Genomic DNA, 72,089 nt, shown 5'->3' with positions numbered 1-72,089 from the left:
TTTGAATTGCATGTGATGTAAAAAATGACATTTAAATTACAAACAAATATATACCATAAATTAATAATACACTTAAATTGCATGAAAATTTTAGAAAGTAAAAAATTGAAAAGATTGTATATCTTACACCTGTTTTTCATAGTCAACTTATATTTTTGAAATCTAATAAAAAATAATCTTTCTCAAAAAAAATATTTTAAAAATGGCCATGAAATTACAAAAAATATATGCCATCTATGAAATAAATAATACACTTAAATCTAACGAAAATTTTAGAAGGAAAAATTGAAAAGATTGTATATCTTAATTACACATAGTTTCTTAGTCAACTTATATTTTTCAAAATTCTAATAATAAACAAAATTTCTCCAAAAAATATCAAATCTGACTAGCTTTCCTAAAAAGTTATCATCTAGTAAATAGAATTCATGTAACGATCATTTTATTTGGTCTTCATTTTAGAGAACAAGTTTTTTTCCTAGTCAACTCTCTCATCTCTAGCTGGATTCAATGTGGTTAATACTTAAATTTATTATTTTTGCATGAAGTTTTGTACGTTGTTAATTTCATATTGTTTTTATGTAAGTAAAAAGGAAAAAAAGAAGAAACATGGTAATATCTTTAAATATCAAAGTTAAACTTAAAACACCCACAACTTAGCATCACCTGACATAAGATGTAAACTATGACATGCGTCTACTCTTAACAAGAATTGTTCTTAAGACTATCTATGCCTATAGTTTGCAGTATTAACAAAGATACATTGCAAATGATATTTTAAAGCAGTTTTGTACTAATAACACTCATACCAGCAAACTTTAGATATAAAAATGTATAGCTTAAAAGGAATGTACACCTTTAAAAGGAAATAGGTTATATATAGCATTTTATATATCCTAATCTTGGGGAGAATGGGAAATAGGTTATATATAGCTTCATCTTTGCACTCTAAACACATGCACCACGTTAGTGGACTTTCAATCACCTTAGTAACACACACTAGCAATGGATTGAACATGCAAGACCTATAGATGAAGATCACAAATTCAAGATGCAATATCTAGCACTGTCCAGCATATCATGGACCGTCCGCCACTTTTGAGGGAAGGTACCGTCAATGCAAATGCACAACCAAAGCACTTAGGTAGACAACTTAACGATTTTACGACTGATGGAATGTTCCATGATTTCATTCACACGCTTAGAAAACTCAGAGATCATAGACTCAAGTGACGGACTCTACGTAAATTCCCACGGAACGTCCGGTAGAATTATAATGGCTATAATTCAAACCTGGGAGCAGCCAATTGAGGACAGAGCATCCGTCACATTTGACAGAACGTTCCGTAAGCTCCACACAGACTTAGTCACTTAAACACCTAAGTCCTAGAACCCACGGAGTGTCCTTCTGAATTATGAAATTTATAAACCAAACTATTTAGCTTCGGGTTCTGTCAATTAAGCTGACGGACCATCCGAGGTTAAGGACAGAGCGTCTGTGAAGCCAAACACTTATTAGAAACTTTCACCAAGGTGTCGATGGACCGTCACCATGCATGGACCGTCCGTCCCTATTGATGCAGCATCCGTGAATGCTAGCCGATAGAGTAATGCTATACTACACACACATGTTACACCTAGTACCCTGTCTTTAATACTTAATCATACATATATCTAAACATGTCATAGCAAGCATAAGCATCATATTTATTCCACCTTGCCCTCACATAGGAGTTGAGCCATACACTGAACCTCTCTCATCTTATGCCATCTCTTCTATGTTCTCTATTTTATATAATGTCTTGCATACATGATCATGACATCTCATACATGTGCATACATTCCGGTACATGATATCAGAGCAACATCAAGTGATGTTCCAAGCTATTAGAGCATTGCTCATCCACTAGGCAGGCAACCCACACTATTATTACCCCTATTTCGGATGCTTACATGTTTATTCATTATGAGTTTGCATTTCATAAAAAAATGATAAGTTATTTAATCTTGACTCACTAAGCTAGACCAACTCACTTAAATTAACCATAGCCTTTACTTAGCCAATGGGTTTGGGTCGCTTAATTGCTTAGTGGCTAGTTTCGTTAGAAGTCAAGTGTGAGAAGAGAACTCACCCTCACGTGTGTAGGAGCTACACCAGGATAATTAATCACTTAAAACTTGTAAGGGTGTCAACTCGACTCAATTTGCTAAATGTGACTAAGGACCAACTTCAACTTGAGATAATTAATAAATGATCAATTTGGTAATCTATACTCAAGTGAGGGGTGTGGTCACTGTGAGTATGGGATCTCAAGTGACGTAGCTCGTGGAGTAAGGACCATGCATGGGATAGTAAGTTTGAGTAACCACCCGTACAGACCACATGCCGAGAATGAGGCTGGTAAGCCAAGTAGCTTGTTGTGGTGACCGTTTTTCTCATAGATTCGACGTACACGCGGGGAGGGGGGTGACGAGAGGTAGAGCGAGGAGATGTCTTTACCTTGGTACCCTTTAGGTGACGCAAGGGGAATGAAAAATCACTACCTTGACATCTTGCAAACCGTTCGTGAGCATCGTCCATGGCCACACTAGTAAAATATTGGAAACATGAGGCAACCCTTAATTAGGAATGGGTATGAAGGTTCGTCCCATTGCCCGTGTGGATACATTTGTAACCTATGTAGAGATCTTTTTGAAAGCCTGAAGTCCTTCGGGATGAAACCCTTTGGTTGTTCTCTCTTCTAGACTTAGTGTAGTGCTAATGATGGAACTTGATGATGAGATGACTTATACATTGATCACTTAACTATGTTTCTCAATTGCTACTTGTCAACATAACTATAAATGTTAAAGACTTGAAGGTTGAATCATGAGCATATCATCTTCTTAATAAATGCCATGCTTTTATGCAAATGTACAAATGCCTATTAATCCCTTCGCCTCGCTACGCCGGTGGACTGACACGTCCCTGTCGGGTCGCTCTAAGGGCGCGTGCTGGCTTGCGTCAAGCTTGCGTCATCGGGACATCAAGCTTTCGGCATGCTGCGCCACCGTACGCTCGAGTAGCGTGCGAATCTCGCGATGGGCCCGATGATCCTCTGGTGTCGTGGGCTCCGAAAGCCCCTAGAGCAAGGCTACCACGGCAGCGACGTTCTAGCTTGCCTGGGTGAAGTGTGGGAGGGCTTCATCGTCCTCGATGATCCTCCGGTTCACGTCGCGGGCCATGGCGCGCACACGCCCACCGTCTCCGTGGCGCTCGATCTCTCGCTTGAGCTGGAGTCATGCTTCTTTGAGCTCTTGGTGCCGCACCCTCAGCTGCTCTACCCGCAGGCGAGGTGGGGCCCCTGCATCCCCCTCGACCTCGTCATCAAGTTTGTCTGTTGGGGTAGCCCCTCCATCGTGGATGCTTTTGATGTATCCCTCGGGGGTACCTGCCATAAAACATTCTCGTGAGAGGTGGTGGCTCCCCCTGCTAGAGTTAGAGTCAGAGGGCGACTTTGATTCTTCCGTGAAAAGGTCGTGGAAAGATTCCATGACGTATTCGGTCATCCCCACGAACTCGTCGTTCGTAGGGGATGGGGGCGTGCGTTGCGCCACAAGGTGGCCAACGGTCTTTGTGACGTTGCGCAGACTGAATGGGACCACTGTCGAGGCGCTCCGAATGAGGTATTCCGAGGAGAGCGGTTCTCCTCCGGCAAGCTGTGTCATGACGTTGGTGAAAGAGAAGGTGAGGTGACGCAGGTCCTCCCGGGACAGTCGGGGTCCTAGGAAGGCGTCGAGCTGGCGTTCTAGCCTCCCATAATCGAAGTCGAGGAGCTGGTCGCTCCCAGAGGCGCGGGCCTCTGGTGCGTGCAGCTACAGCTCCTTAAGCGCCTCGGTGATTGCGTCGAGGCCAGGGGAGTGGAGAGGTTGGACGGCGGCGGGAACCTACGCCAACTCTCCCTCCGTCGTAACGATGAAGTCCAGGTTCTCGAAGCTGATGCCGTGACTAGCCATCTGAGGCTTGATGTGGACATCGAGACACGCAAAAAGCCCCTACCTGATGCGCCAACTATCGGTCTGTCGGTATTTTTGGACCACCGACGAGTTAATTTGTATTTACGCATCTGGCTCGGATGGTGTGCTCGGTGGACACAAGGGTTATACTGGTTCGGGTGGAACATGCCTATGTCTAGTTCGCTGCTGCTCGTGTTACTGGCACTTGGTTTGTAGTAGGGGTTACAAACATGCAAGAGAGGGAGAGGATCCCAAGTCTCTGGTGCAAGGAGTGAATGGGTGCTGAGAGCTCGCTTTGCCGCTCAGCCATGTGTTCGTGTCGCTCTTGTGTTTTTTTGCCCACCAGCGTAGGTCGCCCTGCTTTCCCTTTTATAGGCGAAGGGAAAGCGCGGGTTACAGAGGAGGAAAATTAGAAGAACAAGAGAGAGAAGAAGGCTTCCAGGGTTACCGGGTCCTTCTCCTTCAAGCGGGTTCCGCTGATCCTATGGATGTCAACAGGGACGGCTCCATGTCGCGGCCCTGTTCGTCACTGGCGCCATGCGCAGGCGTCATCTGCCGATCATGGCGTTCCACTCTGTCCCGACGGATGTCGTGGTGAACTGACGCGCCTGTCAGCATTCGTACGATAGGGTTAGGCAGAACAACACCGTCACGCCCGACACTGTTCTTGATGTGAATCCTTAGGTATGGCCCGTCATGGCCACGGTTTACATCGAGGCGTGCCGGCCTCTTCCCTGGCGTCAGAGTTTTAATCCAGGCCCATACGCTTGGACCTGGAGTGGTTGGCGGTTGTATGGGTCCCCGTTGGACGAGACGGAACCCGTGTCCTCGAGGTCAGGCGAGATGTAGCCTGCAACCTTGGGCGAGACGGAGCCCGCGCCCAAGGGATCGGGCTAGACGGAGCCTGCGGCCTCGAGGTCAGGCTATACGGAGCCCGAGGTCGGGCGAGACGAAAACCGCGTCCTTGGGGTTGGGCGAGGTGGAGCCCGCACCTAAGGGGTCAGGCGAGACGGAGCCCGCGGCCTTGAGGTCGGGCGAGACGGAGACCATGTCCTTGGGGTCGGGCGAGACGGAGCCCGTGGTCTTTGGGCCGGGTGAGACTTTTTAATACGTCTTGAGCCATCCGGGGAGGTCAGTGTGAGCGCTAACTTCCTTGCTTTGGGTATCCCTACTATCGATACCCTATACGCACGCGTGCCCGTTCGGTGGTACGCCTCCCAATCTCTTCTTTGCGTGTGTACGGACGTGCACGCATGTGTGTATATGTGGTGTGAATGTGGAGTGTGTGTTGTGTGCGTCCAAGTTTTATCCCATAAAAAAACTCACATTGTTCACATCACATGGACGGGTGTGCTACATAGCTCACAACGGGCAACAAAGCCATTACCATCACTAGGAAACTTTCTATGTGTGTGTGAGTGTGTGCGTATAGTGTTGGATAGTGATGGGTGATTGGGATGTTTTTAAGCATGCATGAAATTGAATGGAAGTGCAGCATAAGAACGGATGATGGGCACACCAATAGACCAATGAGGGATGCATGTAAAGATGGCAACGGGCAAAATGCCCGCGGATACAGGTGCTGCATGCCCGCGCCCACAACCAAAATTCCGTGCCCGTACCCGTGCCCGCCACCCGCCACGGGCACCATCCCATGCCCGCGCCCGCTATCCGCTGGCATGCCTTGCCCGCGGGCATGCCCGTGTGCCCGCAAGATCTAGAGGAGGGCGGTGACGGCAAGGACGACTGCAGGGCGGCGAGGACTATACAACAATAAATTTCCAATCGAGAAAGTAAAGTAGAAACAATTGTAGTTCCTATCTAAAAAAATCCAAATAAAAAAATGCAAAGCGGACAGCAGTGCTGTGCTGCTTTCCTCCGAGACTTCAATCCTCATCCTTTAGCCGATCACGGACCAGAGTTGAAGAACCAGCCGTTCTACGCTTCTTTTCTCCTTTAGCCAATCATGGACGAGTGTTCAAGGATGCATGCCTGCTGAATGCGTGACTGCAAGAGAGAGGGAGTGCGGCTCTCGATCTGGATCGCATGCTGCATGCGTGAGCATGACTGCAAGAGAAGGGAATGCGTCTCTCGATCTAGAACTTGCGAGCAAGAGGGACTGCGGGCGTGATGCTACGGGAGTACGTGACCGCGGAAGTGCGACGCGCAATCGCGACTCGCTAAGCAGGCGGCGATGGCGGCTAGACAGGAGAGTGGGGAGTGGAGATATGTTGAGCAGTTAGGTTTAGCTGCTTTTATATGCGACTTTTGTGCTGGGCTTCAATGGGCCGTGAACAAGAATGTGGGCTGTTGGTTGCTAGCGTTGGTGGTAACGGGTATGACGGGTTTGTGGGTGCGGGTAGCATATTTTCTTGCCCGTCAGCTGATATCCGTCGGGTTTAGGGACGTACCCGTATCCGTGCCCGCGGGCGGACTCATACACCTGTATCCTTGCCCAGCGGGTCTCTTACCCGCGGGTATGTGGATATTTTGTACATGTTGCCATCTTTAGATGCATGCATGCAATAGTCATAGTATTTTTTTCTTCAAACAAATCAACCGTACGTAAACCAGCCGAACACAGCCGACATCGACATCGACGTTGCCAGTGGACTAGCAAGTCTCGCACGATACCCAGCTTTGGTAATCGGTGGCGTCACGCGGTCAGGATCCCACGGATAAAGCCAACTAGCCACGCCACGCGCCAAGGCATCCAGCTGCCACGTTTGCACGCCGACCAGCAACAAGAATACCAATAGCAGCCTAGTCTTCTCGCCCGACCACGGCGCAGAAAAGTCGTACGCTACGGCCGGCCGGATCCAGCGTCACCGTCACCTGACGATACCCGAGAAAGCATAAAGGCTACGGCCGCCGCACCAAACGGAGACACGCCCCACAGCCCCCACTGGCCACTGCTCCCCATCCCCGGGTCTCCAGAGTCCAGGCACCCCCACATTCCCACTGCACGGAACAGCACGGCCCAGGGGATGATGCCCGAGGCTGGCACGGCCGCCGGAGCGCGCGGGGACCTCGAGGACCGCGCGCGTCGGCGTCCGGAGGCGATGCCGAGCGCGTACGGCGGGATCGAAGCGGGCCGCCTGGTGGTGCTAGCCAAGCCGCTGCCCTCCGGCGCAGGCTACTACCAGCCCTTTGCCGTCGTCCGTTTCGAGGACCTGCCGGAGGAACTCCGTCGGCAGATAGCCGGCGCTAGCGGCCACGGTGCCGGTGCCGCCGCGCGGCCTCCCAGCGCCGCACCGGTGGCGGCGCCCCTGCGTGGCGAAGGCGAAGGAGACGCGCGGCGGTACCACGCCGCGCACCCCGTCGACGTCGTGCTGGAGGAGGGACTCCGCCGCCAGCTGCCCGCCGGATTGGTTTCCTCCAGGACCAACGACGAGCCGACCGTCAAATTCGCCGGCGACGGAAACAGCGACGCCGTCAAGGACTACTCCGAGTCCGAGCGCCTCATCCTGCGGGTACAAGCTCTACCTGCCGGTCGGAACAGAGCAACGTGCTGTGCCTGATCGTTTGTCTTTTCTTTCGTAGCTCATGGAGGAGGACGGCACGGTGGTGGTGCACCTGGACGCGTCAAGGCTCCAGGTGCTCGGCGACAAGGAGGGAAGCCTGTTCCAGAAGGAGAAAGGGTTCTCGCACGCTTGGATGGGCCACTCTGGCGACGAGGTACGCGCCGCCCACGGCTATATGGGCGCGTTCTACGACAACAGCATCCTGACGCGCGAGAACGCCGCGCCCGTCGTCGCGCTCCTCCTCGGCAACGACCACATCGCTGGACCGCGCGCGCTCGACAGCTGCTCCGACGGCCTCGCGTCCCCACGAGAGGACGCGGTGCCTTTCGTCACCGAGCAGGGCGTCTACTACTACGACGTGCTCCTGCCGCCTGAGAACGTCGTGCCCGCCGCGGAGGCGTTACGCGCCCCGCGTTCCCCTACTTACGCCGTGCAGGTGATCTGGGCTTGTGCACGTGCAGTTTCTCGAGACGCCACGCAACAGCGTTCAATTGGCGCTGCCTCTGTTTTCAGTGGAGCAGAGCTCAGTCCTGGCCGCTCACCTGACCTTTGAACGGACGTGCAGGTCTCGGTCGACGCGGCCGCGGGCGGCAAGGCCTGGGATCCGACTGCGGTCGGTGTGAAGGCAGCCGGCGCGGACGACGGACACGAGCATGGCGGCAGCCTCTCAGCTGTGTTGGGCATCGTCGTTGCCTCCTCAGCTGCCACTGCACTCGCTGCCAGCACCGTCGGCCCAGCGACGGCGTTCGGGCTGTTCGCGGCCCTTGTCGGCGGTCTTTCCCTGGCTATGGCCAGCGTTCGCGGCCGGTAGGATGCACCGGGATGGTCGGATGGATGGATGGGCACTGTTGGATCGTTGACCTTTCGCCAGTCAAACTAGTATGGAATAACAACGACCATAGTCAGGAATGCGTTTTTTTTGTTTTGTAGGTGTACTGCGTCGTCTCTGTTTCAGCATTTCGCTCTGTGTTTGTGTCGTGGTATTTTTGAGGCCTGTGCATATGGAATTGGGGCGTTTGCGTACTGGGCCATCTCTGGCCAACCCTCTAAGTAGGCTTACCGAAGCTACCTTACCACGTTTCTTCGTCTCGTCGAGGGGCCGAAGCATGTCTACAGCAAACCCCAGCGGGCCTCTCCGATTTGAGTGGCCTGACGGAGGCATCCCTATGGCCAGCCGCATCAGCGGTTCCCCTCATCCCGTCAGCGTCCAGAGAGCTCCAAGCCTCCAACCCTGCCGCCACCGCGCCGTTGTCGCCATCTGCCATTCTGCCCCCGCGCGGCATGAGCGAGCTCGCCCACGTGCACCCGAGGCTTAACGTCTCCAGCGCGGGCGTCAATAAGGCCTCGGCGTTGCGCGCGCAGCGACGTGTTGTAGGGCTGACCGCGGCTACACACCATCCCACTGCGCGTCGTCCCATACCGTTCGTGTGCTGCATCGTCGTCGTTTTAGTGCGCTTTTCAAGCAATTCGATGATTGACTCCGTTCGCTGTGTGTGGGGGTATTAACCCCTATACCCTTACGGCTAAGCTTGGGCTGGCCCGGATCGATGGGTTCAGTCCACCCGAAAAACGACGTGCGGCTCGGTCCACCTGATCGGAGTCCCGCACAAGGAATCAAGGAGGATTTGGCGACCAAGCAGGATCCTGGTCGGTTAGAATAGGAATCCTTGTCCGGCCACATATGGCAATTGTAACTGACTAGGATTAGTTTCCAGATCTGTAACCCTGCCCCCCGGACTATATAAGGCGGGCAGGGGACCCCTCTAAAAAACATCTCTCATTGACATGCAGCAATACAAATCAGACGCAGGACGTAGGTATTACGCCTTATTGGCGGCCGAACCTGGATAAAACCTCGTGTCTGTCTTACGTCACCGTCTTGTTTGGGGCTTGCGCATCTGTCTGCCGATAATCTACTACCTTGGGCATACCCCTAGGTAGACTGCCGACCATATTTCGTCGACAGTGGCGCGCCAGGTAGGGGGTGTGCGTACTGCTCGTCAAGCAAACAAGATGGTCATCGTCTCCGGCTCCATGGCTACGCCCAACGGCCTCACGTTCACCGTCGGCCAGATCACCTGGACCACCGGCCCCGACGTCTCCATCACCATGACCGCGGAGGAGGCATGGATTCAACCCGCGCCGACGACTACTTCACCTGCATCGGCTACGGCTCCGACCACGGTGAATACGATTCCGACCACGGTGAACACGGCTCCGACCACGACGAACGTGGCTCCGACCACGATGGATCTGGCTCCGACCACGGTACATCTGGCTCCGACCACGCTTACAGCCACGCCGACCACCCGTCGTCCGCTTCCCCGCTACAGAGGAAAACAGATCGACGACACCGACTTGATCGACTCCATCGATCAGGTCGGCATCAAACTCGCTGAAACCCTAGCTCTGGTAAGTACGATTCAAAGCCAACCTAATGAGCAGGTACATCTCCCCACAACAGATCTATCCGACCAGCTCGGACCAGTCGTCCTACACGACTCGGAACAGATCTTGTGGTCGTATCTACTCCTGAGGGGCGCTCCGCTCATCGCCAGCCAGCCTTTGCGACGGGTCTCCGACTCTGCGAGTACGAAGCCCCGACGGAGAATCACCAGGTCCAGCCCTACGGCCTGCAAAACGCTGCCTCCAGCTACGCGTACAACCTGCGACGCCGCTCGGATCTACTTCCTGTGCACCAATCTCGGCCGAAGTCATGCAACATCGTCAACATGGTCCGGATTGAAGATTATCAGGAAGGATCCGTCCACACCGTCCGAGAGGGTGACTCCAGCTCCTCATCCGGCATCGCGTCTAACGCATCTGTCCACACCGAGCTTCAGCGTCACGAAGATGAAGGCGTCAAATACGATCTGGATCTACCAGACCACGCCTCGGGTTTCCCCCAATTTCCGTCTTTCCCGCCAAGACGGGGGGATTTGATCCATGTTGTCAGCAACGACGAGCCGCCAGCAGTTGGCGAAACAGAACAAGAGAAGACTGCACGCGAAGCACGCAATATTGACCGGTTTAATCGCCGGCAAACCGAAGCTGAAGCAGACCAGGAGGCACGACGCATAAGGGTCCAACCGCGTGACCTCAACAATGCTTTCGACAGGGTGGGGGATAAACAAGTCTTCAAGACCCCAAGTGCCAACGTAGCCGTCGCCATGGCGACAATGCAGCGGCTGCCCAACACTCCCGAGACTCAAGTAATCCGTGATGACATACAAGCTTATCTGACGGCTGCTATGGCTCAGACCGCAGAGATGAACCAAGCCCGGGCTCCATCAGTTTCTGTCGAATCAAGCTACAGCCGTCAATACTCAAGTCGCTCACAGCCACTCAACCAACGTGGCTCGCGCAATAACGACCCGTCAGACAACCGTCAAGGCGGAAACGGCGGTCGCGATGATGGTCGGGACGACAACCGCCGCCGGGAGGATAACCGCCACGACGTTCGGGGAGACAACCGCCGAGATAACCGCGACAATCGCCGCGATAACCACGGTCGCAAGGCTAATCCAGATGGCAATCGAGATCGCCGCGATGGCAATAACGATCTCCGCCATCACCTCGGTGGACGTGATCTGCGTGCCCGCATCAACCAGAGAGCCGACGATCGTGCATCCCACGAAAGCTATCGCCGTATGGAGTATGACACCGCCCACGGTCCGCCGGGTCTGAAGCAGTTCACTCCACACCTGCGCCAAGTCATATGGCCCAAGAATTTCAAGCTCGAGAAGCTTCAGAAGTACGACGGCAAGGAAAACCCAGAATTATGGGTCATGCTCTACGAAACTGCGTGCCGCTCAGCCATGGCTGACGAGCACGTCATGTCTAACTACTTCCCAGTCGCTGTTGGTCATGCAGGTCACCAATGGCTGGTTAGCTTGCCAGCGAACTATTTTGACTCTTGGCAGGAGCTCAGGCAGGCCTTCATCGACAACTTCATCGCTACTTGTGAACAACCCGGCAACAAGTACGATCTGCAACGGATCCGAGATCGAAAGGATGAACCACTACGCGAGTACGTTCGGCGTTTCTCGGAGATGCGCATCAAGGTCCCATCAATATCCGACAATGAAGCAATCGAGGCTTTCGTCACCGGCCTCCGCTTCCACGACGCCCTAAGAGACAAGCTCCTCCGGAAGAGACCCGAATCGGTCACAGCGCTTTTGGCCACCGCTAAGAAATATGCGGACGCTGACGACGCTAAAAAGATAATCGTTGAAGAAGCAGCAAGAGTTACACGACCCGACCACCCCCCACACCGCGACGATTACCGTGGCAATCGTGGTCGGAGCGATAATTTTGACCACCGCAACCAGCGCAACGATCCCCGCGACCACCGTGATCAACGTAATCAGCGGCGTAACCGCCGTGACGATTACAGGAGCAAGCGCGCTCGGGAAGACGACGGCGAGGTCAATACTGTGAAAAAGGGCAGCGGACGTCGAAACTACGAGGACGACTACGCCAAAGCATTGAAGGGACCCTGCCAGCTCCATCCTAAGTCAAACCACACCATGGAGAATTGCCGCGTCCTCAAAACTATCTACACGCGTCAACAGGCTCCGGATACGTCCGACAAGCCTAACGACGCGGGGGAACAGCGCAATGAGGACAACGACGACGACGATGCAGATCCTCGTCATAAATACGTCAAGCCGACTGGTCGCGTGCACACCATCATCGGCGGCAAGGTGTCCATTGAGACCAAACGAGAACGCAAGCTACTCGCCCGCGCTTGCTTGAACGTGGCAAACACCGACAACCTTCTCACCGATCCGCGGCTTCCTCCGTGGTCTCACCGTGAAATCTACTTCAGCAGGAAAGACCAATGGGCCGCCATACCCGAGCCAGGGCGTTTTCCCCTGGTCCTCGATCCCTGCATCAACAAGGTTCAATTCGACAGGGTACTGATCGACGGCGGCAGCTCCATTGATATACTGTTCAAGAACAGCCTGCCTGCTCTGAAAATAGCCTAGGCGGACCTGAAGCCGTACGAGGCACAGTTCTGGGGCGTTCTCCCCGGACAGAGCTCCACACCTCTCGGGCAGATCACGCTACCGGTGCAGTTTGGGACTCCGGACCACTTCCGCACCGACTACGTCAACTTCGTGGTCGCTGATTTCGACGGCACCTACCATGCTATTCTTGGTCGCCCATCGCTCACCAAGTTCATGGCCATACCTCATTACAGGTATCTGGTGCTCAAGATGCCTACTGAGAAAGGAGTTTTAACCCTCAGGGGCAACGTATACGCAGCTTACACCTGCGAGGACGACAGCTTCAAAATAGCAGAGGCCCACGACCTCTCTATTCGCATGGCCGAGACCATTCTCGACGCTAAGAAAACCCCGACCAACCACCTGGAGATCCCAGAGCTCGAGGTTCCGCGCAAGAACATCAGATCCAAGGAGCACAAGACGATCCAGCTGGTTGAGGGCGATCCCAGCAAAACGGCCCTCATCGGGGCCGACCTGGATCCCAAATAGGAAAACGCGCTCGTCAGGTTCTTGAGGGGCAACGTGGATGTGTTTGCATGGAGACCTTCCGACATGCCCGGTGTACCTCGGGACTTGATTGAGCACTCCTTAAATGTCAACAGCAAAGCCAAACCAATCAAGCAGAAGCTACGATGGTTCGCTCGCGACAAGAAGGAGGCGATTAGGGTAGAAGTTACACGGCTTTTGGCAGCCGGATTTATCAAAGAAGTGTATCATCCGGAATGGTTAGCCAACCCGGTTCTTGTACGCAAAAAGAATAATGAATGGAGAATGTGCGTTGATTACACTGATCTCAACAAACACTGCCCTAAGGACCCCTTTGGCTTACCTCGCATAGACGAGGTCGTAGATTCAACCGCCGGTTGCGAGCTGCTTTCCTTTCTTGATTGCTACTCTGGTTATCACCAGATCGCTCTCAAAAAGGACGACCAGATCAAGACATCTTTCATCACGCCTTTCGGCGCCTACTGCTACACGACTATGTCGTTCGGGCTCAAAAACGCCGGTGCTACCTACCAACGCGCTATACAGGCCTGCCTCAACGACGAGATAAAAGACGGCCTCGTCGAGGCTTACGTCGATGATGTAGTTGTCAAAACCAAGGAAGCACATACCCTTGTTGACAATCTGGAACGCACCTTCGCAGCCCTTAATACGTTCCAATGGAAATTAAACCCAAAGAAGTGCATCTTTGGTGTCCCTTCTGGCATATTGCTCGGCAACGTCGTCAGTTACGACGGCATACGCCCTAACCCGGAGAAAGTCAAGGCTGTTCTAGACATGAAGCCTCCAAAAAAGGTGAAGGATGTCCAGAAGCTCACCGGCTGCATGGCTGCTCTAAGCCGTTTCATATCAAGATTAGGAGAAAAAGGACTACCGTTCTTCAAACTGCTCAAAGCGTCCGAGAAGTTCGAGTGGTCGGAGGAAGCAGACGCTGCCTTCATGCAGCTGAAACAATACCTCACGTCACCTCCGGTACTTACTGCTCCCAGAGAAGACGAAACTCTCCTACTTTACATTGCGGCAACCGATCGGGTGGTTTCCACTACACTGGTGGTCGAGCGTGACGAGCCGGGCCACGCCTACAAGGTACAGCGACCAATTTATTTCATTAGTGAGGTACTCAACGAATCCAAGACCAGGTACCCACAGATTCAGAAACTGCTCTACGCCATACTGATAACATCCCGAAAGTTGAGACATTACTTCGACGGATATCGTGTGGTGGTCATGACCGAGTATCCTTTGGGGGACATTATTCGCAATAAGGACGCGAACGGGCGCATCGTCAAATGGGCAATGGAGCTATGCCCCCTTTCCTTGGAATTTGCAAGCCGTACTACAATCAAGTCTCAGGCACTCGTCGATTTCATCGTCGAGTGGACAGACTTAAGCACTCCCGCCTCTCCGGGATCCGACGAATGTTGGACGATGTACTTCGACGGTTCTCTCAACATTGACGGTGCAGGAGCAGGAGTTCTTTTTGTATCACCATCCAAGGAAAAGCTCCGGTACGTCCTCAGAATTTATTTCCCGGCATCTAATAATGCCGCCGAGTACGAAGCATGCCTGCATGGTCTACGCATTGCGGTTGAGCTTGGAGTTAAACGTCTCTATGTCTACGGAGATTCGGCTCTGGTCATCAACCAACTCAACAAGGACTGGGACACGACCAGTGAAAAGATGGACGCATATTGCAAATCGATAAGAAAGCTGGAAGGCAGGTTCTATGGCATCGAGTACATACACGTGGTCCAGGACAAGAATCAGGCAGCGGATGCGCTGTCAAAATTAGGATCATCCCGAGCCAAAATCCCACATGGCGTATTCGTCCAAGACCTGCTCACGCCTTCCATTGAAGACGAAGATTCAATGACCGACAAAGTTTCAGACCAGCAATTAGTGGCTACGGTTCCGGTGCCGAGCACAACCGAGCCGCTTCCGACCACTCAAGAGCCAGACTGGAGAACGCCTTTCATCAAGTACTTGACAGATGGTAGCGGTTATATCGATCGAACAGAAAATGAGCGCCTGATGCGTCGTAGTAAGCAGTATTTGATCGTCGATGGCAAGTTATGGCGCAAAAACGCTAAGGAGGAAATCTTGATGAAATGTATAACCCAGGAGGAAGGCAAGCACCTCCTAGATCAAATCCACTCCGGCTCCTGCGGCAACCACGCGGCCTCAAGAACACTGGTCGGTAAGGCTTTCCGAGCAGGGTTCTATTGGCCGTCAGCAGTGGCCGACGCAGAGAAGCTAGTCCGCCGCTGTGAAGGTTGTCAGTTCTTCTCCAAGAGAATCCACGTACCAGCACATGAGATCCAGACGATTCCAGCTTCCTGGCCCTTTGCATGCTGGGGACTGGACATGATCGGGCCTTTCAAACCAGCTCCTGGGAAATTTACATGCGTCTTCGTGCTAATTGATAAGTTTTCTAAGTGGATAGAATACATGCCTCTAGTACAGGCGTCCTCAGAGAAAGCCGTTGCATTCCTCGACCAGGTCATCCACCGTTTCGGCGTGCCCAACAGCATCATTACTGATCTGGGTACTCAGTTCACCGGGAACGCTTTTTGGGACTTCTGCGATGAAAGGAGCATAGTTGTAAAATACGTCTCGGTGGCGCATCCTAGAGCTAATGGACAAGTCGAGCGGGCAAATGGCATGATCTTGGACGCATTGAAGAAGAGGATGTACAGAGAAAATGATAAAGCTCCTGGCAGATGGCTCAAGGAGTTACCAGCCGTTGTCTGGGGCCTCCGAACTCAGCCCAGTCGTAACACCGGTGTCTCACCATACTTTATGGTCTACGGCGCTGAGGCAGTCCTTCCACCAGATATAGCTTTCAGATCAGCACGGGTAGAGAACTTCGACGAAGGCAAGGTCGACGAAGTACGGGAGCTAGAAGTCAACAGCGCAGAAGAGAAAAGGCTTGATTCCTGCGTATGCACGGCCAAATATCTTGCTGTTTTGCGCAGGTACTACAACAAGAATGTTAAAGAGCATTTCTTCGTGGTCGGGGACTTAGTCCTGAAGTGGAAGACGAACCAGGCTAGCGTCCACAAACTCGCAACCCCATGGGAGGGACCCTACATGATCAAGGAAGTCACACGTCCAACGTCTTACAGGTTAGCTCATCTAGACGGCACGGACGTACCGAACTCATGGCACATCGACAAGCTTAGACGTTTCTATGCTTAACTGCTGAGATATGTACTCTACTTGTATTTTCGATTTACTTTACTAAAGCAACTATGATTTCTCCGACCACTCTAATGTGTCACTCCGAATTTTATGGTTATTCTAACTTAAGGCAGTACAAGCCGACCACCACTCCTTCTACGGTTTTCGGAGCAGGCCCTGTCTCCGGTTCCTCCCAACACGTGCACGGGATCTGCTCTCTGCGTTGCGGGTGATCGGCAGGTCCCCTCTGGTTTGACTTGTCTGCGTCCACGTATGCACAGGTCATAGTACCTCATACTCCGACCACATGCCAGACTGGGGCCGCACAAACTTTTCAGGATGACGTGTCGAGCAAAACGGTACAACTAAAACAGAGCGTTAACACGTTCCCACTTAGTTACACCAACAAAAAATTTCAAGCTTAAAGTGCGTTTTGTATAAAACAAATAAGCTTATAATGATATACAGTTACGTTATTACAAGCTTGCCTGAAAAGGCTCAAGTTTACAATAACACAACTATGTCCTCCTTCTACAGCTCTAAGCCTATTACATTGGCTGGTCGGGGCGCATGGCATTTACTGCTCGCCGCCTCCGATACCCTACTCGATTCTCGGGGACTCTAGAGCTATTCAAGCTGAAGGGGATGGCCCCGCCGGTGCCTGGCTGGTCGAGACCGCAGGCTTCGTTGGTTGGCTTGAAGGTGATGGCATTTCCAGCTGGCTTGTCGATGGCATACCCTGCACAGGTGCTGTCCCACCTCCGCACAGGTTAATATCGCCAATTATCCTTGACGACAAGTCCAGCTGGGCCGTCCGAAGCTCTTCGGCCTTGTCTGGGTCTATCTCCTTCGGGTACCCAGCTTCCAAGCGTTTGAGATCGATCAGGGGGTAGTGAGCACGCACCATGCTTAGCACATGGGCGCCCGTGTACTCACCCGCCTCCTTCACGAAGTCTTGGAACCATCCCCATGCTTGCTTGCATCTCTCGACCAGTCCGAGCTGAGGCGTCCTTAGCTCTTCCTCTGTGAGCGCCGGGTCGATGAGGTCGAGGACGGGCACAATGCCAGTTGCCATTTCTTGGCACCGCTTGCTCCACGTGTCCCGCTCCTCGACGGCCTTAAGGCATTGTGCTTTCCAGTCGTCACGCTCCTTGATCACGGCCTCAAGGTGTCTCTTGGCATTGACTTTCAAAACTGAAAACATTACAAGACATCAAACGTGATGACACGACAAGGCAATGTGGGCAGTTGAATGAGCAAGGCGGTCTGGAGTGCTTACTTTTCAGGTCGTCCTTCATTCTGTTAGTGTGGTCTTGGAGTTCTGACTGGCGGCGTGCCAATTTCTCGTTGTCCTCCTTCAGGCGACCACATTCTGCAAGCACGCGGCTGTTCTCCCCCTGGAGGCGGGTCACTTCAGCTTCTAAACCTGCATTACAGCTATTACTGTCAAGAACAAAAAAAAAAACACAAGTCCAGCACTTGCTATGATACGGTGAACACTTACATGTTTTCTCCTGCTCTTTGTTTTTGAGCTGGCCGACCAGGTTTTGGTTCTGTGCTTCTTGGTTTGTCCTCTCCTGGTTGGTGGCTTCAAGTCGGTGCCGTAGGCGTTCCACTTTAGCCGTCAGCTCCTTATTGGTCTTCATGACTACTTCTATCTGGTCGAAGCACCTTTTTCGGTACCTCGCAGTTTTCATCACGTCCTGCATACAGACAAGCTACGTCAGACAGCTTGACTACACAACAGGTTTAAGGACTAAAGCCAAATATACCTGGACTTCAGTCACCAGGCGTTTGGCCGCTCGCTCAACTCTTAAGGTTTCCTCGGCCTCTGGGATCTCCTCGTGCATGACCCATTCGTCGTTCCGATAGCGCGACACATATACATGTTGTCGTCTATCTTGGGGACGGCCCAGGACTTCTTCCACTTCATCCTCTTCAGCCTCCTGTTCGGGAGGCGGCAGTGGTCCGGAGTTCGCAGACTCCACGACCACCAGGGCTTTCCCACGAGCCGTCACGTCGGCACCCTTGTTCTGGGCAACTTCTGGCTGCTGCCCCTCGGCTAGATCCAGCTCTTGTGGTGCTGTGGTATCCGCCTCATCAGGGTTTGTGCTCGGAGCACTTGTATTCTGCTCGGGGACTGGCGTCTGGTCGTACGCCTGCTGAGGCCCAGGCAGAGTCCCTGCCATGGGCTCCTCCACGGCTTGTTGCTGAGCAGTTTGTCCCGCCGTTTTTGGAGAGGACGTTCCGCACCCAGCTAGCTGGTCGGGGCCTTCGGTGGACGCCGATCTAATACATTCAGAGACAAATTCATAAGACAATAGCATCCAATGCAAAATGAAAAGCTTACATCAAAAATATATATACTTACAGTTTTGACTTGCGGAAGGATGTGGCGAAGGAACGTCGCCTCGACCGCCCCTGCTCTGCTTGCTCGGCAGTTTCCACCGGGACTTGTTCAACCTCCGGTACGGGCGTCGGAGGATGATGCGGCATGTTCCCTTCGTCTGTGCTCTGTGTTGCCGTGGTCGGTGCTGTGACCACTGCTGGCACAGAGGAGCCACCCTGCTCCGACGGCCCCACCTGCCTTCTCCTCTTTCAGGAGACGAGCCGGAAGATGTCCGCATCCTCTGCTTCGTCGTCCGACTGGGAGATGATGGCTTGGCGTCGTTTGCTGGCAGCCGGACGCTTGCCGGCGGCTCTGGTCGAGGCGTCCTCAACGGTCTCGAGTACCGCCCAGTGAACGCCGTCGGTCCTGGCGCTGGTCTGGGCGGTTGGTCCAGTAACTTGCGGCCACTCTACACCGGGGGGAGGCGACACAAACACTCCTGCCCGGTCACGGCCATTATACTGAGACGCAAAATGAAGGAAAAGACAGTTATTTTCTTGATGCAACATGACTTTACAGTTAAAAGGAGGCGTCATTTACCTTTGGGGGAGGGCGAGCCAGCTTGAAGGCGTGTTCAATGGCGTTCAGTGCAACATAATTGGGATCGGCCAGGTTGAATAGCTCTCCAATCCTGGCCTTGATCTCCAGCTTGTCGAGCGGCTCCTTTCTTGTCCTCGTCGGATCAGCGCCTCCTTGGTACTCGAAGCCGGGGTGAATCCTTTTCTGGCACGGCTGAATTCTACGGCTGATGAAGTTGCCGACAACGCTCGGGCCGTCAAGCCTTCCCCACGGAATCAACCCGAGTAGTTCGGCGATCTGCTCCAAGTTGTCGGGTTTCTCCGACCAGCTGCTTTTCTTCTCTGGAATCAGTCCCACATCGCACAGAGTGATGGTGTTCGGCTCTTCACGGATGTAGAACCACTTCTTGTACCACTCGTCCAATGAGGTGTTCCAGGGGCAGTGCAGGTATTGAGCCTTCATGCCGTCCCGCAGGTTCAGGTAGACGCCTCCGGCGATCTTCGAGCCACCGCTTCCCTTTTTCCGAAGGCAAAACAGGTGGCGAAAGAGGTCGAAATGGGGCTGGAAGCCACCATACGCCTCGCAGAGATGGATGAAGGTAGAGACGAGAAGAATCGAGTTGGGATGCAGATTGCAAATCCCAATCTCGTAGTACAAGCAGAGCCCCTGAAGGAAAGGGTGCACTAGAATCCCAAAACCCCGTTTGAAAAAATCTTCAAAGACCACAATTTCACCTGGTTGTGGATCGGGGAAGCTTTCTCCTTCGGGTGCACGCCATCCCGCAAGTGCCTTGTTGTGGAGCACTCCCATGGCGACGAGGTCCTCGATGGTTTGCTCGTTGCTCCGCGACTTCCACCATTCCTTCGCCATGACCCCGCCTTTCTTCTGGGCGTCTCTCTTCGCCATTAGTTCGTCCTTACTAAGTGGGTGGATGCGGGAGACCGAGGGGATTGGTGATGATTTTTGGGGAATAGGGTTTGGCAGGAGGAAGAAGAAGGTTGCGGCGGCGGATGACAATGGGGAATGGTGAGGGTAACTTACCAGACCTACATTATATAAAGCAAAAGGGCACCGTCGTTTCGTTCGCCCGAGAATATTGGGAGTCGTGCGCACGCGCCGCAGACGGTTGTTCACACAACCTCGAAATCTGCGCCAATAAACGCGCTCCTTCGTTAACAGTGTACGCGCCTCTTCGTTGATGGTGTAAGAGGGCCCACACTGACACACCTCAATACAGGTGTCAACCGACTGTTTGCCAAAAAAAATAAAAAATAAGAATAAGAAGACAGAATGACGTACTATACCTATTTACTTTTTTGACCAGACGTGTCAGACTGGTCAGACTGGACTTGGCAGAGAGTAGAGAAAAATAAATACACCAAATAATAGTACAAGCAGCGCACACGATCGTGGATTTGCTCTGATTGTGCTCGGGTACTGCCCAGACCACTACCGTGCTCGGGCACTGTCCGGATCACTTTTGTGCTCGGGGACTGCTCCGACCACGGTTGTGCCCGGGGGCTGCTCCGACTATTACCATATTCAGGAGCTGCTATGACAATTGCTGTGCTCGGGGACTCTCCCGACCACTTCTTGGAGTTTTGCTCTCCTCGGCTACATGTGATTTGTACTCACATACAGTTGAGAGACATTTATTTTGGACTTTGCTACAGGCTCATGCTTTGCCTTCCAGCAAGCTCGGTGACTACGTAGGTACGACGCACCTGCCGGTGTATCTTGTTTGGCATGTACGGTAATTGGATTCTTAACTTCAGCGGAGTTTCTTTTTTAGACCCTGGCACCACGTGCCTACGTCACCTACTACCAGGCTCGGGGACTAAGTGGGCACACTTCACCTTGTGGTGAATGTGTTTGTTTAAATCGGCCCTCGAGCTTTGAATGATTAAAAGGATTATTAATATGCTCGGGGACTGCCCCGACCACTGCTTGAATAATGGTTCTCCTTGACTACATGTGATTTGTACTCACGTACAGTTAAGAGACATTTCTTTAGACCTTGCTACAAGGCTCAGGCTTTGTCTTCCAGCAAGCTCGGGGACTACGTCGGTACGATGCACCTGCCGGTGCATCATGTTTGCCTGTATGGCAACTCGGTTTTCAACTAAACTATGAATTCTTTTTAGACCCTGGCACCACGTGCCTACGTCACCTCCTACCAGGCTCGGGGACTAAGTGGGCACACTTCACCTTGCGGTGAATGTGTTTGTTTTTTTCGACCCCTACGCTTCTGATGTTCAAGGACGCTATGCTTCAAGACCACTTACATTTCTTTTCAGAAATACAAGTGGGCACACTTCTCAGGACAGAAATCTTTTCTTTTTTTATAAGAGCACCATACATTCTTCGGACAACCTACTTCTCCGGTGATGACGGTGGTCGGAGGCGTCAAGGTTCCAAGCCTCGCTTGTCGGAGAAGGTGAAAATGGCGTGTCGCAGCATAATACATGATGCTCGGGGACTAGCTGTGGGGGTATTAACCCCTATACCCTTACGGCTAAGCTTGGGCTGGCCCGGATCGATGGGTTCAGTCCACCCGAAAAACGACGTGCGGCTCGGTCCACCTGATCGGAGTCCCGCACAAGGAATCAAGGAGGATTTGGCGACCAAGCAGGATCCTGGTCGGTTAGAATAGGAATCCTTGTCCGGCCACATATGGCAATTGTAACTGACTAGGATTAGTTTCCAGATCTGTAACCCTGCCCCCCGGACTATATAAGGCGGGCAGGGGACCCCTCTAAAAAACATCTCTCATTGACATACAGCAATACAAATCAGACGCAGGACGTAGGTATTACGCCTTATTGGCGGCCGAACCTGGATAAAACCTCGTGTCTGTCTTGCGTCACCGTCTTGTTTGGGGCTTGCGCATCTGTCTGCCGATAATCTACTACCTTGGGCATACCCCTAGGTAGACTGCCGACCATATTTTGTCGACACTGTGCCGCCCCGGTACGCACTGGCAGCACCCGTGGCCGGTGGTCTCCTATGTACGGCACGACAAAGTAACGAAGGCCTCGAGTCTGTCTCCTCAACGACAATGTGTTTCAACAAAAGGTAGCACATGGTTGTTTGCTAGCTACAAAACACACAATTTGTAACAGAGGAAAAACCATGTGTTTTAGCATAAGCTAGCACATGGTTGTTGGTTGCTTGCATAACATATGATTTCCAAGAGAGAAGAAACCATGTGTTTTAGCATAAGGTAGCACACGTTTTTTAAGAGCTGCAAGGTTCATTCGCTGCTCCCTCTGTTTGACGCTTCAGCCGCACCTCCAGTCTGGCCCTCTTGAGCATCCACAGGCCGCTCAGAGGTTTCAGGCTCACGGGATGCACGATCCTCTTCTGTACACAAAATTTTCTCACTGACCGTGGTAGCATCACTGTCGTTAGCAACTTCTGCTAGTTCCTTGGCCTCCTCAACAGGACCATTTTCAAGGGATGCACTTTCCAGCAGTGACTCGGTGCCAGTGGTTCCACCAGTTAGCACTTCATCAGTTTCCTCCGCGTTCAAGGAAATCTCTTCAGAATTGGGGGATGAAGGAACAGAGGCAGCTAGGCGATCATTGATTCCTCTATCACCATCAAACGTAAACCAGTTTGAATTCGTGAAGAGGGAATTGCTGCAGAATGCGCACACTATAAGCCATCTTACTTCTTGTAAGATTTAGGTCACTGAAAAATATTAATTACCTGTCCTGATCATCCCCCAAACGCAATGAAGATATTACTACTTCAGTTGACTCATCATCAAAGTAGACATCCTGAAATACATGGACAGGAATAAGCTCATAGATAATCCATGTTTGTTATAGCATGATACAATATGTTTTTAATTATCAAATCAAAAGTATTGACCATTTACCAATCTTACATTGACTGTATTGAAGTAAAACAATAGAAATATTTACATAAGTAGTACTGTAAGCATACCTCATCCGGCCTGTTCGCTGGTTGATTTCTAGACTGGTTTGGGCTGGCTGGTGCTGATTTGTTGTGAGAGGAAAATACTGTTGGCTAGCGGAAACCATCATCTCGTTCGTGGGATCCTTGTGCCTGCAATAATCAAACATGAAATGCGTTATAATGTTAGCAATGAAGGTAATATTAGTATATTACAGTTATCTGGGAGAATCCCAAGGTTTTATTTTTACATGGTTGAAATGTTTAGTTGTAAAACAGCAACAGTGAAGATATTATAACAGATTCAGAAATTGAACACAACTTTTTTTTTCTAAAGACCACTCTACAAAATTATAGCATGCTACAAAAGAACATGATGTTCAAAACTCAATAAAATCTTGCGAAAAAAGCTGACGAAAATCACCTCTTCAATGTCATCATTGCTGTATATCCCATATCGAAATGCCTGACTCAGATTATTAGCAAGTGCTGCCACATCATAGTCTCTGTCTCGGAAGTCGTCATCATCGCTATCCCTCCCATGATCATGTAGAGAAGTTGGACGGCTGCGGCATAAAACATTAGACAACGGTCAGGAAGAAATATACAAGTTACCACAGAGAAATCACAAGTGTTTCAGCAGTGTACACAAGAATAAGAAAGACCAGGATGGGAAAAAACATACCCATATGCCCAATGGTAAACGTTCTCCACATCATTGCGTTTGACCAGGACATCTGTTTGCCATACAGCCCACTCGTTGTTCTCCTATAAACACAAGTTTATAAATGAAAATGAGTATGACACAATAGTTCCAAATTGTTGGCCAAAGATGAAACAGAAATTGGAAATACCTACAAGTGACTATGTATCATGCTGTTACTATTTCCCAATTGAATGAGCTTATTCGCTATTCGAGTTATGTGTCCAATATTCCCAATTCTTGGAGGTTCTTTCCCTTCTGATGGTAATGTTGGCTACAAACACAAGGCACAATCAAAATACTGGCGACATAGCCCAGCAAAGAAAAAAACAAGATGACAAGTATCAAGAAATAGATTTACCCCATTAGACTCCACTGGCAGAGATGGACCTTTTTCAGCGGCAAGGACTTTACTGACAAGGCCGCAGTCATTAAGGATATGGTCAGTCAATTGATTTCTTTTAACCTCAAGGCAAGAAACAATAATGTTCTCAACATGATGATGCAAAAAGTTATTATAAGGGTACCTGCAGCACCAAGCAATGTATGAGGATTTGCCATTAACAGTGACCGTTAAGGAATAAAACATACAGTAGCCCACTTACAGAAAAAATAAATCAATGCAATGCTTTATCACTGATTGGTTTATTAGCTCCTTCTCAGCAATTTCGCTACCAATTGTTAGCAAAATAGAGATGAACTCTACAATCTGAAAGAAACAAAAGTATAATTTATTAAAACAAAATAGACAGGAAAGGGCTCTGAAGAGACACGTTGAATGAAGGAAACGATTAATTGGACCTTCTGAGCCTGGCCTAACTGCAGAGTTATGCAAGGTGGACAGCAGTTGAGGCCATCAAACTCAGATTGAAAGCATATCTCTCTCAGAAATTACCCCATCATATATCCTCATGCATGGTATTAAATAACAGTAAAGTCTAAAAATCCCTAGGCAGCATTAATGCTTCCATCAAATAACTGGAAGGTTAAGAATAATTTATTCAGGAGGAAAAATGTCTTAAGCAAATGAAAACTAATCATATATGCTCAAACTAAAAACAAGAGATCCACAGCGTCTGAGCATACCTTCAAACGGTGTTTTCCAAGAGGAGGACGCAAACATCCATAAGTTGTGGGCAAAACATTTTCAGAAGAAGTAATGTCCAGTAACTTCAGCAAGTCACCTAAGATGTGATTACAGGTATACTGGTAAGTCCTCAGAAAGGCAATCAAGCATTTCATATTTTCATTAAACATGCCAGGTGTGCGCATGACAAGGAGAATGTGTGTGATAGAAAGCAAGGGTGTAACAAGTGAAAAGCATATAAACAATACAAGTAGCATTAAGTAGAAAGAATCAAGCACAGAGCACTCACCTAAACTCTCCAGCATACCATCAACTGTTTCTGGACTGGCTGTGATCAGCGTCCCGTGAGTTAAGTTGCCTCTAAATGCTTGGTATGAGGCTGATGCTAGTCTTTTGGGGTCCAACAAAGATATACACACTGACAATGAATGAACCAGAACAGATTTTGGTCTTGACTCTTCAAGAGCGTGACAAAACAACCTACCAACAAAACTGATACCAGGAACAAGCAAAGAAAAATGAACATAATAATAGCTGACAAAGGAAGCGATATGATGCACAAAAGTTGCATTTTCTAATCGCAAAAAAATTAAATGAAAAGGACAAACCTTGGGCTGCATATTTTTGCAGCAAGAGCAGGAGGGGCGCATCGAGTTACGGCGGAAAGGATTTCAGCAGCATTTGCATGCACTTCAGGAGAGTCCTGTTTGATCAAGGCAACATAGATATATGAGCCCTTTACTAGAAATATATCCAAAAAAACATATGAATTCTACTGAGACAACAAACCAACCTCCATAACCACTGCAAGTACAGCATAATAATGACATTTTTTTCGCGAAAACGTAGGAGAGCTACGGTTCATTATTATTAAGAAGAAAATACAGGACAAGAACCCAAACACCCACACACTCTACACACACCAAAGCTTAATAATGACATGGTTTAGTGCCCAACAAATGTCGTATAGCACTATGTTACTGAGTGATCAAGTGTACTTACTGATGGGCTAAATTTATCCACAATCATTTCCAGTACATCTGTGTTCTCTAACCAATGCAATGTATCCACGAAATTCAAGTATATGGTTTCATCAGCGCCAATCAGTCTCATCAACACCTGTTTTACAATCAATTTGATGACCAACACCAACCAAAGGCAGTCACCAAACTAGATGGGGAATGAGTTCAATAACTACTTACCTGCATTATTGATGTGATACCAATGAGGTCGACAAGCTGGACAACAATATTTGGATGCTCCTACAAAAAGGTAAAATAAAAAAAGACAAGTAAACATAAATTGGAATGTACACAAATGACACCATCTTTCCAGCATAGCATCCAAAGAACATGAAAAAATAATTAAGTGTAATGCATTATATCGATGAAATTACTACGAAGCAAAATATTTACTCACACATAATGAGATGTTCTCGGTGAAAAAATGCACAATGATTATGATCTTCAAAAATTACAAAACAAGAACATGAAAATTGCATGTTTCAAATAGTGCAAATACTACATGTTGTTAATGCAATTATACTGTATATGTATATAAATATAGAATCCAGCTCATGAATGTTGAGCCTGCTCACAGTACAATTAAACAACACAGAATGTGTACATAAAAAGAGTGATGAATTTACATAGCTGGTTTGGAGTAACAAAAACAGCAGCAAGTTCACAAAATTCAGGGTTGGACATACATACCTCGGCATTATCCTCTTGGTTACTCCAGGTGAACTGCACTTTGTGCCTCAAGACACTGCCTACATGTTTAGCAGACTGAGTGATTCAGAACAACAAAATTGTGAACCAAAACAAAGACAACCAAACCACCACATTATTGCAGTTGTTCCTCACCTTCTTTTACTAGTCCTAGCAGAACTGCCTCAAGACGCTGCCTGCATGATGAATTCACTACGGCATCAGGAACAAATCACAATAAACAGAAATGAAATATGTTGGCACAAATCACAAATAACAATTTTTTCTATGAAAGGACATGGACAAAAAATGCTGACCGCGCTAGCACAAATCACAAATCATAATTAACAGAAATGAAATGTGTTGGCACAAATCACAAATAACAATTTTTTTCTATGGAAAGACAAGGACAATGTCTGTGCTGGCACAAATCACAAACCACAATAAACAGAAATGAAATGTGTTGGCACAAATCACAGATAACAATTAAAAGAGTTAGATAGATAACCTGGAGACACCATGAAAAAATATGGGAAAACTTAGCTACCGCAACATTAAAAGAGTTAGACATAGCAATTTTCCATTTATCTTAAGAGAGTACTGACTTCTTGATTCATGCATATCAAGAATTTCTACTACAATGTGAAACCATCAATAATCAGTGGAGAAACTGACAAAACAAGAGAAAAACTGAAAGCAACTTAACTCACCTCTTGCGTGTGTCTGCTGTTAGTAACTGGTTTGTTTTCATTATACTCAAGAATGATGTGCTTCAACAAGCTGTTAGGAATGTCCTTCATAATGTGCCACTTGACAGGAAACCAACCAGTCCATTTGTCCTGCTGCAAGTATTCAACTGTCTTGTTAAAATCAACTCGACCCACCATCTTAGCCAGACCAATAAACTATCCGCTGGTGTTAACCTAAAAAATCAAGGAAGACAAATAGATACCTTTCGCTTACTGTCAGTTTTCTAAAGCAAATAGGGTTCACAGGAAAGATGCAGTGTGGTCCTGAGAACCTAGTGAGTCAGTGAAACCAAAGCTACATTCATCATCAGCACCTACTGCTACTGGGAAATGAAGCAGACATGCACAACACTGGTAAAGCTAGCAAGGATGACTTGTTTATCAGTATTAACAAAGATAGATGACAAACTAGGACACAACCACAAAATCATGACAAATATAAAATGCAATTTAGTAACAAATATACTAGCTCTAGCACAAATCACAAGTAACAATTTAGTAACAACGAGGCTAACGGTTCAACAACAGCATATTGCATATGCTTAGAACTAAAATTGCAGTACCTGATACTTGCAATCTACATTATAGCAAACTGCAATTATGTAACTGAATCTTTAAATTGTTTGGTTTACTGAATCTTTAAGTTGTCTGATCAGAAATAATTCTTTGGTATCACTAAAGTACAACTGGCATAAGACATAAGTGCTCCTGTAGCAGTGTCATTGACAGAAAACCACCTAATAAAACAAGCTACAGGTGGAAAATGGTGCTTCTGGGGTTTGTATTATATTGATGTGCGAGGACAAGGATAAAAATGAGATATGTATTGGCACAAATCAGAATTAACAAAGTTCATGAAGTGATAGCACAAATCACAAGAGACAATTTTTTACTATGAAAGGACAAAGTTTTTACCCTACCAGCTTCACAAATGCATTCTAAAGACACAAACACACGCTAATTCTCAAGCCGAATTAGATCTATTCCTTAAAGAGAAGACTTGTATTAAAATAGAAATGAGATGCACTCCTTAAAAATGTACTGTCTAGTGCTTACACTGAAAGAAAAGACCCATTTCTAGTCCCAAATAGCCCATCCAGAAGAATATCGATGCCCTAAAGCAAGAACAATTGCATGCTCTAAGTTAACTAAAATAGTGACAAAGTTATTTATAAAGACCAGATATTGCACATGTTACACACCATAATTGCAGTAGTTGAAGTGTGCAATTTACTACTAATAAATGTGCAATAAAAAAAATTATATAACTGCATCCATTTAGCACAAAAAACCTAACAGCACTATTTGAGATCTTAAAAGTTCACTATCACAAGGGGTTCAACTGCTACAACTCTGAAAAAAATTGGAATTCAAACATCAAAAAATGAGGATTAAATAAGATCTGTGGTAAGATATTGATAGGAGTAAGTCCATGATCACGGCACTAACATTACAGTGTTCCACCAATTAAGACAAAATAATTTGTTTTAATACATTGTTTAGTCAGAGAGAAAGAGAGGTGCCATTAGAGCTAAGTAAAAAATCAACAGGAAGGCCAGCACATGGTAGTATACTTAATGCTGTTTTCCCTGGCCAAGTGGCCATGGATGTTCAGGCCATTCTATATGAGAATGCATAAAGGTGTAAAAACCTGGATGATCCCCACATTTTATGCAGAATAGAATAAGATGATCCTCGATATCAATATAAGTGTCAAGGTAACAACAACAGACTTACCTAAGGTGTTCCAATGTGCTCTCTCCCACATAAGCAACAGCTGCAAAGTGCATCACAGCATCAAATGCATTTTTAGCAAATATCTTGTTGAGCTGGGAGCCAGTTAAGTGAAAAGAAGACTTTGGATGTAACTCTCCATAAGCAGAAAAGGCACAAGCAAAGCAGCTTTAGAAGCATAAATGAGGATATAGATTTCTGGTCCCCCAGATCAGCAAAGATGAATTGTAGTCTCCCAGGCTGTGGAAATAAGCCCTGCAGAACCTTTATTGCTCCCATGTTTCCTCTAGATAGATTATCCTACAAGATGAACCAAACTGTGCATCAGCAGAACGCTTAAATAACAATTAGTTCACACATTTAGTACAAAGAAAAACTTGATTACCACAATGGTAACTCGATAGTTATCCTTTAAGAGCCTTAAAGCGGCATGTGAACCAATATAACCAGCTCCTCCTGTAACTAAGACATGGGTAACCCCAGGTTCTTGGCGAGAAAACTGCAGGAATATACACACCACAGTCAGCTTTAAAGTTGGGAATCGGAGTACTATCAAATTCATCTAAGTTTTGTATACAAAGCACAAATCAGCATTAATTATCTAGATTGCTTGGGTGCCATGAAACAAAACACCAACTCTAGGCAGATAGCCAGATAGCTGAAATTGTCATGATGTCACTCAGGCCTTAACTGCCAGAACCAAGCAGTGGCAACAAACACATGCATGAAAGATCAAGTTGGAACATGGCCTAGGGTAAAAGGAACTGCAATAACAAAGACTATCGGCTGGAGGGATGTCACTTTCGATCTTTCATCATCTGCTCGCTAGCACTACCACAAGAAGGTACGGAGATATGTGAGGGAAACGAGTAGGATGGTGCTCTTCACTTTTGTTTTCTCATTACCCAAGTGCGTATTCCATGACAAGATACCAGACAAGCTTTGGTGCATGTTCTAAAACTTCTTCAAACTAACATATCTAGTTGATGAAGTGCATTGCAAGAAAACAAAAGGAGGGGAAGTCTCAGAAGTGGTTTCAAAGTTACTACCTACAGGAACATTAATTGATTTGTAATTTATGATATGAAACATGAGTAGAAGGTGGGTTGGAAAAGTTTATTGAAAGGAATATGATAGGATGGAAAAGTCTTACCACGCTATTGCCACCAAAACCATGAGATTGCTTCAGAACAAATATACATTAGAGAACAAATCATTCAAATAAACCAGAACCCTAACCTCTAAAATGAGGAAGAACACATGAACAAACCTAAACAACGAAAATTACAAGGAAGCAAAAGGAACAAACCTTGCACCCTGATGAAATGACCTCTGACCAATGTAAAGCATCACAGGGGAGAAGATAATGCACTAATAAAACAACCACAGAAACCAGGCGCAATTCCAAATTTAGAACAGTAACACTGAAAGTAGGCCCTGCAACTCAGGCAAAAAGCAACCAAAACATATCAGACAATGCATTCTTGACTCAACCACAAAAAATCGCTCCCAAAACAACCAAGTGCTCTATAGGTTCTGTGTAATAGAAATGATGTCAATTAAACTTACACATAGTGACACTCCATAAAATTGCGAGCATCCAACACCAACTGATAGAAGATGTGTTGTCCCAAAATTACATGACTCTGTCAACAAAATGACAATGAGGAAATCAATGTAAAAATAGTAAAAAGACAAAGGTAGATGGAACTGAGACCACAAACTGATAAATGCAGAGTCCTAAAAATACATACACAAGAAAGCATCCAACAACTTAGGGTCAGCCTAGGGAACCAGTGTATGCAGATGCATGCACCAGAGAATTCAGAGGTGTACTTGCACTAATTGACACCATCAACAAACTTGGGTCCATCTTTTCCTCAAAACACAGATAACAACCTTGATAGACAAACCTGTCAGTCAAAAGCAAGATAAAGCTATCAGAAACATCCAATTTTACAAAGAAAAATACAAACACAGGGATCATGGCACCATGCCACAAGTACATGACACTCAATAGTCGAAGCATACCTCCATGCTACCAACACAGGCTGATATCAAATAGTACATGTACAAAACTACAATTTATATAACAGGAGTTAAAAACAATCACACATCTAGAGCAGAAATTAAGCAAGGAAGCTGAGAACAAAAGGAAGCTGAGAATGGACATCTTTAAAATCATCATTTTCAGAATCACTAGAGCTAGATAAATCAACTACACCACCAGGCCTTTTCCAAACCATCTAGCAAATAAAAAATGAACAAACAAAAACATTACTAAATCAAGCTAAAAAAGCATGGACACGGCAGCCATCAGCCCACGGCAGTGGAAACCTGACCAGGGTGCCGCAGCTTGGCCTGCCCGCCCACTCCCAGCACAACGTTCTGCACACAGCCAAGGCAACACTTAATCAACCATACGTGCATCACTCAATCGACAAACAGACCTATGAACCAGATCTCATTACCGCATATCAACATACGCAGAACATGGAGGCAGAGAGCACCCATCCGACTAGAATGAAAACAATGACGACAAAATCCAGAATGAGGAAGGCGCATCCGCAGAACACGACGACACAGAGACCACATACGCACTGGAGCAAAACCAACCGAGCGCGACGAGGCTGGACAGCCTGGAGAAGGAGTCCAGTATCATGCCCGCGAGGTCGTGGTTGCCCCCGGAGCGCAGCGACTCGTGTAGGCGTAGGTCGCCAAGAGACAGCGGGAGCTCGCCCGAGAGGCGGTTGTCGAAGAGGAGCAAGTCCCTGAGTGTGGGCGCGAGCGACGCGAGCTCTGGCGGGATGGGCTCGGAGAGCTGGTTGGAGTTGAGCGCCAGGGTCTCGAGCGCCGGCGGGATGGGGCCCGTGAGCTCGTTGCCGCTGATATCAAGCACGGCGAGGCGGCGGCACCGCCATAGGTCGTTGGGACGGCGCCTATGAGCCAAACCCTAGAGAAATCGCCAGTCGCCGTCGAGGAGAACACGAGGAAGACGAGAGGAAATGAAAATGAGGAAAAGGGGGAACAGACGCCCCACATTCGGGCGCGAGTCCCAAAGAAACTCAAACAGTTGCACTGATAATTGGGACCCACAACACATAGAAACAAACGGCGGTGCCAAGCACAAGCACACGATGCCCATCCAACGGACACAAAATTCGTGTGCCGACAAACAACAAAACACATGTGTGTCATATAGCATTCCTCTATACCAAATTAGCCAACGGTACTTTCAGTCATAGCCAAGCGAACAACGCATTGGATGATTGCTCGGCCCAACTTCTTTCCCTCCATTCCCTGGCCTCCACCCAACAAGCCAAACACTAGTAGCCCATGAGCCCGTTACGTTCTAACAAAGCCCACAACCGATTTGCACAATTCGCTTTTGCAGTTCCGAATTAAACGAACAACCAAGTAAAGCCAAACCATTCCAAAATTCATATCTCATCCATTCAAATTTCAAATGACTCTATTCTTCTTCTGAAAATTTACTAAATTTTAAATAATATTTTATCAATATTTAAATTTTTTCATCCATATTTATTGAATGACTTCGCATTTGAATTGCATGTGATGTAAAAAATGACATTTAAATTACAAACAAATATATACCATAAATTAATAATACACTTAAATTGCATGAAAATTTTAGAAAGTAAAAAATTGAAAAGATTGTATATCTTACACCTGTTTTTCATAGTAAACTTATATTTTTGAAATCTAATAAAAAATAATATTTCTCAAAAAAATATTTTAAAAATGACCATGAAATTACAAAAAAAATATATAACATATATCAAATAAATAATACACTTAAATCTAACAAAAATTTTAGAAGGAAAAATTGAAAAGATTGTATATCTTAATTACACATAGTTTTCTTAGTCAACTTATATTTTTCAAAATTCTAATAATAAACAAAATTTCTCCAAAAAATATCAAATCTGACTAGCTTCCCTAAAATGTTTTCATCTAGTAAATAGAATTCGTGTAACGATCATTTTATTTGGTCTTCATTTTAGAGAACAAGTTTTTTTCCTAGTCAACTCTCTCATCTCTAGCTGGATTCAATGTGGTTAATACTTAAATTTATTATTTTTGCATGAAGTTTTGTACGTTGTCAATTTCATATTGTTTTTATGTAAGTAAGAAGGAAAATATAGAAGAAACATGGTAATATCTTTAAATATCAAAGTTAAACTTAAAACACCCACAACTTAGCATCACCTGACATAAGATGTAAACTATGACATGCCTCTACTCTTAACAAGAATTGTTCTTAAGACTATCTATGCCTATAGTTTGCAGTATTAACAAAGCTACATTGCAAATGATATTTTAAAGCAGTTTTGTACTAATAACACTCATACCAGCAAACTTTTGATATAAAAATGTATAGCTTAAAAGGAATGTACTCCTTTAAAAGGAATGCCCAGCAAACAGTTTTTTTTTCAAAATAACTCGGCTTCACCAAAAAAGCTGCTCTTAAAGCTGCCGGTATAAATAGCTTGGACTTCAGTGTGTTTAATGAGTCGAACACTACCTTGTAATCGTGGATGTAAACACTACTATCTGTGGAAAATAGCACTGTCCTTTGACAGTTGTTTTTCTTTGTTCTTGTGTTCTCTGCGTTCTTGTGTTTGTTCTTCATTACCTCTGATCTTTAGGTTAGCCACTGTATATAGGGCTGTGATTTGCATGCTCTAAAACCTACAGAGTATTAGGAGTAGATGTCACCTTGACATGGAGATAGATCCCGGTCACATAGACAAGGAAAGCAGTAGCCGAGACAATGACATGGATAGAGGCTCTCAAGCTTCGGCTACTACCTGCAATGTATGCACCCAAAAGCCCGAACAAGTCGAATATCATGGCTGCATGCAGTGCGTTTCGTGTAAGTAGGGCTTTAATCTGGACCATCAAGATGACAACTACCGATGCCACAAAAGTAGTCGAGTTGTAGTAGAAGGAGATATAGCGCTTATCATCGGTGTTAAAAGTATTGGGTCGCCAGCATTGTGCCCATGGGAGCCGGAGCTGGACTGCTGGTTTTCCAGCCAAACGCCCCGGGGCGGGTTCATCCTAGCTTGGAACAGCACCCACGCCAGAGCTCTGCTGGAGGTCATCACCGTCAAGCTTCTCCACGTTGTCGCCTCGCTGGAGTGGGAGGAGAAGGCCCCCCCAAGACTTCATTTTCTTCCCCAAGCCCATGGAGGTGCCCCAAGGTGATCTACTCCTTCGAGCCACCCCAAACCGAACTGCTGTTGTAGGAGGTCGTCCAGACATGATGAGAACAAGGATGAAAACGGAACGGAAATATCCCGAACCGAACCGTATCGTTTTCTATATTTAATCCGATCGAATCCACATTTTCTTGTCCGACTTTACCGTTTTCGCTTTCGCATTTAAGATGTTTCGTATTTCAAATGTAAAAGTAGAAAACGGTTTAGACATTTTTCGACCGTTTTCTACTTTTCTACTTTTAATTTGAAATATTCTGAATTGAAAATTCGGTTTAAACCGAATTTAGCCAACTGCACAGGTCATACAGCCCAATTACAGGTTGTTCACCACGCAGCTGCGTTCTTTCTACTGGTGGCCAGCTACTCTCTCTTATAGACGGCGCCCAGCCTCATCTCTCTTCACCTCACGAGATGGTGCTAAATGTTAGGAAATCAGCAGCATCTACACGAAAGCCCACCTGGGCCATAGCCCATCAAGCTCATCGGTTTAACCCTCACCTGCAAAGTCAATCATTTGATAGTTTTTGCATCAGCCGAATAAATCTTTGTTACTCAAAAGAAAAATCTGAATAAATCTTTAAAATAAAATACTACATCTATTCTAAAAAGATTAATAAAATTATTCTGACTCAGTTCGAGTTCATGTTTCTATAATATGCACTTGTTAATTATTATATGCACTTGAACTTGATCATGTATGCACTTAGTCATGCACTTGGTCTACGGGTCGGTATTTTGTATTGAGTTTTCGTATATCGACCGTGTTCGACATAAATCCGCTCGAATTGGTTTGCATTTGTTTTCGTGTCCGGTTTTACCGTTTTCGCTTTCGTTTTCGTATTTCAAATGTAAAAGTAGAAAACAATTTAGGAGTTTTTCGACCGTTTCCGACCGTTTTCATCCTTAGATGAGAATGCCCCAAGTCATCTCCCCCCCTCCATCACCATTTCTATACCCCACCCCCATGGAGCTTCACCTCTCATCCATGGCCACCACCACCATGGATGGGGTCGAGCTCTACAAGTTTTGCTGAGTTACTCAAAATATTCTCTACCATCTAACTATGATTTCGAGGCCAGAAATATATTTTAAATTTGAACTAAAATAATGCATTTTTGCTCTTTAAAATATAAGTCCTTCTCTAGGTCTTCAAAATTCATGAAACCAATTTTGTTAGCCTCCTTTGAACATGTGCTACATAAGAGGCATGTTTTGTGCATCATATCAATGCATATGTTTTCATGTCATCTCATTTAGGCATTTTATATATCCTAATCTTGGGGAGAATGAGAAATAGGTTATATATAGCTTCATCTTTGCACTCTAAACACATGCACCACGTTAGTGGACTTTCAAGCACCTTAGTAACACACACTAGCAATGGATTGAACATGCAAGACCTATAGATGAAGATCACAAATTCAAGATGCAATATCTAGCACTGTCTAGCATCTCACGGACCCTCCGCCACTTTTGAGGGAAGGTACCGTCAATGCAAATGCACAACCAAAACACTTAGGTAGACAACTTAATGATTTTACGACTGATGGAATGTTCCATGATTTCATTCACACGCTTAGAAAACTCAGATCATAGACTCAAGTGACAGACTCTACGTAAATTCCCATGGAGCGTCCGATAGAATTATAATGGCTATAATTCAAACCTGGGAGCAGCCAATTGAGGACAGAGCATCCGTCACATTTGACAGAACGTTCCGTAAGCACCACACAGACTTAGTCACTTAAACACCTAAGTCCTAGAACCCACGGAGCATCCGTGAATCACCACGGAGTGTCCTTCTGAATTATAAAATTTATAAACCAAACTATTTAGCTTCGGGTTCTGTCAATTAAGCTGACGGACCATCCGAGGTTAAGGACAGAGCGTCTGTGAAGCCAAACACTTATTAGAAACTTTCAGCAAGGTGTCGACGGACCGTCACCATGCATGGACCGTCCGTCCCTATTGATGCAGCATTCGTGAATGCTAGCCGACAGAGTAATGCTATACTACACAAACATGTTACACCTAGTACCATGTCTTTAATACTTAATCATACATATATCTAAACATGTCATAGCAAGCATAAGCATCATATTTATTCCACCTTGCCCTCACATAGGAGTTGAGCTATACACTGAACCTCTCTCATCTTATGCCATCTCTTCTATGTTCTCTATTTTATATAATGCCTTGCATACATGATCATGACATCTCATACATGTGCATACATTCAGGTCCACGAAAAAAATAGCGTGCTATTTCGATGCTATAGCGGCCCACAGGAACTGGCGCGACGCAATTGCTCATTTTTGCGCTATGCGCGCTATTGCCGCTATTGCGCGCTAAAGCGCCGCTAAGTGCGTTTAGCGCCATAGCGCCGCTAACCAGCCGCTATTGCTGGATGTCCCAAAATTGCCAAATTGACTCATGAGTTTATGGATTTATGCATTTAAACTTTAAAGTTTAATCCCTTTATGATTGTTTGGCTTTGCATGTATGAACCTCATGTGGTTATGTTGCCTATTTGGCTATCTGCTACTTTGCTCTTATGATTATTATGGTGGATGTTATCAGTTATCACTTATCACTTATGACTTATGAGTTATGAGTTATCAGATTGAGACATTGAGTGATTGAGGATTGAGTGATTGACATATTTTTATGTTTTCTAGAATTGTAAACAAATAGCGCGATATAGCGTGCAAATAGCGGTGCTATAGCATGAGCAGTCAGTTGATGCTACTGCATTTAGCTGCCGCTATAGCGCCAATAGCGCCCAGGATAGCCTCACGCTAAAATTGATAGCTCGCGATTTAAAACGTTGATTCAGGTACATGATATCAGAGCGACATCAAGTGATGTTCCAAGCTATTAGAGCATTGCTCATCCACTAGACAGGCAACCCACACTATTATTACCCCTATTTCGGATGCTTACATGTTTATTCATTATGAGTTTGCATTTCATAAAAAAAATTGATAAGTTATTTAATCTTGACTCACTAAGCTAGACCAACTCACTTAAATTAACCATAGCCTTTACTTAGCCAATGGGTATGGGTCGCTTAATTGCTTAGTGGCTAGTTTTGTTAGAAGTCAAGTGTGAGAAGAGAACTCACCCTCACGCGTGTAGGAGCTACACCAGGATAATTAATCACTTAAAACTTGCAAGGGTGTCAACTCGACTCAATTTGCTCAATGTGTCTAAGGACCAACTTCAACTTGAGATAATTAATAAATGATCAATTTGGTAATCTCTACTCAAGTGAAGGGTATGGTCACTGTGATTATGGGATCTCAAGTGACGTAGCTTGTGGAGTAAGTAAGGACCGTGCATGGGATAGTAGGTTTGAGTAACCACCCGTACAGACCACATGCCGAGAATGAGGCTAGTAAGCCAAGTAGCTAGTGGTGACCGTTTTTCTCATTGATTCGATGTACACGTGGGGGGTGATGAGAGGTAGAGCAAGGAGATGTCTTTACCTCGGTACCCTTCAGGTGACGCAAGGGGAATGAAAAATCACTACCTTGACATCTTGCAAACCGTTCGTGAGCATCGTCCATGGCCACACTAGTAAAATGTTGGAAACGTGAGGCAACCCTTAATCAAGAACTGGTATGAAGGTTTGTCCCGAGAAAATCTCTAAACCGGACATCACGGGAGCGTATATAGAGTCTCTGAAGCTACTACACGAATTTTAACCGAGGCGGGCATTTTAGCTTAACCGAGGCAGTCAAGCCAACCGCCTCGGCACAAAGGCCAGGGTTAATCGTGGCCTTAACCGAGGCGGTTGGCCAACCGCCTCGGTTAATAGATTAACCGTGATGGGCATCATAAGCTAACCGCCTCGGTTAATACATATTAACCAAGGTGGTTGTCGTAACGCGCCCGCCTCGCTTAAGATTTTAACCGAGACGGTTGAATAAAGATGCCCGCCTCGGTTAAGATTTTAACCCAGGCGGTTTTTATTACTTGGCCGCCTCGGTTAATGATTTTTAAATTTAAACAAATGCCTTTTCAAATTAGAATTTAAATTTGAATTTATAATTTCGCTAATGAAAACACAAATAAAGCAGAAAATAGATGACAAACATATATTACATTCATTCTCGTTCGACGAACTCACATTAAGTTGTTACATTAGTGATGTCTTCATCATTGTTTCACAAACATCAATCATTCGTACATCAGCAACTAAGGTCATTCATACATATCATTTTTTACCGAAAAAGAGGTTCGGCCGAATGTAATCTGAGATTAACTTGGTGCTCCAGTTTCTGATCATATCGAACTTCGGATCCCACGCTAACTCACTTTCCCAGTTGAAGAACGTATTCCCTTCATGCGCGCTCTCTATGACAAACTTACATATGTCTACTACTGTTTATCTGAAGTCTTGGTTGACCTTCTTCCTTCACCACCATCCTTATGCTTTCTTGAGTTGCCGCCAGTTGCTGTTGAATCTGCTATAGTCTTAGGTACTCACAAACGTAGAATCCACATAGAACTGAGCCATAGGGTTGTTTAGCGCACTGCACGATGTATAATACATAATCATTAGAGCATATATAATAAACAATCAGTAGGAGTAGTAGAACTAGTAATAGTGAGTAGAGTAGAGTAGAGTTGTAGTACTAGTAGGAGGAGTAGTAGTAGTAGGAGTACTAGAGTAGAATAGAGTAGTAGGTGTGGTATTAGGAGAAGAGCAGCAGTAGTAGTAGTATTGGTACTTACCGGGAATTCACGCCTGAGTTTCAGTTTTGTGCCATTCTTGATCTTCTTCTTCTCAGATCTCCGATCATAGCAGTCGGGATCTTTCACGTACTTCTTATAAGCGCTATACAAAAAACCACTAGTGTCAATGACATTTTCAACAAGTATGTTAACTGTAAATGAATAAGTTCCATCACTTACTATCTCAAACAGCTTTAAAATTGCTTGTACCCTGCTTTGTTTGTATCCCGCAAAGAGTCAAATATACAGGCCCTTCCGTCCTGAGGATAGATTATAAATGCAATTCAATGGCCCATGATGCCCTGGCTGCACCATTCACACAATATAGATTAGAAATGTTCAAATATGAGATGTCATGATCCCAGTACCTATATATACATATATATATGCTCCAAGTATCTTTTGGACTTACCCAAACTAGTGGGCGGCCATGACGCACCCATTTCCCCAGACCTTCTTCATGGCCTCATAGATGTACATTCCTGCCTGATACGTATATTCAATTACTAGATCTTCCTTGTATTTCTTTCTCTCCTCCGGGTTCAAGTTCACCAGCTTTTCATGAGTGTCTAGTATATCATAACCCGCGATGGTTCTCTCTGTAATAAGCATCGGAGAAATATAGATAATATCGTTGCCCAATTCCTTGCTTACATAGGCATGCATCCGGCAAGGAAAAGTCATCATGGCATTATTAGTTTGTTCCTAAAGTACCTACAATGATATAGTAGTGTCAAAGTCATAAGTAACTTACAGGGCAAATAAAGTGACTTGGGTGACGTCGAGGTCCTTTTGTCGCAGTAATCTATGCATGTCGTGGAAATCTATGATGACTCCACCATCCATGGGCGTGTGGAAGTACTCCACCGGAATGTTGATGATAAAGTTTTCTAGGCCCACTTTCGCTGCTTCCATGTACCATAGATGGAACCTCCTTACCTCCCAGTTCTCTTCAAGGAGGTTGCCCAAGGTCAACATGAACTTCCACACGCAACACTGGGGCTTGAGATGTTACCGGGGCAATCATCCGACCGGGGCCAAAATGGCGGTAGTGTTTTTGGCCTACAACACCAGGGCTTGAGATGTTACCGAGTGGAAAAGGCATATAGCATCTCAAAATGAATTATAGATTGACTATGTTGCTGGTAGCATACCTTTCAAACATAGTTGAGTATGGGTGCTTGACGGCTATTTGATAGGCCACCCAACTTGACTTGGTGTGGTTTGGGGCTATGGCCTCCTCTTCATTTGCAGGCTTCCTCGGCGGGGGAGGACATTGGTTTGAGCCCTGCTTTGAACCACATGTAGGCGGTGGTGTCACATCGCCCGATGCTACCCCTATGCTTCCCTGTGGATTGCTGTTGCTAGGAGGTGGACTGCCTAGAGGACTGCTGCCTGGGCCGCCAGCATTATCGTTGTCATCGCCACCGTTGTCTTCACCGCTGTCGTCGTTGTCGTCACCCGGGGGGAGACGACGATGGGTGTGAGGGCTATGATGCTGGCGTTGGCATGTCCAAGACAATGTCGCTCTTGTTCCATAGCACGCGCATGCCGATAGTAGCATCGATGAACCAGTACCCATCTTCAGTGGGAATGTCAATTTCATCCTCGTCAAAATCTTTGTTGGTCCACGTCACATTGACCCAGGCAGACTTGGGTGGGATCGGCTTGCTATCATACATGGCACCACTTTCAGGAGGTAGTGCCACTCCCATGGCCACATCCTTCTTCCTCTGTGCCCTGCCGAATGGCACCTAGAGCATGCAGCTCATTGGTTCAATGATGTTGTGGATTGGGTACTTAGGGAGTTGTCTGGTCTGCAGCACCATCTGCCCTTATATGGCGGCTTGACCCTATGGTAGCAGCACGCTAGCCTGGCGAAACATCTGCATCCTTAGCTCCACCATCTTGGGGTTAGTGCTCATGAAAGCATCTCGTATCTTCCCCATGATCATATCCTTGACCGCCTCATCACAGCCTTTCTAGAGGAGCCCTTCCTTGTACCTCTGCCTCATGTGGTAAGAGTTGGTGTTGGATTGCCAGGACTCCACATCCTTCTAGCTCTGCCTCAAGGAAACCCCATGGACGTGGTCATGGTGCTCAGGGTTTCTCAGCGCCTCGGTCAGTACGTCCCTCTCTCGGTGAGATTCGAAGGACCCACTCTTCTCAGCCACAGAGACCTCCAAGATCCTCTTCTCCACCTCCTCGACCTTTGACTCATTGTACTTGGTCCTGCCCTCCTTTAGCTTTTTTGGCTTGCGGGCATAGAGGTAGTTATGTGACCTCTTATCGACGCCCTATAATGGATTTGGTTGCCCAGCCTCAGCTACCTCCCTTTCTTCCTACCACCACTTCTTCATCTTTGCAGCGTACCCTATCATGCCTAGGTGGTGGTGGAGCTGGTTCCTCTTTGAGAGCTCAGAGAACTTCTTGCCCTTGGCCTTAGCTTCTTCGTTCGATTGTTTCATGACAAACTCTTGCCAAACGTCATGCTTGATGAAGTTGTAGTCTTTGAATTGTGTCCTCCCTTTCTACACGTACTCCCTATTGAGAATGGACCTAAAGTTGCGAAGCACTTTGCCTACAACAAACAGCGCATGTCCCATGCACTTGTCTTCATCATAGCCCTCCACTGGATACGTGAACCGCCTCTTCACCTCTCCCCACACATTTCCCTTGATGTCCTTGGGGACTTTCCTCTAATCATCATATGTTATAGGCACCTTCTCCCTGACTATATAGGAACATTGGTTGCTGAAGGTGCCGATGACGATAGTTGGCTCTAACGGTTCTCCTTTTGGCCTTATCTTGTGTATCGCACGCACTTTCTTCTTGCTAATCTGATGCCTTCTGTGTTGGCCCCTCTTCAAGTTTGACTTCTTCTTGCTACCTGTCGATGCGGTTGAAGAAGTGCCTGAGGATGGACCGGGTGCTTCCTCCTCCTCCCCTTCTTCACCGTCGGGGTACTCCAAACGAATAGGCACCATCGGTATCTATCGAGGACAAGAACTCGCATTAGTTATATACTTGCGCGAGGCCCGAGAACGTTGTGTCAATTAGTGTGCACTACTTCATCTACGTACCTTGTGCCTCATTGCTTGGGTATCATCTTTCGGAGGTTGTCGTGGCTCCGCGCAAGAACCTCATGCCTCGTCCTTCGTATCAAAGTCCGGATCATCTTCTTCATCACCATGAGGTCTCTTCACCAGCCTCAGTGTTAGTTCCTCGCTCTTGTACGAGGTGCTCCCATCTGATGATGAGCCTTCATCATTGCTCGCATCAGGAGTAGCCTCGCACCAATTTTCAAGAGCCTCCTTGGTCGACATTGATAGCTATGATGAAGAGAGAGTTATAGCAACATTTCATAATTATATAAACACAATGCTATATTCATCTCAAAACATATATAAAGGAATCATTAATTATATATATTCATTTGAAAGCAAGATTACATCCTTTTTTCATATACATTGGGTGTAGGGATACAAAAAGTGAAGAAAAGTACAAAATTGTACAAGAAAAATACAAAATTATACAAGAAAAGTACAAAATTTAAGAATTTGGAGAAAAATCATGTACATAGTTGGCTCAGATTCGCCCCATTGTCATCACATCACTTCTAAACTGGTTGCTTGTATACAAGCCATCCTAGTTTAGGAGCTTAGTACTAGTAAGGGGGCATTTGACCATCATAGTCGCTACCTCAGCATAAAAGGGTTCACATCATTGCAAATGCCACTACCTCAGCACATTTTCAAAGTTTAAATAGTTCATCATTGCATATGCCATAGAGAAGCTTAAATTCAAATCGACCCCAAAGGCACTACTACACAAATTCTTTTACACATCATTTGACAAGTGGGCTCCGAGGCGGTTGGCCTGGTTGCCTGCCTCGGTTATTTGAGGCAGGGCTGCTCAAATTGTCCCCGAAGGAAGCAACCAGATATGGACAAGTAGAGAGTAGTAGAGGATAGTAGTAAGAGTAGTAGGAGTACAGAGTAGAGAGGATAGTAGTAAGAGTAGTAGGAGTAGAGAGTAGAGGATAGCAGTTAAGAGTAGTAGTAGGACAATAGTATAGAAGTAGTAGAGTAGTAAGAGTAGAGGAGTAGAGTAGTAGAAGTATTAGGAGTAGGAGTAGGAGTAGTAGGAGTAGGAGTAGTATAGAGTAGTACAGAGTAGTAGAGCAGTAGTCAAAAATAGGAGCAGCAGCCAACACACCAGTAGAGTAGTAAAAGTAGTAGAGTTGTAGTAAGTAGTATGTAGTAGTTGTAGTAAGTAGTATAGAGTATTAGTAGTAGTTGTAGGAATAGAGGTGGAGTAGAGGAGGACAGCCAAATTCAGTGAGGGCATCACAACCAGAGGAGGGCAACAAATTTTGGGGAGGTCTTCAGTGAGGGCATCACAACCAGATAATAAGCCAACAGTAAGCAACAAAAATAGGCAGCATGTGCTCATTCAAAAATAGGCAGGATGTGCTCAATTCAAAATAGGTTGTCCAAGTAAACATGTGCTCAATTCAAGAATAGGCAGCATGTGCTCAATTCAAAATAGGCATGTGCGCGCTCAGATAATAAGCCAACAGTAAGTATCACAGGCAGACAGAAAACAATAGTAGTTGATAGAGTAGTAAGTAGTAAGTAGCAGGAGTATAGGAGTAGTAACAAGTAGGAGTAGTATATAGGAGTAGTAGTAGTAGTAGATGAGTAGTAGTATATAGTTGTAGGAGTAGATGAGTAGTAATATATACCAGTAGCAGTAGTATATAGTTGTAGGAGTAGTAGAGAGCAGCAGCCAGCACCAGCAGTATATAAGAGCAGTAGCCAGCAGGCACAGAAGAGAGAATTAAATAGACAAGTAGCATATATTTTGTCAAATTCATCTTAAATTCATCCTAATTTAGCTCAAATTCATCACAAATTTATCCTAATTCATCTCAAATTGACCCCAATTTAGTCAAATTCATCTAAAAGTGGAAATCTCTCAATAAATCATTCAGATAGCGGTAAGTGCCCAGTTGAATATGAAATTAGCATCATAGGCAGTGGCATTGTCATAATTAAAAAAAGTGCATCACAGGCAGCAATTCATCAAATTGGCATCATAGGCAGTGGCAAATACTCAGTTAACCAATACATTAGGCATCATAGGCAGTGGCATTTGCATTGTGACAAAAAAACACATCACAGGCAACATTTAATCAAAATTGGCAAATTAAAACAAAAAAATGCATCACAGGCATCACAGATCATAGGCATGAGGACAAGAACATCATAGCCAGTGTACCAGGGAAGATGGAGCCAGGGAAGATGGAGTCAGGGGAGAAGCTGGGAAGATGAAGTCAGCAGAGATTCTCGGTGCGGAGGAGGGAGCACACGTTGGTAGTGGACAACGGCGGTGCTAGGGTTCGGCGAGAAGATGGGTCTGAGGAAGACAACACGGTGGAGCTAGGGTTTGGCAAAGATGGGTCTACGAAAGATGACGCGGCAGCGCGGGGCGGATCTCCTCGACGCTGGGGACAATGACGCAGGGTGTGGGGCGATTCTCCTCGGCGCTGTAGCCGGCCAGAGATGATGATGGCGTGGCAGAGCTAGGGTTCGTGGCATCCCGGTGGATGGCGCGGTGGAGCTCTCGGGGCTAGGCCTGTGACAGTGCTCCGGGTTCTCGGTGGTGGGGGCGGGGGCGGAGGAGCTCGGCGACGGCGATGGTGGGAAAATGGGGCAGCCCTTTGGAGTCCAATTGACACGGCCGAAGGACTTAGAAAAAATTGGGGGCTAGAGGGGTATATATAGGCCATGATTTACTGAGGTGGGTGGCTTAGGGTAACCGCCTCGGTTAATATTAATAGAGGCGGGCGACTTAGGGTGCCCGACACGGTTAATATTAACCAAGGCGGGCGATTTAGGGTGCCCGCCACGGTTAATATTTTACATTTTTATATTTGATGAAATTCCTCAGTTATTTTGGTTTTACAACATTTTAAATTTGATATTTAATTTGTAATGCTTTTTAAAATTCATAGGAGTAGTAGTGTAGGAGTAATAGAGTTGTAGGAGTACTAGGAGGAGTAGTAGTGTTGTAGGAGGAGTAGTAGTATAGCAGTAGTAGGAGTAGTAGTAGTAGTGTTGTAGGAGTACTAGGAGGAGGAGTAATGTTGAAGGAGTAGTAGTATAGTAGTAGTAGTAGGAGTAGTAGTAGTGTTGTGGGAGCACTAGGAGTAGTAGTAGAGTTGTAGGAGTAGTAGTAGAGATGATGAGGACATCCCTTCCATTGATACAACCACACCTGCTGCACAACAAGGTCCGATGACAAGAGCTTGAGCACGACAACTTAATTATCAGGTAAAGTCGTTCCTCGTTGTTCATACAAACTCGTCTCAGAATTGGATGCTACTAAATCATGGTGATGATTGTCTTATTCTTAGGAATGTTGGTCAAGACCCCATTGCCACATGTTTAGACCCCATGATGAGGATGGAGCAGCCGAACAAGTGGGAATCATCATTAATGGGGTGTTCAGCTCATCTCGAGACAGCAGGAAACACTCCATAAAAAATACCATAACTGCTTGATACGAGATCCAATGAAGCTAGTTTTTGACTTGTTGGAAAGAGCTCATTGTCCTCTTTCAGATGTGTCCAACCCCACTATCATAATCTACCAAAGCTGTGCGCAACAAGCAAAAGGATGCATAGACCTACAGCTTGGTCCTGGGCCTTATACTGACTAGAGCCCATTGAGGGACGCCCAGATTAGGGTTTCTCACTCCCCCTTGTGCTCTCCTCCTTATAAATAGAACCAACAGCCATCAGAATGAGGGTGGGTTTTGTTTAGATGCAAGATAGCTACTACTTCCTTGTAAACACGTGTGTCGGCTAGACCACCCGATTTGCTTGTTTCAAGACCCCAACTTGTGATTCAGATTCAGCCTTTGGCTTAAATCCGTGAGTTATTTGCTTGTTCATCTTGTTCTTGCTTGTTCTCGGTTGCTTGCAGGTTCATGGTGTTCTTGGCACAACAAGAACATCACAATGGGAGTCGGTGTACCTGTTGCTAAGGCACAACAACCTTGTGGTCGTTGTAGTCAGACAACCAACGTTGAATCCACCCCAAATCGAGTTTATCCACACTCACCAAAAGATCAGGAACAACCCCTTGTCCCATCATGTGGTATTAGAGCAAGGTTCTTTGGTGAGTGATTTACCATTCATTACTTTACCTATAGTCCAAAAATATAAAAATAGGATAGAACTGAAATTCCAAACACAAGTTTGTGCCTTGCTGATCTACTTAGTTCTTTGCTTGTTGAGTTTGTGGTTTACATCGTGGTGTCAAGTGCCGGTTCTTAGGTTCTAATCCTTTAGAGTTTCGAGTTCTTGTCATGTTTTAGTCACCGCACAATTCGCTGTTGCCTTTCCCCCCACTTCAGCGGCCGCCATCTCCACCAATACCACCACCACCACCACCACCAAAAGCACCGCTGCTCTCTCCACCTTTTCGCTGAAACCCTCACCACCATCACCTTCAGCCATGCCTACACAAACACTACCTTATGCACCTGTCCTTTTGGTGCAAATCTGAGTACACTCAGTTTTAAAAATAAGAGAGTTCAAATTGTATATTTGTACTACTTGTTGCCATCCTTATCCCTAGTAAAAGAAAGTCTATGCTACTTGTTGCATTCTTGCTATAATCATATTGCAAAAGTTCAGTTTGTGCTACTTGTCAAAAAGAAAAAGAAAACACAATAGAAAATAGAAAAGAAAAAGAAAGGAAAAGGAGGAAAGAAAGAAACAAAAAAAAGAAGGGTTAAGTTGATGCTATTTACTCTCATCATTTCCATTGTTTGCTACTGTCCGGTGACAACATTTGTGTCTAGGCTCGCATCTCTAGCATGGGTTAGCCTAGGACCAGCACGGTACTATCTTTGAACACTTATTCAACTTGCATTGACTAACGTGGTTCCAGCTGTACCTTGTTTTTTAAGCCACCTACAGCTCCACAAATTATCTACAATGTCACAGGGTTCTACTTGCTACTACTTGTGTTGTTCTTGTCGTCGCCAACACCATCTACATAGCAAGGTAAGGACATGTAAGAACTCGGTTGCACATGCTGAGAGAATGAAAATTGTTGTCACCTAATTCAGTTAGTTGGTAGGATATATTTTCTTGTGATTCCCTTGCTGCATACTAACCATGGCAGGAGAAGGTGAAAGGACCCCTCCACAATCACCTCGATCGAAAGCCTTGCTGCAACACTTTGAACGCAAAGTGAGGCTCCATTCTTAACACCTTGATGAGAACGTTCGTGTCACAAATGAGCGCCTTGGTCAATTGGAGACGGCTCAGATTGAGACCAACACCAAGTTGGCTTCCTTGGAAGGCACTCTTGGTTCTGTTAATACATCTCTTGTAGGTGTCTTGGAGCGATTGGAGTGGATGGAATAGAATCGATGTGATGGTTTCGAATGACGCAAACACAACAACAACAACATGGGCAGCGCTGCTGGTCATGATGAAGAAGAATATGCAGCGGACATTGATCTTGATGAGGAGGTGCATGGTCATCGACGCATTGAACAACATCGCCGCCGCCATGAGACAGGTCATCGCCCACCACGGCAAGAGGTACGTGTCGATGACTCATTTGGTAAGATTAAATTCACCATACTTGCTTTTGATGGCAGGTATAATCATGATATGTACCTTAGTTGGGAATTAGCTGTTGATCAGAAATTTACTTGCCATGATTTCCCTGAGGACAAACGTGTTAGGGCTGCAACTAGTGAGTTTACTGACTTTGCCTCTGTTTGGTGGTCTGAATACCATCGTAAGAACCCAAATAACACAACAACTTGGGATGCTTTGAAACGGGTCATTCGGGCCAGATTTGATCCTTCTTATTATGCCCGTGATCTTTTACATAAGTTGCAACAATTGAGGCAAGCATCCAAATCTATAGAAGAGTACTATCAAGAGCTACAAATGGGTATGCTTCATTGCGGGCTAGAGGAAAATGAGGATGGTGCCATAGCTAGATTTATGGGTGGGCTGAACCAGGAGATTTAGGACATTCTAGCTTACAAGGAATATAATTCTGTCAATCGTTTATTTCACCTTGCTTGTAAAGCTGAATGAGAAGTGCAGGGACGACGAGCTAGCATGAGGGCTAACATTCCTGCAGGTCATGCTAGCCCATGGACACCCTCTAATGCTACTACACCGTCAACACATGCATCCCCACATTCTTCCTCAACCATCAAGCCACGCTCCTCTACAACAAATTATGTACCATGCCCAAGTGAACCAACTAGAGGAGCAACAACTACATCTGCCAAGAGTTCATCCTCGGTGGTATCCATGGGGAGAACAAGGGATATTTAGTGCCTACGCTGCAAAGGATATGGCCACGTATGCAAGGACTGCCCAAGCACATGTGTGATGGTTGTGCGAGCTGATGTTGGGTACTCCTCTGCTAGTGATTTTGATGAAGAAACATATGCTTTGCTTGCTGCTAACAATGTAGCGGAAGGAGATGATTTCCAACAAGACGAAGAGCACATTGGGGCTAAAGCTGCCGAGCACTATGAGAGCCTCATGGTGCAGCGGGTGCTAAGTGCCCAAATGGAGAGGGCTGAACAAAATCAGCGCCACACTTTGTTTCAAACCAAGTGTGTGATCAAGGAATGCTCTTGCCGTGTGATCATAGATGGAGGAAGCAGCAACAACTTGGCAAGTGCTGAAATGGTGGAGAAGCTTTCGTTGAGCACAAAACCACACCCGCAGCCTTACTACATTCAGTGGCTTAACAGCAGCGGCAAGGTGAAGGTAACATGATTGGTAAGGGTAGAGTTTGCCATTGGTTCTTATCATGATTCCATTGACTGCGATGTTGTGCCTATGCAAGCATGCTCTATGTTGTTAGGTCGACCATGGCAGTTTGATAAAGATTCCTTGCACTTTGGTAAAACAAATCAATACTCTTTTGTGCATAATGACAAGAAGATTATGTTGCACCCCATGTCCCCTGAGGCTATTCTAAGAGATGAACTTGCTAGAGCTAGCAAACTTAAGAATCAGGCTGTTGCTAGTGAAAATCGGATTGTCGCTAATGAACTTGAGAAACATAAGAAGAAGTCTAGCAAATCTATCAATCATAATAAAAATGAGATCAAGCTGAAAGGCTCTTGTTACTTTGCCACCAAATCTGATTTGGATGAGATTGATGCTAGTACTACTGTTTGCTATGCTTTGGTTTGCAAAGAAACTTTATTTTCACTCGAAGATACATCTATTTCTTTGCCTCCTGCTATCACTAATCTTTTGCAGGAGTATGCCGATGTTTTTCCAAAGGAGGTACCACCGGGGCTGCCACCAATTCAAGGGATAGAACACCAGATTGACCTCATCCTTGGGGCTTCCTTGCCTAATCGTGCGCCGTACAGGACCAACCCAGACAAGACAAAAGAGAATCAGTGACAAGTACAAGAAATGCTCAACAAAGGTTATGTGCGTGAGTCTCTTAGCCCTTGTGCCGTTCCTGTGCTTTTAGTTCCTAAGAAGGATGGATCATGGCGCATGTGTGTTGATTGTAGAGCGATAAACAACATCACAATTAGATATCGTCATCCTATTCCAAGGTTAGATGATATGCTTGATGAATTGAGTGGCTCAATTGTGTTCTCTAAAATTGATTTGCGTAGTGGTTACCACCAGATTCGCATGAAGCTAGGAGATGAATGGAAAACAACGTTCAAACTAAGTTTGGTTTATATGAATGGCTAGTCATGCCCTTTGGATTGACTAATGCACCCAGCACTTTCATGAGATTAATGAATGAGGTTTTACGTGATTTTATTGGTAGATTCATGGTGGTATACTTTGATGACATCTTGATATATAGTAGATCATTAGAGGAACATCTTGATCATTTGCGTGCCATTTTTAATGCTCTATGGGATGCACACTTGTTTGGCAACCTTGAGAAGTGCACCTTTTGCATAGATCGAGTCTCTTTTCTTGGATATGTTGTGACACTGTAGGGAATCAAAGTTGATCAAGCCAAGGTTGAGGCCATACACAGCTGGCCTGTTCCCTGCACGGTCACATAAGTGCGGAGTTTTCTAGGACTTGCTGGTTTCTACCGTCGATTTGTGAAGGACTTCAGCACCATTGCAGCCACGCTGCATGAACTCACCAAGAAGGGTGCAACCTTCACTTGGGCTGCAGCCCAACAGGATGCTTTCAACACGCTCAAAGATAAGTTAACTCATGCACCCTTGCTCCAACTTCCTGATTTCAATAAAACCTTTGAGCTTGAATGTGATGCTAGTGGAATTGGTTTGGGTGGTGTGCTGCTACAAGATGGCAAACCTACAGCATATTTTAGCGAAAAATTGAGTGGGCCTAGTCTGAACTATTCTACTTATGATAAGGAATTGGTTGCTTTAGTCAGAACCTTGGAAACATGGCAGCATTATTTATGGCCCAAAGAATTCGTTATACATTCTGATCATGAGTCATTGAAATATTTTCGAAGCCAAGCAAAACTGAACCGTAGGCATGCTAAATGGGTTGAGTTCATTGAATCTTTCCCTTATGTCATCAAACACAAGAAGGGTAAAGAAACCATCATTGTTGATGCTTTGTCTAGGTGTTATACCATGTTGTCCAAACTTCATTTCAAAATATTTGGATTAGAAACAATTAAAGCACAATATTCTCATGATGATGATTTCAAGGATGTGTTGCTGAATTGCAAAGAGGGACAAACTTGAAACAAATTCATCCTTGCTGATGGGTTTGTATTTCGAGCTAACAAGCTATGCATTCCAGCTTGCTCTGTGCGTTTGTTATTGTTATAGGAAGCACATGGAGGAGGACTCATGGGACATTTTGGTGTGAAAAAGACAGAGGACATCCTTGCTGGTCATTTCTTTTGGCCCAAGATGAGGAGAGATGTGGAGAGGTTTGTTACTCGCTGCACAACATGCCAGAAAGCTAAGTCATGCCTTAATCCTCATGGTTTATACATGCCTCTTCCTGTTCCAAGTGCACCGTGGGAAGATATTTCAATGGACTTTGTTTTAGGACTGCCTAGAACAAAGAAGGGGAGGGATAGTGTGTTTGTTGTTGTGGACAGATTTTCTAAAATGGCACATTTCATACCATGTCATAAGAGCGATGATGCTACACATGTTGCTGATTTGTTATTTCGTGAGATTGTTCGATTACATGGTGTGCCTAACACCATTGTTTCTGATCAGGATGCAAAATTTCTTAGTCATTTTTGGAGAACTTTGTGGGCTAAGCTAGGGGCTAAGCTTTTATTTTCCACTACTTGTCATCCCAAACTGATGGACAAACTGAGGTTGTCAATAGAACATTATCTACTTTGCTTAGGGCTATTTTGAAAAATAACATAAAAATGTGGGAAGAGTGCTTACCTCATGTTGAGTTTGCTTATAATCGTTCACAACATTCTACCACTAAGAAAAGCCCTTTTGAGATTGTTTATGGGTTTGTGCCACGTGCTCCTATTGATTTGTTACCTCTTCCGACCTTGGAGCAAGTGAACTTTGATGCTAAACAATGTGCTGAACTGATCTTAAAATTGCATGAAACCACTAAAGAGAAAATAGAGTGCATGAATGCAAAGTATAAACTAGCTGGTAGCAAAGGGAAGAAACATGTCATTTTTGAACCTGGTGATCTAGTTTGGCTCCATTTGAGAAAAGATAGGTTCCCTGATTTGTGAAAGTCTAAGTTGCTGCCTAGAGCCGATGGTCCTTTTAAAGTGTTAGAAAGGATTAATGATAATGCGTACAAACTTGAGCTACCTGTAGCTTTTGGGGTTAGCCCCACATTTAACATTGCAGATTTGAAGCCATATTTGGGAGAAGAGGATGAACTAGAGTCGAGGATGACTCAAGTGCAAGAAGGGGAGGATGATGAGGACATCCCTTCCATTGATACAACCACACCTGCTACACAACAAGGTCCGATGACAAGAGCTTGAGCACGACAACTTAATTATCAGGTAAAGTCGTTCCTCGTTGTTCATACAAACTCGTCTCAGAATTGGATGCTACTAAATCATGGTGATGATTGTCTTATTCTTAGGAATGTTGGTCAAGACCCCATTGCCTCATGTTTAGACCCCATGATGAGGATGGAGCAGCCAAACAAGTGGGAATCATCATTAATGGGGCGCTCAGCTCATCTCGAGACAACAGGAAACACTCCATCAACAATACCATAACTCCTTGATACGAGATCCAATGAAGCTAGTTTTTGACTTGTTGGAAAGAGCTCATCGTCCTTTTTCAGATGGGTCCAACCCCACTATCATAATCTACCGAAGTTGTGCGCAGCAAGCAAAAGGATGCATAGACCTACAGCTTGGGCCTGGGCCTTGTACTGACTAGAGCCCATTGAAGGACGCCTAGATTAGGGTTTCCCACTCCCCCTTGTGCTCTCCTCCTTATAAATAGAACCAACAGCCATCAGAATGAGGGTGGGTTTTGTTTAGATGCAAGATAGCTGCTTCTTCTTCCTTGTAAACGCGTGTGTCGGCTAGACCACCCGATTTGCTTGTTTTAAGACCCTAACTTGTGATTCAAATTCAGCCTTTGGCTTAAATCCATGAGTTATTTGCTTGTTCATCTTGTTCTTGCTTGTTCTCGGTTGCTTGCAGGTTCATGGTGTTCTTGGCATGGCAAGAACATCACAATCGGAGTCAGTGTACCTGTTGCTAAGGCGCAGCAACCATGTGGCCGTTGTAGTCGAACAGACAACGTCGAATCCACCCCAAATCGAGTTTATCCACTCACCAAAAGATCAGGAACAACCCCTTGTCCCATCAGTAGGACTTGTTAATGAAATACTTGTTTCATTCCTTTCAATAAATATCAAATTATTTTTAAAAATCAAACACTTAACACGTACAAATTATTATATCTCACAGTCATATTTATATATGATTCCATTACAATAATAATCAGTTACATAAAAGTTCTTGTTAATCAATAAGTGACTACATTATTACATATTTTGCTGCAAGTGTTCCCATGACGGTCTTCTTCTCACCGTCAGGGTAGAACCAGGGCATCATCTTGGTCTTGTTGACGTGGGGTCTCACCAACTTGATCTTCTATGGATGATCGGTAAAGAGCGAGAGCTCAGCGTAGTTGTATTCTTCGGGGCTCTAGACTCCATCAGCTCCCACAATCCTCTGCTTTCTAGACACAACCATGTGTTTTTTGCTATCTTTGGGCATCGGCCAGTAGGCTACTTATGCGTAGTGGCTTGCTAGTACCCACTGATCATCTTTGTAGCTGACACTTTGGAGCTCCATGGTGGTGAGCCCAAAGTCATCCACGACAACCCCCTTTGGTTTGACCCACTGGCACCAGAAGATAGCTAACTGTAGGTCACCGCCATAGTCAAGTTCCCATATCTCTTCAATTTGCCCAAAGTATGTCTTGGTCTACCCCGTTGACTCGTCGATGCCCTCATATCGAACACCACTGTTCTATGCCGCATTCTTCTTGTCCCTCTCCTTTGTGTGGAACCTGTATCCAATGATGTCATACCCTTGCCACATGGTGATTTGGGTGGATGGGCTGGACGCAAGCCTCGCTTCATCGGACTCTCCACGGGGTATGTCCTGTAGCTCTTTGATCCACGTCGTGAAATTGATCTTGTGCTATTTCTGGACCCATCCCTCCGTGCGTTGTCCGTCATGAGCGGCGTGGATCTCCTCCATGTGCTTTTCAACATATGGTTCCATAACCACTAGCTGATTGAGGACGTTGTGATGAGCTTCTTGCACCGTTTCATACTATACATCGGTGCATACTTTCCTCCTCGTGCAACCCATTCCCGAGGTTCTGCCTTCATGCTGAGGGATGGGCAGGCCAGTCGCCCTTCCATCCTGGATGTACCTAGTGCAGCAGTTAATGGCCTTCTCGGTTGTGTATGCCTCAATCATAGAGCCCTCCGGGTAGGCACGGTTAAGGACATATCTATTGAGGGTCAACATGAACCGCTCGTAAGTCCACATCTGGTGTAGGTACACGGGGCCTAGTTCCTATATCTGATCAACCATGCACATCAACAGGTGTCGCATAATATCAAAGAAAGATGGTGGGAAGCACATCTCGAGCTGGCAAAGGGTCTCCGTGATGAACTGTTTTAGGCCAGGTAGCTCAGCTTCATCGATGACCTTCTACGTGATGCAGTTGAAGAAGTAGGACATGCGTGTGATGATGATCTTCACGTACTCTGGACCGATAGCCCTGATAACAATTGGAAGGAACACCGTGAGCATGATGTTGCAGTCATGTGCGTTGAAGCTAGTTAGTGTGAGGTCCTTCATTGAGACTAGGCTCTTGATGTTGGAAGAGAAACTGGTCAGTACCTTGACACCCCTAAGCCACTGGCACATGACCCTCTTCTCATCTCTCATCAGGTTGTAGCTCACGCCCGGAAGGTCGACTTTCCCGCTCTGCATCGCCGGTGTCTGGTGAATTTCGGACCTAATGTCCTGGTTGACAAGATCCATACATGACTTCAAACCATCCTTCGTCTTAGTCTTGATGTCTAGCAGTACGCCAATGGTGCTTTTGAAGACATTCTTCTCTAGGTGCATGCAGTCGGTGGCATGGGATGTATCTAGCTCCTTCTAGTACAACAGGTACCTGAAGAAACATGACTGCTTCTTGAAAAGAATGGGGGCGACAGGTGGTTCCTCCATCTTATCCCGCTTCCTCTTCCTTGTCGTGGTTCCATCTTCCTCTTTCTTCTTCTTCAAAAACTCAACGTCTATCCCCTTCACCATGTCAAACACCTTTTGCCCGTACCTTGTCCTTTTCGGCTCATCCGTTTCAGGCTCGTCCTGGTTGTCGAAGTACTTATTCATCATAGTTGCCCAATACCTGTGCTTTTTGACGAGGAATCGCCTATGCCTCATGTACACCATCTTCTTGGATGCACTAAGGTAAGTGTAGCAGGTACCGTCAATGCAAACTACACAACCAGACTTACCTTTGATCTGCCCCGACAGTGAAAAAAGACCAGGGTAATCGGTGATGGTGACAAAGATTATGGCTTTTAGAGTGAACTCCTTCTTCAGGGATGCATCCATCATCTTGGCCCCATCTTCCCATAGTATCTTCATGTCCACCATGAGCGGCTCCAAGAACACATCTATATCATTTCCTAGCTTTTGATATAGCCAGGGAGGTAGGTTTTAGATGGTGAGGATGATCGGCCAAGTGCTGTGTGAGCTGTTGAGGTCACCGAACGGATTCATCCCATCGGTACTCAGCATGAACCTGACGTTCCTCGCCTCGTCGCCAAACTTCCAGAACTTGGCGTTGAAACGCTTCCACTACTTGCCATCGGAAGGGTGCCGTAGCTTGCCATTGTCCTTCGTGCGCTCATCAGATGCATGCCAAGACATCAGCTTGGCATCCTCGGGGTTCCCGAATATAGCACGCAGGTGATCGATCATGGGCAGGTACCACATCGATAGGGCCGGACTTTTCCTCTATGTGTAACCCTCTTCTTCCTTGTCCTCAAGAGATGGGATCTGCTTCTTCGTGGTACTCTTCTTGGCAGTCTTCTTCTTCTTCAGCCCTCTCTCGTCGTCCGCATCCACGCGACAACTAGCATTCCTCTTGTACCGACTCGCGCCACAGTGTGGACAGCTCTATAAGTTCTCATACTTGCCCCAATACAGGATACACTGGCCGGATCAGCTTCTTCGCTAGGTAGGTACTGGCGGGCACCTTGTTACCCTCTAGGTATGTGTCAGCAAGGATATGTAACAGGTCATTGAAACTAGTGTTAGACCAGCCATGGCGAGCCTTCAGCGTCAGCATCTAGAGGTTAAAACGTAGCGCCGTCTAGTGCTTCGGACAGTCCTTATAGAGGGGATCAATTGCCGCCTGCTTTATCTCTCTGAAATTCTCCAGCCACCTCAGGCTCCCAAACAGAACATCATCATGGTCAAGATGGTTAGCGATTGACTCAAAAAGGTCTACAGTCTTGGTATCCCTCACTGGCTCACCGCCATCCCCATCATCATCGTCAGCCGTGTCTTGGAGCAGATCATCCATCATGATATAATCACGACCTGCATTGTCGCCAGTAGCAGCATTGTCGTGCCCGCCGGCCGCTGCTGATGATGTTTGTTGTTCAGCATTCACCGTCGATGTTGACGAGTTCCCTCCTCCAGATGCACCGGCACTCGGATCCTCTACTTCCCCATGAAACTTCCAGATGGTGTCATCCTTGATGAAACCATACCAGATCAAGTGAGATTTCACCGTGTCATCTCCGTTGGGCAAGAAGGTTCTTGCAGCACTTACACGGACAGATGGTGAGTTCTCGCTTCAGACTCAGACGATGCCTTTTCGCAGTGGCAATAAACTTTGTCACATGATCTAGGAAAGCTGGATGCAGCCTTGATGTCTTGTACATTCATTCCCTGTCCATGACCGCGAACACCTTGCACACACAAACAACGAAAATGGCGCATACAAGGAGAGCAGTACGAAAAAAAGACAGCCGGGTAGCTCTAGATCTGATGATTTCTCTCTCCTCCAAATAGATCTAGATCTATATCTTGATAAAAAGCGCCCAAATCATGGAAAAGAGAGAGGATTGAGGGTTTGAGAGCGAGAATAAACCTCTTGCGGTGCCCCCCCACTCACCAAATCTAAGGGCAAAACTCTCCCCCTAGAAAATGACAATTTTTAGGGTTTTGAGGTCAAAACTCGAAAAAATGGAGAAGCCGTGGGGAAGAAGGGTGGGTGAGGCTGTATTTATAGCCTAGACTTAACCGAGGAGGGCACTATAAGGAAACCACCTCGTTTAATCGTCTGTTAAACGAGATGGTTGCTTTAGACCAAACGCCTCGGTTAATGGATTAACCAAGGTGGTTTCGTTAGGGTAACCGTCTCGGTTAATCCACATGAACCGTGGCGGTTTCTTTACAGCGACAGCCTCGGTTAAGGATTAACCAAGGCGGTTGCTGGCTCGGTTGCCCAGCCTCGAATAACTGAGGCGGGCAACTAGGCCGCCCGCCTCGGAGCTTCAAAGTGAAACGCTGCGCAATAGAAATCCTGTAGTAGTATACAAGTTCATTGGCATCAAGTAAGAAGGAAAATATAGAAGAAACTTGGTAATATCTTTAAATATCATAGTTAAACTTAAAACACCCACAACTTAGCATCACCTGACATAAGATGTAAACTATATATGACATGCCCCTACTCTTAACAAGAATTGTTTTAAGACTGTCCATGCTTATAGTTTGCAGTATTAACAAAGCTACTTTGCAATCATGATATTTTAAAGCAGTTTCGTACTAATAATAACACTCATACCAGCAAACTTTTGATATAAAAATGTCTAGTTTAAAAGGAATGTACTTTAAAAGGAATGTCTAGCAAACAGTTTTTTCAAAACAGCTCAACTTCTTCAGCGAGAAAGCTGCTCATAAAACTATTTTTTTCAAAAAAAAAACAGCGAAGCTGATCTGCGAGGGACCTAACTAGACATGCTGACACGTTCAGAAAGCACTTTCGACCCAAGCACGTCCCGATAACACTTTTCACTAAGGAGCCACATCCAGAGGTCACTTTCCATGTAATACGGTACTTTTTTCGAGCATGCAGTACCTTATTTGATTTATTTAATTACACTTAGGTCCTATTTGGATCCTTGGAATTGAATTCATTTTAGTAATTATAATTTAGACATATATTAATTAAGCTAATATTATTGTATATGGATTATATTTGTATATTATTGTTAGCTATACGAGAGAGATACCTATGTGTTGCATTTCTACCGTAGAAGAGTGAGTTGAAAAGCGTGTTATAAGTTGCAAATTAGAAACATAGCATGGTGATGTATAGAATTAATTTCTATCTCAAACCCTATAAATTTGAGATAGGTTTATATGTGAACTTTGGAAAGTGGTGGAATATCAAATTTTAAGCCAAATAGCCTAGTTTATTAAGTAGATTTTAATTTCTCAAAATAGAAGGATTCAAATGGCCCCTTACACTTTACAGCAATGGGTGATTTTTATTCGACCAGTGTACGGTATGCGGAACACAACAGCGAGAGGGCGAACGTTACTGGTAGTGCATGCATGATATGATGCATGTGCATGAATTTCAGTGGACTCCACACTCCAGGTAATCTTCATGCAATAAGCATATGGTCCAACATATGCATCTAGTCTAAACCAGAGAGGCCTTATTAGACCTATGATAATCGACGAACAGCTTCATCTCATCGACAAGCTTGCCGGAATCAGCGAGCTCCGGGAACACGTAGAAGCCATGGACGGCGTCCGGGTAGTCGACCACCCTGACCAGCTCCCCCTTCCCACGTAGCGTCTCCACGTACTTGGCATGCCAGTCCTTGAGCAGGTCGAACCCGCCGCTCACCACCATGGCCGGTGGGAACGTGTCCGCCAGCTCAACGCCCTCCCCGCACACGCGCGCCGCCGGGTGGTCTCGGGTGGCTCCCTCGGGCAAGAACTCCCTCCAGAAGTGATCCGCTCGAGCCACTGACAATGTGCGGCAGGCCTTGTCCAAGGTCAGCTCGGCCTCCGTCCGCTCCTCCCCGCCGAAGAACGGCTGTATCAGGATGGCACCGGACGGGCAAAGGCGCACGGGAGGTAACGTCGCCGACATGGATGCCCAACGCTGGGCGACGTGGTGGACCATGTTGGCCCCCGAGCTATCGCCCACGAGGAAGCAACTACAGAAGTCGACGGCGGGGACCGGTTCGAGGTCGGTCGGCAGCGGCAGGGGGGTCTCGTCGAGGTAGCGGAGCGCGGCGACGCCAGCGTCATATGCTGTCGGAAAACGATGCTGGGGAGCGTGGCGATAGTTCACGGACACGATGACCGCCCGGATCTCGTGACAGAGACGGCGGCAGAAGGTGTCGTAGGGGCGAGACGACGGGGAGCAGTACACAAACCCGCCGCCGTGGAAGTAGACAAAGACGGGGAGCGGAGCGTCGTCGTCAGCGATCGCCGCCGCCGAGGGGCTGAACACGCGTATCCAGAGGCCGCGGGAGGCGTCAACTGTGATGTCGGCGGATCGGACTTCCGAGGCATCCGAGCTGGGCGTGGCGCCCGTCTTCATGAGAAGATCGTCGAAGAACTCAACGGTACGCCGGATACAGCCGTGCAGGCGGTATGCTACCGGGAGGGCGGCTAGCATGACGCGCACCTTCCACGTCAGGGACGGCGTGAGGCGGGGGGTCCTGTATCTGGAGGTGGAGCAGCCCATTTCTTGCTTTGCATAGGAATGAGGAGTGTCCCGTCGGGTGTGTGCACCGCGTGTATATATAAATACTGCAGGAGCCAGCAGGAGCCACAATGCGAACGCGTGGTGTCGCGCGCGCCGGAGATCGGTTGGTATCACTGGCCCGTATAGGGAAGGGAACGGTTGCTTGAGATGTCCAATGAGGTTGAGATCGGATGAGGTTGAGCTGGTGGTCCAAGAGCAGAGAGTGGTACGCTGGAACGAAGACCATGGAGCGGTGCAGCCACGGAGACGCCGACACGGCCTCGGCACGGATACCTCGTCCAACAACTAACAACCGAACCGCTAACGACTCCAGTCCAGCGTTGGCATCATATCGGCACCGAGACCTCGTCCGGAACAGAGATTCATCATCGTTCAGAAAGCGAAGGTGGCGCGTGGCGGACGGGAAATTGTTCGCTCCGGCTGGTCCTATCGCCGTCGGAAGTTGCATGGCCCATGGGGACGGGCAGCGGGACTGTTTTTTCTGTTCGCCCGGCGGCTCTCGGCCGTGGTGCGCTCCTCCTAGAGATGGCAACAGGACCGATCCGCGATTCCCCGTCTCCACGGGGAATGAAATGGAAAAAAAAAATAGTCCTCATAGGGTTCTGGGGGACGGGATAGGGAACCAATGCCCTGTCCCCATTCTCCGTTCCCTGTGTACGCACCCACGGACTCACTCTTACTCTAAATTATTTGCCCTTTGACATATTAAAACTCTATTAAAAAACTCAACACATAGCCTAGTATAAATAGGAAATTAAACCGTAAGTACATATATATGTCTTGTAATATGAGATCTTGTTTGTTCAATTATATTGATATGACACCATAAATTTACTTTTGCTCTCTAAATGTTGCATTTTTTAGTGAGAATGTCAACAATCTCTCTTGATCAATCTTTACACTAGAATTATTTGGCCACAACATATCTCCATTGTGTAGGCGTATGAAGTTGTGAAGAACACACCAAGCAACTGATATGTCAACTTTTTTACTAACTGGGTAGTGTGGGCTAAATTTTTGGTATTCCAATCGTTCTCTCAATTATATAGTTTGGATCCATGGGAAAATGTGCTATGTGTTTATTTTACCAATATCTACTGCCGGGTTTTTTAGTGTGAAACAAACAAATAAATTTCACATCCAATACTTGATTGTGTACATAAAGGAAATTTAAATTATGAGACTTACGACGTACCATATGAAGTGTCTGGTCAGATCGCCCGACCTTGCTTGGAGATGAGTTGGTTGTGTTAGGATTTCTATAGAATGCAAATGTATTTATAAATACGTGTGGTGTATATGTAGGCACATCAGCATTTGCAATGGCTATAACTTGTTGCTTTGAGTGTTCAACGACTTGTTCTTCAATTTTTTAAAAGAAATAGAAACATCAATCAAGTTCCTCTGTTTTACGTGAGGTGCCACCAGAGGCCCTCTAATCTTTTTTACTCTATGATTTCAATTCTTATACGATTAGAGAAACATATATAACACCTCAATTCCAACATTTTTCCAAAGCGGGGTTTTGGGCTCAAAATTTTCAAAGCACTTCAATATTATTTTAGATTATAAGGCGTCCTTTGGAAAGAAGGAATTTTTTTCTATTTCCAACATTTTTCTTATGAAAATGAACTAATTTACGTGGAACTCATGTACAATTTGTGTGAAATTTCTGTATTCCAAATAAGGTGCCCTGAGACACATTTTAAACATACTAGATAGATGTCTCGCGCGTTGCTGTGGAAATATATAGTATTGCCGGGAAGAAGGATTGATGCAGTAGAAAAATACACTAGTGCAGGACTGAGCATCAGTCCCGCTTAGGTAACCCCTGTAATCCCGGTTTCCCAACCGAGCTTACGAATTCGGGACTAAAGACCTCCCTTTAATTCTGGTTCTGAGAACCGGGACTGAAAGTGGACCTTTAGTCTCGGTTGCTATTATCAACAGGAATTAAATGTGCCCCCAGACCTTGTCCTGGAGCTGGCATGTTTAGTCCCGGTCAACCGATACTAAAGGTTCTTTTTTCCATTTCTTTCCTTTTCCTTTTATGGTTTCTTCTCAATTCAATTCTTTTTTGTTTTAATTAGCTTTTCGTATATGAATTTTACGCTACTAATATACATCCACATATACATATATGGTTCGTTCGAGCGTTATACATAAATAACACACTAAAATGTATGAAACTATATATATATATATATATACTCCCTCCGTACTAGTATTAGAAGTCGTTTAGGACATGATTGTGCATACCAGGAGTCATTAATTAGGGGTAAGTTTTCCCTGTCTACCCCTATTAATTGCAATTGCGGTAAGTTTCATATGAGAAACAAACCAACGGCGGACTGGCTAGGCCAGCGTGGTGGGCGCGGGGACCATCGCGGTGCAGGTTCGATCCCCTACTGCGTCGTATTTTTTGCTTGTTTTTGTTTTACATGTGTTTGCATGGCACTGTGCGGGACGTGCACGCTGGTGCCTGGGCGTGTTTTTTTTCGTTTTTCCGTCGATGGCGTGCTTTGTTTTTTTGCGTTTCGTTGAACGCGCGCTGGACGCCTAGCTGCGCGCTCTCTGGATGTTTTGCCGCGCCAAGTTTTCCTTGTTTTCGCTGGACGCTCGGCTGCGACGACGATTGGGTTCCTGTTCATATTTATACGCCCGGCCGGCTGCAAATTAACAAGCACAAACAAAACACCCGCACAAATGGCTAGCTCACTTGCTACCTTCGATCTAAACGTGCCTGTACTGGAAGCTGAAGAAGGCAACGTTGGGTTAGACCTCAACGAGCCTGTACTGGAGGATGATAATGGCATCGGTAAGTTTGCTTCCTTGCTTCCTTGCTTTTCGATTGAGCCTGTACTAGAGATGGGGAGTGCATTTTTTATGGTAGAATTGGATGTTTTCCTCTTGTCACTTATGAACCGGCTCAAAGAAGTAATGCAATAACCGGCCGTGTCCGTGGAGATATGGTTATGAAGCCCATTACAAGTATCACAAGAGATGTCATTAGAGAATTCATGATTAACCAAGTCTTTCCGGCTATTAGAGCCAAGTGGCCAAGAGAAGATGTGGGCAATCCTATTTTCATTCAACAAGACAATGCACCTTCACATTTAAAGTTGGATGATCCATTGTTTTGTGAGCATGCAAAGAGAGATGGTTTTGATATTCGGCTCATTTCTCAACCACCAAATTCTCCTGATTTCAACATTTTGGACTTGGGGTTTTTTCGAGCAATTCAATACAAAAAGAATGCAAAAACTATTCAAGACCTAGTTCCAGCTGTGCAACAGGTAGTGTTCACACATGATTGATCAAATTGTTCACACATTTTTCATCATTCCAACAACTAATTTCATCACTGATTTTTGTAGGCAATCATGGAGTATTGTCCACGTAAAGCAAACCGCATCTTTGTAACACTACAAACTGTTTTAATAGAAGCAATGAAGAAGAAAGGCAACAACAACTTCAAGATCCCTCACATGAAAAAGGAGACATTAGAAAGACAAGGGCGCCTGCCAACTTCTATCCTGTGCCCACCATCCTTGCTAGATGAAGCTGAGACTACACTTGCTGCATTGTAGAGAGAAAAAGCTACTAATTAGATATTGGAAGCTTTAGAACGTTGCTGTGTTCTTCATTAGTAGAGACATTGTTGCTGTTATTTTCCTTGCAAGAATTAACTAATTAGAAGTAAAGCTTGTTATCTTACCGTTGTTGTGCCGTCATCCTTCCTGGCAGCGAGCTCACGTTCGCACTTCTCATCGAGCATCTTGAGCACTTCTGGATCAAACTTGATACTGTTGCCATGCATCACGACTTTGTCCAGATCGGGGATGAAAACCTTGCAGTCGAACTCGTCGAGGCAGTAAAGCATGGCGAGGAGCATGTATTCCAAGTGCACGAGACCACAGCGAGAGCATGGCCAGAAATGCGAGTGTGCATGATCCCACACTTGGCGGTCCTCATGGACGAGATGACAGCGAGTGCAAACAAAAGCGCCCGGCGGCAACACGTGCTTAGACTCTGGCACCATGGAGTCCGGCATGAACTCGAGGGACTCCGGCACCATCTCGAAGTCCAGCGGGGAGGAGTCATCCTTGGGCGCCACCTCCGACTCCGGCGGGATGGAGTCCTGCAGCTCGACGAGAAGATCCGGAGCCACGGACTCCGGCGCGATGACCATCGAGTCCGACGACAAGGAGGCCACGGCGAGCGGCAATTCCGAGTCCAGGGCGAGCGGCAAGTCGGAGTCCATGGCGAGGATGAAGAGTGGCGTGGCGTCTCGGCCAAAGAGAGGCAACAGGCGAGGAAGGAAGGCGAGGCGTGCGGTGTTAATTACGTCGGGGAACGAAGCGTGCGGCGCGGCGCAATTACTCCGTGTGTGGCACGGCGCAAGTACGCAGGGGCAAAGAAGTCCAAGACCCACGCCTTGCCACACGGATGACTTCTAATCTGCTCTGGCCGATGGAGCGCAGGACGACTTCTAATATTAACCCGGAGGGAGTATACACACACACAAATATTTCAAGAGGTTGTACATGCATGGAATATGTACATAATAAAGTCACAAAAAGCTTGTACTCATGTCCTTGGGATTTCATTCAACCCTAATCTTCAGTCGTATGGCTACTAGGTAATATTTCTTTCCTATCATAGTAGTACTCGCCTTTGGGATCTATGACCTCATCCATAAGAAATCCTGACAATCCCTCTTGAATTGCTTTGATCTGGTCAGCACGCAGGACCTTTTGCTTCCTCCATTCAACCTTCAATTCGAATGAAAGGAAAAGTATGAATATATATGATTATATATATCAACACAATGGTAATAAATAAATTATGTATATTTTTTACGTACTTCGAGGATCTCTTCAGTTGTTTTCAGTGAGTACTGCATGAGGAACTCGCAAACGTAGTATCAACATAAGTTGTTCCCCGATCCCTGCTGCAGACACCACTTTACGAGAAAAAGATTCATCATCAACCAATGAAGCATGGTAATAATGAATTGAACTAAATAAAGATGCAAGGACCTAGCTAGTACTTACTGGGTATTGAACTATATCCAGAGGCACGATCCAATTACCATTATGGCGTTTCTGCATGAACATAGCCCAAGCACTGCCCAAGAAAATAAATAAATAGAGTTATACCAATAAAATGACATAAGAGAGTATACAGTGTGCGAGACCAAAATTACCACCGAAGAATATCACTTCGGCTCACTCTTTTGATAGCCAAGAGTCCTGATCTTTCACTCCATCATGCCTTTAGTAAGGGCTGTGTTGGGGACCGATTACTGGGGTACCCAAAGAGGTGGAACTAATAACCATCAAACATTGATGCTTCCGAACAGGCGGGAACGCAACTACACTCCTTGTCCATACAACCGAAGGTTGGCTGCGCCTCGCCCTGCCCCGAAGGGTTGGCTCCGCCTCGCCCGACCCCCGAGGGCTGGGCTCTGCCTCGCCCGATGGCTAAGGGCTGGTTCTGCCTCACCCGACGGCTGAGGGCTAGCACCGCCTCACCCGACGTCTAAGGGCTGGCTCCCTCTCGCCCAACGGCTGAGGGTTGGCCCCGCCTCACCCGACGTCTACACCCTGCCCCTTCATAAAGACGGGCACAGGCTAAGACAAGACACTCAGGTCAACCACAGTACTGAGGACCATGCCCTGCGCACCTGGGAGAAGGTACCATTAGGATACGATGGGACGGGCGCTTTAAGCCCTCCCAGGCATGGCAGGGCCCAAATAGTGTTGTGGGCGCTGACTTTTGTCCTATAGAGTTGTGAGCGCCGCCATCAGCCCTCGGGCGTGGATCCTAACATAGGCATACGACAACCACTACAATCCAGGAGGAACTCACATCAACAACAGTAATAGACATATAGTCACCTCCCCATCTACTCCCCATACAGTCACGGCTCGGCACTCTGGCACGCCACACCGTCCACCGGGGAGGATGGGACATGACCACTCGCTAAAATGAAGCCAGGGCATGGCCCTGTCAGGATCAACGAACATGCTATCCCTGGCATGGTCTGCCATGTCAGCAGGACAGGCTTGAGGGAAAAGGAAGACACGACACCTTCGAAGCACCATCTCTACCTTTGTTTTTTCCTTCTTTCTCCCATCTGTAATCCCCTGCTCCCCCTTGGTCTATAAAAGGGAGGACAGGACACCCCACTAAGGGATGGATCAATTTTTATACACAACACATCACTCAACACATAGCCAAGCAGTAACCGATCTCTTGGCGTCCTTTCGACCCCTCCATCAAAGACTAGGGACCTGTCCCTCTCTCGACCGTTTGTACCCCCTACTACGAACTTTTTTGTGCTAATAACACGAGCAGCAGTAAACTGGACGTAGGAATATTCTGCCTGAACCAATATAAACCTTATGTCCTTTAGTACACCATCCGGGCCTAACGCGCAACAAATACAAACTTACTAGTTAGTGTTTATTCAAAACACCGACAGTTGGCGCACCAGGTAGCGGCCTTTGCGCGTTCCACATCAGGGCACGGATGGCTAACCATGGCATCAGCTGGGTCCAAGGTGCACACATGCCCTTCGGGAGCCTAGACTTCATCATCATGGTGGGGGGAGAGTTGGCATTGGCTCACATCGCCATCCAATCTCTCCCCTCCATTGGCATCAGCCACGAGGGGCTTGGGCACCGGCTCGGCATCTCCCTCGGACCCCAGTAGTCTGGGGAGGACCAGCGTTGCCTCGCCCTTTCTGACACCAACGACATGATGCGGTCTTTCAGAGGAGGATCCCTCTCTCTAGATAACCACATACGGAGCGGCCCGATAGCGCTTTCGTTCGGTCTCTGTAGCGCTGCGGCGACCGTTAGCCACCTTGTGGCACGACGCATGGTTCAGCCGCCCACAAACAACGAGTTCATGGGGGTAATCGAACACATCATGGAGCCTCTCCACAACCTCCTCATAGAGGAGCTGGGGTCATCCTCGGACTCAGACTCTAGCAGAGGGAGCCATCAACCCTCCTGGGTCTGCTTCATGATGAGTACCCCCAAAGGGCATGTTGAAAGCATCTCTGCGGAGGAGGCTACCCCGGCGGGCAACCTCAGTGGCAAAACCGAAGGGGAGACAACGGCCCTACCTTGCGTGGGGGTGGAGCAGCTGAGAGCACGAAAGTGGGAGATCGATGAAGCTGGACTCCAGCTTGTGCGGGAATATGCGGAAGGTGGACCAGGAGATCGAACGCCGCGGAGACGGTGGGTGCGCATGCGCTGTTGCCCATGATGTAAACCGAAGGATCATCACTGACAATGAAACCCTTCCTCACTTCGCTCGGGCAAGCCAGAACATTTGCACGCTGCTTGAGCGTGCGGCGGTGCAGCAGGCATAGAGCTCGTTGTCTCGGCGACGCGAGCTCGACACCAGCTAGCGTACGCCCTTCGGGCGTCCCGATAGGGATTCATTTGTCCACCAGGCACCATGAGACAGCAGGTAGCGCGCTGTGGTCTAGATACATCAGCGTCTTAGCTGTAACCGCGATGCATGTAGCACCCTCGACGCCCACAGACGTACCTACAGCGACCCGACAGAAGGAGCCCGTTGCAGCTATCATACTTGTCGCGGCGGGCGCTATGACTAGCGGCGAGGAATGGAGTTTGAGCTCTGGCCTGCCAGGCCCTCAGGCCTTCGGTCAGCACATCCTCAATGCTGCTTTCCCGCCAAGGTACTGAACCACCTACCAATATCCCTAAGTACTCTAGGGAGACAAACCCCGAACTTTGGCTTGAAGACTATCGGCTTGCCTGTTAAGCCTAGTGGTGCGGATAATGACAACTTCATTTTCTGCAACCTTCCACTATTCTTAGCTGATTCGGCACGAGCATGGTTGGAACTCCTACCGTCCAACGCCATCCAGAGTTGGGCAGATCTGAAGGAGATCTTTGTGGGGAACTTCTAGGGCACATACAAGCACCCTGGGAACCCATGGGACCTCAAGAACTGCCGCCAGAAGGTCGGTGAAACCCTTCATCGGTACATCCAATGCTTCTCCTAGCAGTGCAACGAGCTCCCTAACATCACCGACAGCCGACGTGATAGGAGCCTTCCGATCCAGGACTACCTATGAGTCTTTGGTTCATAAGCTAGGACACAAGGGCCCATGAACCACCAAGGAGCTCCTGGACATCGCCACCAGCCACGCCTCAGGAGAAGAGGCTCTCGGAGCTATCTTCGATCGTCTCGAGGGCAAGGCAAGGTAGGACAAGGGCACCGAACGAAGGCACCTCTAATCGTTCTACCAAAAGGAAGAACAAGAAGCAATGGCGTGAGGACTCGCTCGTGGCTGCCACTGACCGCAAGGGTGGTCGAAAGCCCACGGAGGGCACTCCGAACCACTTCAAAAAATTACTTAAGGGGCCATCCCCGAACCACACCTTCCCAGTAAAACATCTACTCAAGGACTGCTAGCCTCATGTGATTTTTTGGTTCAGGAGGCTCCAACAAAGGGGAGCAAGGAAAGGACCCTGCCCCCACCACGGATGACACCGAGGAGAAGGACGATGGCTTTCTAACACCAAACGACTGCCATTTCGGAGGATCAGTGGCCTATGACTCCAAATGCCGCCAGAAGGTCGCGCGTCGTGAGGTCTATATGACCGAACCAGCCACGCCTGCCTTCTTCCTATGGTCTAAGTCCGCTATAACCTTTGACTAGACCGACCATCCAAATAGCGTCCCGCACCTAGGGAGATATCCGCTGGTAGTCGACCCAATTGTCAGGCCCAAAGTGACTCACCAAAATACTGATGGATGGAGGCAGCGGCCTCGACATCATGTACGCCAAGACGCTCAACAAGATGGGTGTCGATCGGACGCGCCTCTGCCCAACCCAAGCGCCTTTCCACGACATCGTGCCCGGGAAACAGGCCATGCCACTCGGGCAGATCTATCTACTCATTACCTTTGGGGATCAGTTCAATTATAGGTCTGAAACCCTCACCTTCGAGGTGGTTGGGTTCACCAGAACTTTCCACGCCATTTTGGGACGTCCATGCTACGCGAAGTTTATGGCCGTCCCCAACTATACATACCTCAAGCTAAAGATGCTGGGCCCCACGGGGTCATCACCGTTGGCACCTCCTTCCAGCGTGCCTATGAGTGCGAGGTCGAGTGCTACGGTCATGCCGCAGCAATCGACGCCTTAGGGGAGCTCACCACCCTCAGGGAGGAGGTCACCGAAGAAGCGCCCAATGCCAAGAAGTTGATCGGGTCATTCGAGCCGACAGAGGGATCTAAGGAGGTCCTCATAGATCCTAATAGCTCCAAGGGCAAGACGGTACGTATTGGCACCACGCTTGAAACACCTTTGGTGTTTTGACCTAGCACTAAAACTTGACATGTCATCATATGCATTGCAAAGCATTCATAAAGTAGAAAATTTTGAATGCATTCACTAAATAAGCTTTATTTCATAAGTTGTTATTTTATGTGATGTATGTGATCCAAAACTCTAAATAAAGATCATGACCACAAGGGTCAAATTCCATGTGATCATGTGAGACCATGTGTCAATTGACTCAAATAACCCTAATGGGCCATGTAACTGGTCAAAAATCTTAGTTAAGTAAAAAGGTAAACAAATTAAATTTGAATTCAAATTCAAATCATAAAAGTCCTTTTTGCCCCTTCTATCTATTTCAAAATCCATTTGGGATTTGGGGGTGTGACAAAAAGCAAAATTGAAGCTTATTTTATAAGGATCAACTTTGGTATTCAAAGTTTTTAAAGTTTACATATAAAATTTGGAGTAATTTTGAAATGATTCAAATGCTCAAATGCACCCCAAATTCAAATTTCAAAATGGAGGCAGAATTTAAAAATGTTCATTTAAGCAAAGTTGTAGAACTTGAAATGTTGAGCAACTTTTATTTTTGGAGATTTTCAACGTCTTTAGAAAATTTGGGAGTAATTTGTAAAATGAACTCAGTAGCAATTCTGTAAATATTTCAAAAAAATCAAGTGAACAGTGCACGACCACCGCCCCACCGTCGGTGTCCTTTCTCCAGTCTTCTAGACACGCCTATGGCCGCCCTCGGCTTCGCACTGGCACGGGATGCTCACTGCGTGTCATTCCCTTGCTCTCTTGGCCGCACTATAAAGCTCCGACGCCGTCGTCGGCTTTCCTTCCTCTCCTCTGTTTCCCGACGCCGCCGCCTCGGCTCTGTCGAGCTCCCCTCGCCTCTTCAGCAAAAGCCAGTCCCAGTAAAGCAGTGTCCCAGCTCCGCCTGCTCCTTGCATCTCCAACCGACCTGTTGTTACAGCTTGATTTCGTCGGGAACTCGCTGTCCACGCTCTTCTTCCTCAGGGCTGGCCGGACCACCATCGCGTTCGCCTCACCGTGACCAAAGCTCCACGATCTGTCTCTGCTCGTGCTTGGTATGCCGTCAGCTCCGCCTTGTTCCCGTGATGCTCTATGACCTGTTGCTTGCTCATTTTGCCCATTGCAGTCGCCGAAACACCACCGTCGGAGAAGCCTGCTCCGCCGTGATCGCTGTCGCCGTCGAACCGTGTCACCGTAGCTCCTCCGGTCTTGTTCTTTGCTTCAACACATTCGGGGTATGCTACTGATGCTTCCTGAGCTATTTGTTTGATTGCTACCGTTATCCTGTCGCCAGCATAGCACTGCCGTGCCACCGCGTCCGCCATGGCCGGTGTCAGCCTCGAAACGTGCCATGATTGAGTTAGCTAGTGTCTCTAATCGGTGCGCCATGTTATTGTGAGTGTTTTGGTACCTTGGCTGTCGCCGTTGGACTCACCGTCGGTGAGTTAGCGTCGATCAATGCCGTCGTCGTCGCGGTCAAAGCCGAAGGTTAGGGATGACAAGTGGGTCCCGTATGTCAGGGATTGTGTAGTTCAAAATGGAATTTTTCTATTTTCAGAAATGGATGAATAGTGTCTATTTTTGATATTTTTGTGTAGATTTATTTAGAGCTCCAAAAATTATGAAAATTTTTGTGTGACCTCTCTGTGATGAATATTATTTAGGAAAAATATAAAATATTGATTTACAGTAATTTTGAATGTGATGAAAATTGCTCAATTAATTGATAAATGTAATTTCCATGATTTTTGTAGGCCACTGTATAACTTCAAAAATTATGAAATTTGTTTTGGTACAATAATTTGTCATGAGGAAGCCTACATAAAATTTTGAGGTCATTTGGAACAAGTTCATTTTTAGCTTAATTCCAAATTTAATTCAAAAATGGATAAAAGCAAACCCTAAGTGTTAGTTTAGGGTTTGATCTTGTTTTGGTCATGTTTTGTGACCAATAGGGTTTCTTAGTAAACATTTTTGTGTGGTCCTTGATGGTAGAATTGCAAGTTGGTTTTGTTGGCTTGCAACTGTACGTAAAGGAAAGTTGTATTCAAGGTGTTATTATATTTCATGCACCATGAAAGCATCATGTTTACATTATCATCATGTTGAAGCATATGTTATTATTTCATGTAGAATCCAAGAGTGAACCGATCCTAGTTGAGCAAGTTATGGAAGAATCCCTGGTTGTCTCGGGATTCGATATTTGTGGTACTGATCCGAAACCCGAGATCGTCAACGAAGGCAAACCTCGGTTTATGCATCAAACCATTACCTTGTTTACTTTGAAAAGTTTATCACCTATGTTACCTATTGCATTAAGTTGATTTATTCAAATGTTACCTACTTGATGCATTGCCTACCTTGTTAATTTTTTACCATCCTTGAAGATGATTTCATTTACAAAGGCGTAGAATGCTTAGTATGCTTTATGGTAGGTTTTCAAAGTAAAAGTTTCAATACAATCAAAGATGGCATACTGGCCAAAGAAAGAAAGAAGATAGAATGAACTAGAGACTAGTCGGGTGACTTATCTTGAATGTTGGGTAAGGTTGCCGACTATGTCGCTTAAATGCCACTCATTGTGGATCTTCTAAATAAGACACTTTATAGTACTGGTCACATACTCCGGTAAGCCTACTTCGGCTAATCCGATACTAAGACGAATGCCCACGCACTGGGAGTGGAGAGATGGCGGGAGTAGTGTGTACCCTCGTGGCTAGAATGTGGCCGAATTGGAGGTGTGCTGTGCTCTCGGGTGGTGTGGAGACGGCTTAGTATAGGAGGATCCGGTTGCGAGGTTGATATATGCAAGATTAAGTTCTACATATGTCATGTGATAAGGAATCCCCAGCTGGGACTTGAATCAATTCGAATTGCCGGTGCTCCGCAGATATGGAGACTCGTTTCATTACAGAAGCAATGCAGGACTGGTGAATTACTAAAACTTGAGAAAAGGAATGGAATGCGAAGGATTGGAACATGGGATATGAACACTTAGTTTGAGATAATGAACTAAGAAGACTTAGGGGTAAAACTTGAAAATAGGATCAAGAATAATAAGCTTTTGGCAAAGAACTTTTGAATCTTGTTACATCCTTACCTTGCCCCAACACCTGCATCTCTAAAGTCTTTCACCCCCTTTTACGTCAGGTCAGTCTTGTTGAGTACTTTTGTACTCAGGGTTTGTTAACCCTTGTTGCAGGTGAGTTGCATGCGTAGGCTTGTTTTGGTCCCTGCTGCATGTCAGTGTTTGAAGTCGATGACGATAAGGAATGATGAATGGCCTTTGGACAAGGCACTAGTTTGTATGATAAATAATGTTAATGTAATATTACCCCGCTACTATGGTTGTATGACACT

The 72,089-nt window shown here is 46.5% G+C and overlaps 2 protein-coding genes, 1 long non-coding RNA gene and 1 pseudogene across 3 annotated transcripts; 1 reads left to right on the top strand and 3 right to left on the bottom strand.

Moving 5' to 3' along the window:
* The first annotated feature begins 6,877 nt into the window (after positions 1-6,877).
* LOC136501659 (uncharacterized) lies at positions 6,878-8,903 on the top strand. Its single transcript, XM_066497174.1, has 3 exons — positions 6,878-7,469; positions 7,540-7,956; positions 8,086-8,903. Exons 1-3 carry the CDS (start codon positions 6,984-6,986, stop codon positions 8,329-8,331), a joined length of 1,149 nt encoding a protein of 382 aa, XP_066353271.1. The 5' UTR covers positions 6,878-6,983; the 3' UTR covers positions 8,332-8,903.
* Positions 8,904-22,361: 13,458 nt separating this feature from the next.
* Positions 22,362-26,747, bottom strand: LOC136499600 (uncharacterized; annotated as a pseudogene).
* A 2,459-nt stretch (positions 26,748-29,206) lies between these two features.
* On the bottom strand, positions 29,207-30,228 carry LOC136499122 (uncharacterized). Its single transcript, XR_010769910.1, has 3 exons — positions 30,181-30,228; positions 29,413-29,526; positions 29,207-29,327 (listed from the first exon to the last, which is right to left on the bottom strand). It is a non-coding gene; the product is annotated as an uncharacterized lncRNA (long non-coding RNA).
* A 25,693-nt stretch (positions 30,229-55,921) lies between these two features.
* On the bottom strand, positions 55,922-59,332 carry LOC136499599 (probable carboxylesterase 18). Its single transcript, XM_066495199.1, has 2 exons — positions 58,277-59,332; positions 55,922-56,308 (listed from the first exon to the last, which is right to left on the bottom strand). Exons 1-2 carry the CDS (start codon positions 59,330-59,332, stop codon positions 55,922-55,924), a joined length of 1,443 nt encoding a protein of 480 aa, XP_066351296.1.
* Positions 59,333-72,089: the final 12,757 nt, after the last annotated feature.

This window comes from Miscanthus floridulus, chromosome 13, assembly GCF_019320115.1.
Source record: "Miscanthus floridulus cultivar M001 chromosome 13, ASM1932011v1, whole genome shotgun sequence".
In the NCBI taxonomy this organism is placed as follows: Eukaryota; Viridiplantae; Streptophyta; class Magnoliopsida; order Poales; family Poaceae; genus Miscanthus; species Miscanthus floridulus.
Note: the sequence above shows the minus strand (reverse complement) of the source record. Positions and strands in the feature narration are given on the sequence as shown.

Excerpts from the sequence above, each read along its gene's own strand:
- LOC136501659 (XM_066497174.1), top strand. The coding sequence starts at position 6,984 with ATGATGCCCGAGGCTGGCACGGCCGCCGGAGCGCGCGGGGACCTCGAG. Across the intron at positions 7,470-7,539 it reads CCGAGCGCCTCATCCTGCGG|CTCATGGAGGAGGACGGCAC; the intron begins GTACAAGCTCTA and ends TTTCTTTCGTAG. Across the intron at positions 7,957-8,085 it reads CCCCTACTTACGCCGTGCAG|GTCTCGGTCGACGCGGCCGC; the intron begins GTGATCTGGGCT and ends ACGGACGTGCAG.
- LOC136499599 (XM_066495199.1), bottom strand. The coding sequence starts at position 59,332 with ATGGGCTGCTCCACCTCCAGATACAGGACCCCCCGCCTCACGCCGTCC. Across the intron at positions 56,309-58,276 it reads GGTCTAATAAGGCCTCTCTG|GATGACACCATCTGGAAGTT; the intron begins GTTTAGACTAGA and ends GGTTTCATCAAG.